This window comes from Dreissena polymorpha, chromosome 4 (genome assembly GCF_020536995.1).
Source record: "Dreissena polymorpha isolate Duluth1 chromosome 4, UMN_Dpol_1.0, whole genome shotgun sequence".
In the NCBI taxonomy this organism is placed as follows: domain Eukaryota; kingdom Metazoa; phylum Mollusca; class Bivalvia; order Myida; family Dreissenidae; genus Dreissena; species Dreissena polymorpha.
In genome coordinates this window covers 18,861,623-18,933,711 of record NC_068358.1, presented here as the reverse complement: position 1 = coordinate 18,933,711, position 72,089 = coordinate 18,861,623, and the positions used below count along the sequence as shown (strand labels likewise).

General features: G+C 36.1%; 3 long non-coding RNA genes across 4 annotated transcripts; 1 reads left to right on the top strand and 2 right to left on the bottom strand.

Moving 5' to 3' along the window:
• Positions 1 to 21,237: 21,237 nt before the first annotated feature.
• Positions 21,238 to 23,938, bottom strand: LOC127880091 (uncharacterized). Of its 2 annotated transcripts, none has more exons than XR_008049412.1 (3): positions 23,118 to 23,938; positions 22,007 to 22,340; positions 21,238 to 21,691 (listed from the first exon to the last, which is right to left on the bottom strand). It is a non-coding gene; the product is annotated as an uncharacterized LOC127880091 (long non-coding RNA). The 2 variants fall into 2 exon arrangements; XR_008049413.1 differs by having other exon boundaries at positions 21,238 to 21,546.
• Positions 23,939 to 32,852: 8,914 nt separating this feature from the next.
• On the bottom strand, positions 32,853 to 35,618 carry LOC127880093 (uncharacterized). Its single transcript, XR_008049415.1, has 3 exons — positions 35,216 to 35,618; positions 34,510 to 34,683; positions 32,853 to 32,948 (listed from the first exon to the last, which is right to left on the bottom strand). It is a non-coding gene; the product is annotated as an uncharacterized LOC127880093 (long non-coding RNA).
• Positions 35,619 to 50,113: 14,495 nt separating this feature from the next.
• LOC127880092 (uncharacterized) lies at positions 50,114 to 56,613 on the top strand. The gene is made up of 5 exons (XR_008049414.1): positions 50,114 to 50,154; positions 50,381 to 50,465; positions 50,905 to 51,028; positions 55,704 to 55,768; positions 56,264 to 56,613. It is a non-coding gene; the product is annotated as an uncharacterized LOC127880092 (long non-coding RNA).
• The last annotated feature ends 15,476 nt before the right edge of the window (positions 56,614 to 72,089 follow it).

Sequence of the window (72,089 nt, the reverse complement as noted above, 5' to 3'; positions counted from 1 at the left end):
GATTTGGCAAAAAATGTGACTTCTAGAGTGTTCACATGTTTTCACTATATACATATAGAGAAAAATGCCCCGCCCACTGGCACCATAATTTTTCACCAATCTGGACCATTTTCGAACTCGTCCGAGATATCAATAAAACCAACTTTCGTGATGATTGGGCAAAAATTGTGACTTCTAGAGTTTTTACAAGGTTTCTCTACAGCCAATTTCGAACTCTACTCTCATATCAAGGAAACAAATGTTCTGACCAAATTTCATTAAAATTGGGCAAAAAATGTGACTTCTACAGTGTTCACATGTTTTCACTATATACATATAGAGAAAAATGCCCCGCCCACTGGCGGCCATGTTTTTTCATTGATCTGGACCATTTTCAAACTTGTCCGAGATATCAATAAAACCAATGTTTTGACCAACTTTCATGATGATTGGGCAAAAATTGTGACTTCTACAGTGTTTACAAGGTTTCTCTACAGCCAAATAAGGAAACCTGCCCCGCCCACTGGCGGCCATGTTTTTCAACGGACCGGAACCACTTTTGAACTCAACCAACATATTATTAAGACAAACATTTTGACACAGTTACATGAAGATTGGGCATGAAATGTGACTTCTACAGTGTTTACAAGTTTTTTCTTATTTTTGACCTAGTGACCTAGTTTCAAACTCGGCCGAGATTTTATTGGGACAAAGCTTCTGACCAAGTTTTATGAAGATCGGACAATAAATGTAGCCTCTAGAGTATTTACAAACAAATGTTAACGGACGGACAGACGGACAGACAGATGACGGACAAAGACCGGTCACAAAAGCTCACCTGAGCAATCAGGTGAGCTAAAAAGATGCAATGATTATAATGCACACATGTCAGATGGATAACAAAGTTAAAAGGTGTTCAAAACATCTACATGATAAATTTTATTTTTGATTGATTTAATAAGAAAATTCTATCAACTTGACCATTCTATTGTTTCATGATCCTAGGCGTAAGCTTTCTTGAGTTATCATCCAAAAACCATTTTACTGTGTCAAGTAACCGTGACCTTGACCTAGTGACCTGAAAGTCAATACGGGTCATCTGCAAGTCATGATCAATGTACCTATGAAGTTTAATGATCGCATAGGCCCTTTTTGAGTTATCATCTGGAAACCATTTTTCTAATTTGAAACACCGTGACCTTGACCTAGTGACCTGAAAATCAATAGGGGTCATCTGCGAGTCATGATCAATGTACCTATGAAGTTTCATCATCCTAGGCATAAGCGTTCTTGAGTAAAACAATTTTACTATTTTGGGTCACCTCAATGTACCTATGAAGTTTCATGATCATCGGGAAACCATTTTTCTAAGTGAGTCACCGTGATCTTGACCTTTGACCTAGTGACCTGAAAATCAATAGGGGTCATCTGCAAGTCATGATCAATGTACCTATGAACTTTCATGATCTTAAGCATAAACTTTCTTGAGCTTTCATCCGGAAACCATTTTACTGTTTCGGGTCACCCTGACCTTGACCTTTGATCTAGTGACCTGAAAATCAATAGGGGTCAACTGTGATTCACGATCAATGTACCTATGAAGTTTCATGATCCTAGGCATAAGCGTTCTTGAGTTATCATCCAGAAACCATTTTACTATTTCGGGTCACCGTGACCTTGACATTTGACCTAGTGACCTCAAAATCAATAGGGTCATCTGCGAGTCATGATCAATGTACCTATGAAGTTTCATGATCCTAGGCGTAAGAGTTCTTGAATTATCATCCGGAAACCATTTTACTATTCCGGATCACTGTGACCTTGACCTTTGACCTAGTGACCTCAAAGTCAATAGGGGTCATCTGCGAGTCATGATCAATGTACCTATGAAGTTTCATGATCCTAGGCCTACGCATTCTTGACTTATTATTCGGAAACCATCTGGTGGACAGACATATGGACCGACATGAGCAAAACAATATACCCCCTCTTCTTCGAAGGGGGGCATAAAAATGTGACTTCCATAGTGTTCGATCACAAGGTTTGACCGAAACCATTTTTGAACTCAACTCTCGTATCAAAGAAACAAATGTACTGACCAAATTTCATGAAAATTAGGCCAAAAATGTGACTTCTAGAGTGTTAACATGTTTTCAGTATATACATATAGAGAAAAATGCCCCGCCCACTGGTGGCCATGTTTTTTCACAGATCTGAACCATTGTCGCTCTCGTCCAAGATATCAATAAAACCAATGTTTTGACCAACTTTCATGATGATTGGGCAAAAATTGTGACTTCTAGAGTGTTTACAAGGATTCTCTATAGCCAATTCAGGAAAACTGCCACTAATATACATATAAAGAAAAATGCCCCGCCCACTGGCGGCCATGTTTTTTCACCGATCTGGACCATTTTCGAACTCGTCCGAGATATCAATAAAACCAATGTTTTGACAAACTTTCATGATGATTGGACAAAAATTGTGACTTCTAGAGTGTTTACAAGGTTTCTCTATAGCCAAATAGGCAAAACTGCCACTATATACATATAGAGAAAAATGCCCCGCCCACTGGCGGCCATGTTTTTTCACCAATCTGGACCATTTTTGAACTCGTCGGAGATATCAATTAAATCAATGTTTTGACCACCTTTCATGATGATTGGGCAAAAATTGTGACTTCTACAGTGTTTACAAGGTTTCTCTATAGCCAAATAAGGAAAACTGCCCCGCCCACTGGCGGCCATGATTTTCAACAGACCGGAACCACTTTTGAACTCAATCAAGATATCACTAAGACAAACATTTTGACAAAGTTACATGAAGATTGAACATAAAATGTGACTTCTACAGTGTTTACAAGGTTTTCCTTTTTTTGACCTAGTGACCTAGTTTTTGACCCGGCACAACCCAGTTTCGAACTCGGCCGAGATTTTATTGGGGCAAAGCTTCTGACCAAGTTTCATGAAGATGGGACAACAAATAAGGCCTCTAGAGTGTTTACGAGCACATGTTAACGGACAGACAGACGGACGAACGATGGACAAAGACCGGTCAGAAAAGCTCACCTGAGCAGTCAGGTGAGCTAAAAAGATATGTGAAAATAGATCTCATAATATTTTTATTTATTAAAATTAAATACAAACACGAGCGAAGATGGACCTATACAAGGGTCAGTCGTATAATTCCCGGACATGTATGGTAAATACCCTATTGTTTGAGGGATGACGCTAAAACTTAACAGCATTTAGAATAATATATTGTCTTGTTCAAATACATGTAGATAAGAAAGTTGCTTAAGTTAAGGTAAACAATGTTTAAATGGCTATTTTTTATACATCATAAGCAATGCACAGAGTACTTTAATTTGTTATAAGCATTCGCATGAAATTCGTCTATGAGAACGGCATTAATTTTGCAAAAGTTTGTTTCTGCAAATTGACATTAAGGTCATTATATATTTTTCAAAGTGCTTAGCGCTGTTGTTTTATTGTATGTTGTTATATTTTTATGATTTTTTACACGCATATCATTACATGTTTATATGTTAACACGTATTATTTTGAAAATATTGCTAAACATCAAAGGATTAAGCCCACTCTGGCAACAATACGATTGTCCCTCGTATCGTTCAACTGTGTACTGAAAATGAGATACTGGATTTGTTCACAATCAATAACTCTGAACCAAATTGTCCAATTCTGTCCGTGATCTAACTTGCCTGAGATCTTGTGCCATTCATAAACATTCAGTTTGATTAAGAATGCTTTACTACTGATACTGAGGCCAGAGTGTTAACAAAATTAAAATACATGATTTTCCAATAACCCAAGATCAATAACCCTGGAAATAACTTTCCGATATTGCTGCCATGGAACTTGGCTATATTTTGTGCCCATACATAGTGTCAAAAAGTTTAGTTTACATTGATCAAGGAATAATCATTCAAGAGTGTTGAAAACATAAAATACTGGATTTTTTCAATGATCCAAGGGCAAAAACTGTATATCTAATGGTCCGATTCTGCCTATTTTCATAGTTAAGAGAGCTCTTGGCCCATATACAGTGTCATCAAGTTTGATAAAGATTGCTTCAGTAATACTGATGCTAGAGTGTTTATAGGATTCATCATCTGGACTTTCTGATAATCCAAGGGCAATAACCCTGGACATAATTATCTGATTCTGCCCACAATAACACTGGATTCTATAACACTTTTTATATCTGACAAAATAAGTGTCATTTGAAGGTCAAATTGATAATATTACTATTAATAGAACGTCTATAAATAAGAACTTGTGAAGAATGATTAGAGTTCTCAACACTTCAAAGCCAATGCTCTATTACTTGGGTCAATGTTATAGGTGAGCTTCTAGTCTTTTGCATTAACCGTGTGCTTCATGGATGCAAAAACATTTAGCTTTTATGGTTGGATGTTACCAACTATAAACCGAATTAATGCTAAGAAGAAATGACTTACTGATAATCTGTTTCAGCCTTTTCTTCCCTCTCACACTCCATGCGAAGCTCTTCATCTTCACTATCAACCACTTCAATGACATCTCTCAAAATTGGAGAAACACTGAAACAAATCAAAATAATAATCATACTTATAGTATTAAAGCGGGTATATACGATTTTGTCAAATATTTATGAATTTATATAAACTGTGTAAAAATCTTATTATATATATATTTCTATATAAATTAAAATAAAAGTTAAGAAGAACATGTGTCGAAAAATGGGAAATAAGCCAGATATTTAATTATGAAATTGAAAACGGCTGTACAGCCGAATTCGCCAGCATGTATACCATACATGTACGATGTGCATCTAAACTTAGTTTAACGGTTTATTTGAATTCCTGCAACGATATCTAACCATACGACACACGAACACTATCTCCGATCCTAATACAAAGACGAATGCTTCGTTTATTGTAGGAAAATATGTACGTCATTATCGGCTCGGGGCGCTAATTTGTCTTTGCTGCATTTAATGAAATTCGGCTTTAATGTATAATTTTTCTTGCCTATTTTGTGTTATTGAAACATATTTTAACAATTAAACACATATAAAAAAATCGTATATACCCGCTTTAAAACATAATATAATTGTAGTTATATATACTAATACTAATATATAATTGTACTACCGGTAATTAGAATATTTGTGATCTAGTCATTATGGCAAATTTATTATAGAAACATGATTGTAACAACTTACATGTATACTCAATAATTATCAGGGACTTATTGTTCATTTTGTGTAACTTTCACATTATTATTATAATAGTAAGTCTAACCTAAACTGGACCCCATTGGAAATAAATTTCGAGCTTTCATGGGCAATCCTAAGTTTTTATACTATATTATCCAGGTTATTTCATTTTACATACTAAGTTTCCAAAAGTTGTGAATCTGTTTCTATAATATATCTAATTACCAGTCTATGCTGAAAGTCTGTGATAGTAAATAAATGTGACATACATGTATAACTGTGATACTTAAGTAATATATTAAATACCATAAGAGTAACATTAATTCATATTTTAAGTGCGAGGTAGCTGCTGATCTGTTAATTTCAAATCTAATTAGAGGTGATACGCTTTCTTTAGACTTTTTTATTTTGTTGCACTTTTGTGTTCCTTTTCATTATCAAATCTTATTTCATATTATTTTTATGGCAGTTTTTAGACCGTACGTTTTGATCAGCAGCAATCTCACAAATACTTTTAAGTAATAATTGCTATTTAAATTTGATGATAACTAGTATATTATGTGTTTTAAACCTGAATAAAAATCAATCAATCAATCAATATCAACATTTAATAATGATGATAATAATGATTGCTAGAGCATTTTCAAAAGATATAAATACTAATTCATAACCCAGACACTGATTTGACACAAATAGTGCTTCAACATGTATACTATATGGCCAACTGGTTACCATTTTTCTAGTTTCAGTTACAGTAACCATGCCTTTTCTGGCAACCAGTATCTGTTTTCTGCACATTGACATGCTATTGTTAATCTGCCTAATAGTAATAATTTGCTTCAATTGGTCCAAAAGATATATTGCACATTATGAATTTATTAAAATAATACTACTTATACAAGTAATTTAATAATGCTACATCGCATTAAAGCCAGATTTTTTACTGATTTAATTGATGTAAATGTTAGCCTTGAAATGACCAGTGGTCATTTGCAGGTGCTGTTCAACGTTCTTGACAAGTTTGACGACTCTATGTCAAATCACTAGCATAAAACAATAACTTTAACAATTTTACATTTAAGGTCGCAATTACCTTCTTATTCTAATGAATGACATTGACATGAGCAGTGGATATCTGCTGGTGAAGGCCAACCTTCAAAATGTTTAAGTACTTTGGGCTTCAATCATTCATGAGCTAAGAATGCTATTGGACACTTTGGCTTAGCCACTGGGCATGAAAATTGTTTCTTGCACGTCGACACTTCATACTGATGACATATTTTTTATATGTTTCATTGTTGTGGCTTAAAAAATGAAGTAGTTTGCTCCACAAACTTTTGCAGACAAACATTTCAACCAACAAACAGAGTGACTCCAATATACCCACTGTTTGTGGGGGTATAATAACTACAGCTCCGGTTTTCCTTGAAGAAAAACAATTTCCCCAAGGGTCTATATGAACCTAAGTTTGCACAGAAATCAAAGAAATGAAACAGTAGCAATCAACAATCAACAATTTACAAAAGTGGACAACTGGTAACAGTCAACCTAATGTCCTAATCAATTTATGGATGGTTGCTCTGTATTAGCTATTTGTTTCTTGATTAGACACTATAATTTAGCCTTTGGGTATGCCGGACAAAGAGCTGTCAAGATTCTAGTCTTATACTTAACTAAAAAAACATCTGACATATTGTGGAGATTTCCATAGGATAATGTAGGAAAATCCACAAAAGGAAAAATTTCAATAATTACAAGTGTCTGAGTAATGGCTGATGCTTAAGATGTAAACACGATTGAAAAACACAATTTTCCAATTATCCAACAACAAATACCTGTAGACCTAATAATCTGATTTTACCCATAATCAAACTTATCCAATATCTTGTGCCCATACACATTGTCCCAAAGTTTGGTTACAGGGCCCTCAATCTATCAAATCTGCGGCCATATTTCGGCCGCAGTACCCCCACCTAAAAAGTATACTTTTTTCCCCTTTTGGGGGGAAAAATTCCCCCTAATTTATTTTTTATTTTTATTTATTTTTTTTACAGATGTGTCTCATGAGTATTATTTCTCAATTCTATTTCAATTTAATCTTGTCAAACATACCCAATTATGAACAAGAGGGCCAAGATGGCCCTAGTTCGCTCACCTGAGAGGAGTCGGTTCATTCAATCTTTACCTAATGTCAAACATGACCTAGATATTGACCAGACAAACATCCTGGTCAAGATTCATCATTAATGAACCAAAACTCTGGGGTAGGGAGTGTTTTTGTTTTTGTAAGATTTGATATGGTGACCTATATTTTGAGTTGACCCCCCAAACATCAAACTTTGCTTACAAGGATTTTGTATAATATAATGAAAATTTGGACAATCTAAGGGCAATAATTATGGCATTAATTATGTGATTTTGCTCATCATAAAACTTGACTGAGATCTTTCAGCAACCTTGATAAAGAATGCTTGAGAAATGTGAATGCTAGAGTGTTTACAAACCAAATGTGGACGGACGGACAGCGGACAAAGACCAATCCTAAAACCTCACCTGAGCAATCAGGTGAGCTAAAAAGTGTGTTTCACCGATCTGAGTCATTTTCCAACTTGTCCAAGAAATTAATAAAACCAATGTATTGACTAAGTTTCACGATGATTAGGCAAAAAATGTGACTTCTTTAGTGTTCGATCACAAGGTTTCTCTTTATATAGTCACATAAGGAAAACTGCCCCACCCCCCTGGCAGTCATGTTTATTGACCCATCGGGACCATTTGCAAACTCATCTGAGATATATATATAACAAATCTATTCACCAAGTTTCATGATGATTGGGCAAAAAATGTGACTTCTAGAGTGTTCACAAGCTTTTTCTTACTATATAAATATAAGAAAACTGCCCCCCCCGGCAGCCAGGTTATTCAACTGACCGGAACCATTTTCCAACTCAACCCCTCTCGTATCAAGGAAACAAATGTTCTGACGAAATTTCATGAAAATTGGGCAAAAAATGTGACTTCTAGAGTGTTCACATGTTTTCACTATATACATATAGAGAAAAATGCCCCGCCCACTGGCGGCCATGTTTTTTCACCTATCTGGACCATTTTCAAACTCGTCCAACATATCAATAAAACCAATGTTTTGATTCACTTCATGATGATTGGGCAAAAATTGTGACTTCTAGAGTGTTTACAAGGTTTCTCTATAGCCATATAAGGAAAACTGCCCCGCCCACTGGCGGCCATGTTTTTCAATGGACCGGAACCACTTTTGAACACAACCAACATATCATTAACACAGACATATAAACAAAGTTACATGAAGATTGGGCATTAAATGTGACGTCTACAGTGTTTACAAGCTTTGTCTTTTTTTTTTACCTAGTGACTTAGTTTTTGACCCAACATGACCCAGTTTCAAACTCGATTGAGATTTCATTGGGACAAGTCTTCTGACCAAGTTTCATGAAGATCGGACAATAAATGTGGCCTCTAGAGTGTTTACGAACAAATGTGGACGGACGGACGGCGGACAAAGACCAGTAACAAAAGCTCACCTGAGCAATCAGGTGAGCTAAAAACAAGAGCTGTCACCATAGGATGACATTTGCCTCCTATAAACGCTTTGATAGAAGTTATAGCATTTTTCGAAACTTAAATGCAGATTTCGAAACCTAAACGCGGACCCTAATTTAAAGGTCAAGGTCACAGGGGTCAAAATTTGTGTGCGTATGGCAAGGCCTTGTCCATATACACATGCATACCAAATATGAAGGTTATATCTCAACAGACATAGAAGTTATGAGCATTTTTCGAAACCTAAACGCAGATTTCGTAACCTAAACACGGACCCTAACTTCAAGGTAAAGGTTACAGGGGTAAAAAATTGTGTGCGTATGGAAAGGCCTTCTCCATATACAAATGCATACCAAATATGAAGGTTACATCTCAAGGGACATAGAAGTTATGAGCATTTTTGGAAACCTAAACACAGATTTCGAAACCTAAACGCGGACCCTAAGTTCAAGGCCAAGGTCACAGGGGTAAAAAATTGTGTGTGTAAGGAAAGGCCTTGTCCATATACACATGCATACCAAATATGAAGGTTATATCTCAAGGGACATAGAAGTTATGAGCATTTTTCGAAACCTAAACACAGATTTCGAAACCTAAATGCGGACCCTAAGTTCAAGGTCAAGGTCACAGGGAAAAAAAAATTGTGCGTATGGAAAGGCCTTGTCCATAATACACATGCATACCAAATATGAAGGTTATATTTCAAGGGACATAGAAGTTATGAGCATTTTTCGAAACCTAAACGCAGATTTTGAAACCTAAACGCGGACCCTATTTCAAGGTCAAGGTCACAGGGGTAAAAAATTGTGTGCTAATGGAAATGCCTAGTCCATATACACATGCATACCAAATATGAAGGTTATATCTAAAGGGACATATAAGTTATGAGCATTTTTCGAAACCTAAACGCAGATGTAGATGGAAAGGCCTTGTCCATATACACATGCATACCAAATATGAAGGTTATATCTCAAGGGACATAGAAGTTATGAGCATTTTTCGAAACCTAAATGCAGATTTCCAAACCTAAACGCGGACCCTAAGTTTAAGGTCAAGGTCACAGGGGTTAAAAATTGTGTGCATATGGAAAGGAGTTGTCCATATACAGATGCATACCAAATATGAAGGTTATATCTCAATGGACATAGAAGTTTTGAGCATTTTTCGAAACCTAAACGCAGATTTCGAAACCTAAACGCGGACCCTAAGTTCAAGGCCAAGGTCACAGGGGTAAAAAATTGTGTGTGTAAGGAAAGGCCTTGTCCATATACACATGCATACCAAATATGAAGGTTATATCTCAAGGGACATAGAAGTTATGAGCATTTTTCGAAACCTAAACACAGATTACGAAACCTAAATGCGGACCCTAAGTTCAAGGTCAAGGTCACAGGGAAAAAAAAAATGTGCGTATGGAAAGGCCTTGTCCATAATACACATGCATACCAAATATGAAGGTTATATTTCAAGGGACATAGAAGTTATGAGCATTTTTCGAAACCTAAACGCAGATTTTGAAACCTAAACGCGGACCCTATTTCAAGGTCAAGGTCACAGGGGTAAAAAATTGTGTGCTTATGGAAATGCCTTGTCCATATACACATGCATACCAAATATGAAGGTTATATCTAAAGGGACATAGAAGTTATGAGCATTTTTCGAAACCTAAACGCAGATTTAGATGGAAAGGCCTTGTCCATATACACATGCATACCAAATATGAAGGTTATATCTCAAGGGACATAGAAGTTATGAGCATTTTTCGAAACCTAAATGCAGATTTCCAAACCTAAACGCGGACCCTTAGTTTAAGGTCAAGGTCACAGGGGTTAAAAATTGTGTGCAAAAAGAAAGGAGTTGTCCATATACAGATGCATACCAAATATGAAGGTTATATCTCAATGGACATAGAAGTTATGAGCATTTTTCGAAACCTAAACGCAGATTTCGAAACCTAAACGCGGACCCTAAGTTCAAGGTCAAGGTCACAGGGGTAACAAGATGTGTTTGTGAAACACAATGTCCCCCTATATGATGTTTGACCTTGTAGGATGACCTTGACCTTGTGAAGGATGACCTTGACCTTTCACCACTCAAAATGTGCAGCTCCATGAGATACACATGCAATATGTTTGACCTTGTAGGATGACCTTGACCTTGTGAAGGATGACCTTGACCTTGACCTTTCACCACTCAAAATGTGCAGCTCCATGAGATACACATGCATGCCAAATATCAAGTTGCTATCTTCAATTTTGCAAAAGAATTCGTAAAATAAGCGATTTGGGCCACATGTATTTGACCTCTGACCTTGAAGGATGACCTTGACCTTGACCTTTTACCACTCAAAATGTGCAGCTCCATGAGATGCACATGCATGTCAAATATCAAGTTGCTATCTTCAATATAGCAAAAGTTATTGCAAAATGTTAAAGTTGGCGCAAACAGACAGACCAACAGACCAACAGACAAGGCAAAAACAATATGTCCCCCACTACTATAGTGGGGGACATAAAAAATAGTGTGCGTATGGAAAGGCCTTGTCCATATACACATGCATACCAAATATGAAGGTTATATCTCAAGGGACATAGAAGTTATGAGCATTTTTCGAAACCTAAACGTAGATTTTGAAACCTAAACGCGGACCCTAAGTTCAAGGTCAAGGTCACAGGGCTATAAAATGTGTGCGTAATGAAAGGCCTTGTCCATATACACATGAATACCAAATATGAAGGCTATATCTCAAGGGACATAGAAGGTATTAGCATTTTTGGAAACCTAAATGCAAAGTGTGACGGAAAGACGGACAGACGGACGGACGGACAGTCGGCTCACTATATGCCCCCTTTTCTTTGAAAGGGAGCATAAAAACATCCAACCTCGAATAATAATAAACACATAAATGAAACACAACTACACTGTATTATTATAAAAACATTAATAATCAAAGGGGAGTAACTACTGTATTCTTAAATGCAATATTTAAAAGAGTTGTCTCACATGTTACATGACCTTAATTCACGATTGTTTGCAAGCCTTTTTACTATATAAATATAAGGTAAACTGCCACGTCCCCCTGGCAACCATGTTTTTCAACAGATCGGAACCATTTTCAAACTTAACTCATGTATCTAGGAAACAAAAGTTCTGACAAAATTTCATGAAAATTGGGCCAAAAATGTGACTTCCAGAGTGTTGACATGTTTTCACTATATACATACATGTATATAGAAAAATGCCCCGCCCACTGGCGGCCATGTTTTTTCACCGATCTGGAACATTTCCGAACTCGTCCGAGAAATAAATAAAACCAATGTTTTGACCAACTTTCACGATGATTGGGCAAAAATTGTGACTTCCAGAGTGTTTACAAGGTTTCTCTATAGCCAAATAAGGAAAACTGCCCCGCCCACTGGCGGCCATGTTATTCAACGGACCGGAACCACTTTTGAACTTAACTAACACATTATTAAGACAAACATTTTGACAAAGTTACATGAACATTGGGCATCAAATGTGACTTCTACAGTGTTTACAAGTTTTTTCTTTTTTTTGACCTAGTGACCTAATTTTTGACCCGGCACGACCCAGTTTCGAACTCGACCGAGATTTCATTGGGGCGAAGCTTCTGACCAAGTTTCATGAAGCTCGGACAATAAATGTGGCCTCTAGAGTGTTTATGAACAAATGTTAACGGACAGAAGGACGGACGGACGTACGACGGACAACGACCGGTCACAAAAGCTCACCTGAGCTATCAGGTGTGCTAAAAAAGAAATGAATATAGTGCAAACATGTACAAATGTAATAATGAGAGAGTAAGTAAAAAAATCCCCCAAAAGGGAAACGCCGCGAAAATTCCCGTTTATGAGGGTAGCGACCCGCTTCCCCTAAAATGGATTGAGGGCCCTGGGTTAAGAAAGAATATTAACATGATAAATACTGGATTCTTTCATACTCACAGGGTATTAAAGCTTGACCTAATAGTCCAGTTCTGCCTATCATTTAACTTGGCCGAGGTCTTATGCCCAAATGCATTGTGACCAGTTTTGAATCTGTTTTATTGATGCTAGAGTGAAGACATAAATACTCTATGTTCCATTAACCCAAGGGCAATAATTCTGGATCTTATTATCTGAATCTACCAACAATCAAGCTTGTCTAAATTAGTGTTCTCATATGTATGTACAGTGTCACTATGTTTGGTTAAGATTGATAAAGAAATGTTAATGCTATAGGGTTAAATTCAAATAATAATTCAAGGGCAATAAACTAGAGCACTATTAGTTCAGTTCTGGCAAGTATTGAACTTTGATTACCGGTAAGATTGCTTGAGAACTGCAGTTGTTAGAGTATTAAAAGACCAATTGTTAATGACGGACATGGCACGGCAAAGTGATGAAGATGAACAAGAGCACCGCATAACGGGTGCCACGCTCGGCTGCGAAAGCTTGTCAGAATTTTTTTTTAAGAGGTCACAGTGACCTTGACCTTTGACCTAGTGACCCAACAAGAGATGTGTTTGTCAGAAACACAATGCCCCCTACTGAGCCACTTCTATTTATCATTTGGCAGGTATAGACATCATCTCCCTTTAAAGCTTTATTACTTCCCTTGGATTTTGTCCAACCTAACCGGAGGGGGGGGAGGTCTGTAGACAGTCAAAAATGACCAAGTCAGACATCACTGACAACCAAGGCCTGTGGTTTATCAAAGAGATCATAGCCAGAGTTCATCATGTTTGTATGGACATAAGTCCACTGGTATTTAATGAAAATTAGCATTCACAAATTAGAACAGGTAAGAAATGATAATAATATCAAGAGATATGTTCGTCAGAAACACAATGCCCCCTATTGCGCCGCTTTGAAATAAAATTGCTTTTTGTCATTTGGCAGGTAAAGAAATCATCTCCCTTTTTAGCTTATTACTTCCCTTGAATAATTTTGTCCAATCCAACCAGGGCGGGGGGGGGGAGGGTCTCACAGTTGATTATCAGACATCACTGTCAACCAAGGCCTGTGGTTTAAAAGAGATCATAGCCAGAGTTTATCATGCATCTATGGACACAAGTCCACAGGTATGTAATGAACATCAAAGAAATTATAATTGTATCATTAAAAAAAAACTTTTACAAATCAATCATTTGAGTTATAAATAATCAAAATATTAAATATGTGCAGTAACTGTGAAAAGAACTTCAATTCTTGGTAAGGAAATATATAATATGAGAATTATAATTATATAAATTATTTCCCTTGAAAATAATTGTCTCTAACAAATCTTTTTAGTAGCAAATAATTAAAAGCTACTACCGTGACTGTGATTGACCGCTCGAAATGTGCAGCTCCAGGAGATACACATGTATGCCAAATATATAAAGTGGCTATGTTCAATATTGAATAATATGATTATAGGTGCTACCTAATTTACGGGCAAAAGCTTTTTAAGTTTTTTTGATAACTATGTATTTTTAATAAATATATTAACATGATTGTGTTCAAAATATTATAATTGTTGCAATAATTAAGTAATGCATCCAAAAAAAATCAATCTTAAAACAAGTTACATGTTCCAAGCTTAAAGATCTAGCATCTTATATTTTTTTGTTTTCTAGCCACAGGAATTTATAGCTGGTTCGGTGTCTGTGGTATAGTGGATGGGGTGTCTGCTAACTGGCTTAGTCACTGGGAGGTCTCTGTATTGATCTCTTAAGTGGGAGCATTCTTTAGATAACCCTTAAGACATACTATGGCGTACCATTTGGGTTGAAAGTCAAGAAGACCTACAAGTTAAAAAGAGAAATGTACGTCAAAGTACAATAATTGTACGTCGACATAAATATAAAATACACTTCGAAGTATATATTTGTACGTCAAAGTACAATTTGTACTTCGACATACATGTTTGTACTTCGACATACACATTTTTTGAACAGCCAATCAAAACACTAGTCTCTTGAGCCGCTTTTCCTTCAGATTTATTCATAATTCCGGTAAATGTTTAAAATCTCTTTTAATTGAGGACAAAATGAATAAAAATATCAGAATGGCAAAAAAACAACAAATAGAAGTTTCAAGTATTTAATGCATTGAAATAGATTATATACAAATTTGAAGAAGATTCAATTGTTACCTTTTTAAAATTAAAATTATTCAGCATATTGTGAGTATTTATTGATCATGTGGGGCGGAGTACCACGACCGTCCAGTGCATTACTGTGTAGGAAATTCCCAACGGTAACCAAACAGTTACCAAGCATTAACAGGATAAATAATGTATGGTCGTATTTTGTGATAACCATAACTTGCATAAGTCAGAGCTTAATTCCACCACGCCAGGTCAATAAATACGCACAATATTTAGAGTTAGCGGTCGATAGTCCCATAATTTGGTATAAATTATAATAATAATAATGTTTAATAAATACACACAATATCTTTGAGTAAGCGGTCGATAGTCGCATAATTTGGTATAAATAATAATAATACTTATGTTCAATGTCAAATATCTCTAAAAGCAACAGATGTAAGGTGTCTTCTGATTGGCTAACACTCAAGGGTCGGTGAAAACTGTACGTCAAAGTACATTTCTCGTTCTACCTAGTAGGTCTTGTAGACTTTCGACGTCATGGTACGTCATATAGACACTAAGAACTGGTCCTACCCAGGAACCAGTTTGTTTCATCAAATGTCTCAATTCAACTTGACAGCTTGCTAAAGCAGTTGCATTTAGCATACAGTACATGTGATGTGTCAAATCAATTTTGATTGACAAATTTGACAGGATTTTTTTAAATCCAATAAGTTTTAGACTGCCAAATAACACACACTACGTATTGAAAGCCATACCTGGAGCTTTCGTCTGTATACCACTGACTTCATCAGAAGAGTGATTTCTACTGTTGGGAAACGTTAACACCACTAATTGTCTTCTTATTTATTATCAATGTATAATTATGTGTAACAGCATAACAGCATACTTGTTTCGCAATTAAAATATTTAATAAATACAGGTATCTTGCAGGTTTCTAATTTTCTTTCGCAAACTTTTGTTGAATAGTTTAAATTGTGTCGCCACTAAAAAACTAGCCATTTTGTAGCAATTCTAAAATCACAGTCTAAACTGCATACACTTAGCTCTACAGTTACAATTTGAATGCAAATATTAGAATGCATCATGTTATATCACCCATATTTTTTTATTTAAACATTCAAATAACACATAATACAGTACATATATAAAAAGACATGTGGTATTGTGTGGATATACAAAACACTTCACATCATTTATTTGCACATAAAATAATAGTTACAAAATAAGTAAAACTCATCAACCTACATTTCAAGAATATTTACGTATATGAAATTACAAAGTGGTGTTATTGTATTACCTTTTACAAAATTAACATTGCTGGTTTTGCACTAGCCATAAAACATGTATCATGGATTAGCAAGTAACAACCAATTTATTAATTACACAATAGAACGGAAATCATATTAATTGCATTATGCATTTACTAAACAAGCTATTTGCTACTGTTTAGAATTACACTATCTTACTAAAAATGATCACTGGTACTTAGTGCTTTTACATACTTGTGGTAAGTTTTGTATTACTAGTTTGACAATAATCGGCAGACACTTGTCGAAATACAGACAAAATTTGCATGGAAACTTTTCATATTTTTTCAGCATAATTGCCTTCAAATTGTTAATTTAACAACCCTTTGACATTGTTTGCACATCTGATCTTATTATACCATAGCTGATTTTTGTTTATAGATAGACATATATAGACTTTTCAAAGTTCTATAAAAGTTCACACATGTTCCATCCAAGTAAACAAACAGAACCAATAAAGATCACCACAGATAATAACTGTGTGTATAGCTTGGAAATTTTGATAGTTCGGGAATCCCTCCTTTGTTGATTTCTGTAAACCAAAACTGTCAGTTTTGCTGGATATAATGGCTTGTATAATGCCCAGCTCTTGCCTTGGCAGAACAGCTTCTAAAAACGGAAAACCAACAAATATCTTAAAATTTGATCAATAATGCAGACAATTTATAAATGTCTTGTTTTTTGTTGATTTCGAATCTGGAATATTTTTTACGTAAGATTGTGGTACGAAAATTCCAACGGTATCGGATTTTGTGGTTTTAGGCCTAAACTATTTATAGTGATATGTAACCTTTTGGGATATCGGTAAAGTGCGAGCAGACGAGGAGAAAATACTTTAAAAATTGAAGCTAAAAAACTAAAAAGTTAGATCTGAATATCTTAAAAATTTGTGAATAAATGTGTTTCTGGTGGGTTACAACGACAACTTACCAGAATATTGCTCATAATCAAACGTAAAACTTCTTTCTGAGAGCGAATGGAAAATGCGTCACAAATTCTGATACATAAACAGTAGGGTGTCGTTATTGAAATACCGCGAGAATACTTGAAGAATAGAGATTCCAACTATAGTGTTTAAAACAAATAATTTTTTAACAAGCGTTAGTGATTTGTCAGGATAATAATAACAATAAGATATTGAAAAGATCAAAGCAAATAAATTCGACAGAAATCGGAGATTCGGCAATATATTAAAGACGGGTTATGTTCCCCTAAATTGTGTTCGGTGAAGACTGTTACTATATGTAGTGAACCAGTCTTCGGCTTATACCCACTGAAGAAGAGCATTTAGGGGAGATAATTGAGTAATGACCTAATTCTGGAACGGTTGCGAAGAAAAACAAATACTGCGAGAATATTTAGTGCGATTCGCTACACAATTATGATGTCATTGATATAACTTTTTCTGAGGTATGTATTTACATGTGATTTAGCATATGTCAAAGTGTTTTTGATTTGTTCAAGTTCATAAATAGCATCGCGAAAATATATGTCGCGTGGCAAATTTTTTTGAGACGTATCCATATGTGGTATTCTTATGTAATTTTATGTCTAAATTCCCATATGTATGAACGGTCAACGCCCGCTTCGCGGGCTTTTGCCCGTAATAATCTCCCTTTTTAAAGCTTATTACTTCCCTTAAATTTGTTTTTTTTACCGTAGACCGAAAAGGATGACCTTGGCCTTTTACCACAATGTGTTTGTCAGAAACACAATGCCACCTACTGCACCGCTTTGATTTATTTAACAAAAATATATACGTGGGCAGGTCAGATAACTATGTCCATTTAGAGCATATTACTTCCCTTGACTTTGTTTTTTCGACCCTAGACCTTGAAGGATAATGTTCACCTTGAAATTTTACCACTCAAAATGTGCAGCTCCATGAGATACACATGCATGCCAAATATCAAGGTGCTATCTTCAATATTCAAAAAGTTATGGCCAATGTTAAGGTTTTAGCACGACGCCTACGGCGTACGGGGGACGTCGGACGGCGAGCTGGCTATGACAATAGCTTGGGTTTTCTCCGAAAACAGCCTCGCTAAAAAGTATGTGCCACTTTATTTTGTCAGCTCCTCATACTTGCATAGTAAATTGTACATTGGCTATTCCAATTAGCATTCATGTTACAAATGCTAACTCTTACTAATTTTATAGAACCACAAAGATGTGATAATAAAATCACTCATTCATTGTTTTTCTGTGCCAAATTGTTGAAAAAGTCTTAAAACATATTAAATTCCATAATTAATAGCAACTGTAAAACAGCTTTTCCGAAATTACTATAGCTCATAGAAGAGTAAATATTCCAAAATCATATCCATTCTAGAAAACTTAAAACAAGAGAGCCATCAGGGCCCTAGAGCGCCCACTAGATCCAAAAGAACAGACATATACATTAAACAACTAGCTTTCAGATCTGCTATAGACTGTTTTATATCAAACCTGTGACCACCAGGTTAGGGTAAGTTTTGACTTAAAATGTATATTACTTTCAACAACAACTTTCGCAAAAGGCTCGCTTATTAACAAAATTCCTGACATATTTTAATAAAATATGGTATAAAATGACAACTCGTGTCAGACCTTTTTTATCACATGCTTTTAGATGAGCAGATTGAAAAAAGATATATAAAAAAATGCGATGATAAATCCTGAAAGTTGTGTACATTTAATGACGCCATTTGATGTTGAAACGTCATTTCAGCAAAATAAAACAAGAGGGCCTGAAAGGCCCAAAGTCGCTCACCTAAGATATTATTGGGACAAATCTTCTGACCAAGTTTCACGTAGATCAGAAAATAAATGTGGCCTCTAGAGTGTTAACAAGGTTTTACTATAGCCATATAAGGAAAAATGCCCCGCCCCCTGGCAGCCAATTTTTTTTAACCAACTGGCATCATTTTTTAACTCTTCCAAGATATTATCCGGATGAATCTTCTGACTCAGTTTCATGAAGATTGGACAGTAAATGTTGCCCCTAGAATGTTAACAAGATTTTACTATAGACACATAAGGAAAAATGCCCCGCCCCTTGGAAGCCATTTTTTTCAAGCAAACATAATTATTTTCGAACTCATCCAAGATATTATTGAGACCAATCTTATGACCAAATTTCATGAAGATTGGACAATAAATGTGGCCTCTAGAGTGTTAACAAGGTTTTACTATAGCCATATATAGCCATATAAGGAAAAATGCCCCGCCCCTGGTGGCCATATTTTTAAAGCAACCAGAACCATTTTTGAACTTATCCAAGATATAATTGGGACAAATCTTCCTACCAAGTTTCATGATGATCAAAAAATAAATGTGATCTCTAGAGTGTTAACAAGGTTTTACTATAGCCATATAAGGAAAATAGCCCAGCTCCTGTGGTGGCCATGTTTCTCAACCAACCGGCATCATTTTTGAACTCGTCCAAGATATTATTGGGATGAATCTTCTGATTGAGTTTCATGAAGATCCGACAATAAATGTGGCCTCTAGAGTGTTAACAAGATTTTACTATAGCCATATATAGCCATATAAAGGAAAAATGCCACGCCCCTTGGCAGCCATGTTTTTCAAGCAAAGGTTACCATTTTTGAACTCATCCAAGATATCAGTGGGACAAATCTTCTGAGCAAGTTTCACGAAGATCGGAAAATAAATGTGGCCTCTAGAGTGTTAACAAGGTTTTACTACAGCCATATAAGGAAAAATGCCCCGCCCCCTGGCGGCCATGTTTTTCAACCAACCGGCATCATTTTCGAACTCGTCCAAGATATTATTGGGATGAATCTTCTGACCAAGTGTTATGAAGATCAGAAAATAACTGTGGCCTCTAGAGTGTTAACAAAATTTTACTATAGCCATATATAGCCATACAAGAAAAAATGCCCCGCCCCTTGGCAGCCATGTTTTTCAAGCAAACGTAACAATTTTGGAACTCATACAAGATATCATTGAAACCAATCTTCTGACCTAATTTCATGAAGATTAGACAATAAATGTGGCCTCTAGAGAGTTAACAAGGCAAATGTTGATGCCGCACAACCCACAACGGACAACAAGCAATCACAAAAGCTCACCATACAAGGTATAGCATGTAATAAATATAGGATCAGGGGCAAAACAATCTTGGTGGAGGTCCACATTGCAATGTTTCATGCTAAACATCTTTGCTCTAGGCCTTAAGGTTTTGGAGATGATTTTTGAAGTTTTTACTATATACATATATGGAAAACCCATTTGCCCACAGGGTGGGGCCAATTTCGACCCCAGGGGCATAATGGTAATAATATTTGTAAAAAGTCCAGTAGATGATGTTGCATTCCTAATATCTATGGGCTTGGTCTTCTGGTTTTGAAGAAGATGCTTTTTGCATTTTTTCCTATATACGTATTAGAAAAACACATTTACCCCAGGGGCATGATTGATCAATCTTGGTAGAGGTCAAATTTATGTGTGATGGCCAATATCATTTCCCTATATCTAAGCTCTATGCCTTGCGGTTTCGGATTTTTGAAGTTTTTACAATATAAATATGAGGAAAACTTTAAGTTGCCATGGTAACCAGAGTTATGCATGGAATGTAACTTTCAAAAAGCTTCATGCAAGGAACATTCCTGTAAAGTTTCATCAAGATTGGCCAAGCATTTTAGGAGGAGATGCTGTTTAAGTAAAAATGTTAACATCAGATGCACGACAGATGGCGATGCACAACAGATGAAGATGCACGAGGGACAAAGCGTTATCCCAATAGCTCACCCTGAGCATTTTGTGTTCAGGTCAGCCAAAAATAATTAAAAGATGTGTATGTTCAAAGCTCTTTTTTTTTTAATCTCTGCTGTTGAAGCTTCACACAGTAACAATGGGGTAGAAACAAAATTAACATGAACATATTAACTTGAAGAGATCTAGCAATACTTTTAAAATTGTAGTTGTTTAATATTTACCTGAACAGACCAACCAGAATGTTTTACCTTCACCCTAACCATAGATACATTTGCTTAGATTATAACGAGTATAAGAGTTTACTTTATATTAAATTGTTATAAGTTATATAAACAAGAGGGCCATGATGGCCCTAAATCGCTCACCTAACTAACCAAATACAATCCCAACCCAGATTTAATCAAGATAAACATTCTGACCAAATTTCATAAAGATTAGATGAAAACTGTAACCTCTATTGTCTACACAAGGTTTTCTATTATTTGACCTAGTGACCTAGTTTTTGACCCCAGGTGACCCAAATACAATCCTAACCCAGATTTCATCAAGATAAACATTCTGATCAAATTTTATAAAGATTGAATGAAAACTGTGACCTCTATTGTCTATACAAGGTTTTTCTATTATTTGACCTAGTGACCTAGTGTTTGACCCCAGATGACCCAAATACAATCCCAACCCAGATTTCATCAAGATAAACATTCTGACCAAATTTCATAAAGAATGAATGAAAACTGTGACCTCTATTGTCTATACAAGGTTTTTCTATTATTTGACCTAGTGACCTAGTTTTTGACATAGTGACCTAGTTTTTGACCCCAGATGACCCAAATACAATCCCATCCCAGATTTCATCAAGATAAACATTCTGACCAAATTTCATAAAGATTGGATGAAAACTGTGACCTCTACTGTCTACACAAACAAATTTTTAATGGTTTTTCTATTATTTGACCTAGTGACCTAGTTTATGACCTCAGATGACCCAAATACAATCCCAACCCAGATTTCATCAAGATAAACATTCTGACCAAATTTCATAAAGATTGGATGAAAACTGCGACCTCTATTGTCTACACAAGGTTTTTCTATTATTTGACCTAGTTTTTTACCTAGTGACCTAGTTTTTGACCCCAGATGACCCAAATACAATCCCAACCCAGATTTTATCAAGATAAACATTCTGACCAAATTTCATAAAGATTGGATGAAAACTGTGACCTCTGCTGTTTACACAAGGTTTTTCTACTATTTGACCTAGTTTTTGACCTAGTGACCTAGTTTTTGACCCCAGATGACCCAAATACAATCCCAACCCAGATTTTATCAAGATAAACATTCTGACCAAATTTCATAAAGATTGGATGAAAACTGTGACCTCTACTGTCTACACAAGGTTTTTCTATTATTTGACCTAGTTTTTGACCTAGTGACCTAGTTTTTGACCCCAGATTACCAAAATAAAATCCCAACCCAGATTTCATCAAGATAAACATTCTGACCAAATTTCATAAAGATTGGATGAAAACTGTGCCCTCTACTGTCTACACAAACAAATTGTTGACGGACGCACACGCACACACAACGGACGCCGGACATCACACGGTCACATAAGCTCAACATTTACCTGAACAGACCAACCAGAATGTTTTACCTTCACCCTAACCATAGATACATTTGCTTAGATTATAACGAGTATAAGAGTTTACTTTATATTAAATTGTTATAAGTTATATAAACAAGAGGGCCATGATGGCCCTAAATCGCTCACCTAACTAACCAAATACAATCCCAACCCAGATTTAATCAAGATAAACATTCTGACCAAATTTCATAAAGATTAGATGAAAACTGTAACCTCTATTGTCTACACAAGGTTTTCTATTATTTGACCTAGTGACCTAGTTTTTGACCCCAGGTGACCCAAATACAATCCTAACCCAGATTTCATCAAGATAAACATTCTGATCAAATTTTATAAAGATTGAATGAAAACTGTGACCTCTATTGTCTATACAAGGTTTTTCTATTATTTGACCTAGTGACCTAGTGTTTGACCCCAGATGACCCAAATACAATCCCAACCCAGATTTCATCAAGATAAACATTCTGACCAAATTTCATAAAGAATGAATGAAAACTGTGACCTCTATTGTCTATACAAGGTTTTTCTATTATTTGACCTAGTGACCTAGTTTTTGACATAGTGACCTAGTTTTTGACCCCAGATGACCCAAATACAATCCCATCCCAGATTTCATCAAGATAAACATTCTGACCAAATTTCATAAAGATTGGATGAAAACTGTGACCTCTACTGTCTACACAAACAAATTTTTAATGGTTTTTCTATTATTTGACCTAGTGACCTAGTTTATGACCTCAGATGACCCAAATACAATCCCAACCCAGATTTCATCAAGATAAACATTCTGACCAAATTTCATAAAGATTGGATGAAAACTGCGACCTCTATTGTCTACACAAGGTTTTTCTATTATTTGACCTAGTTTTTTACCTAGTGACCTAGTTTTTGACCCCAGATGACCCAAATACAATCCCAACCCAGATTTTATCAAGATAAACATTCTGACCAAATTTCATAAAGATTGGATGAAAACTGTGACCTCTGCTGTTTACACAAGGTTTTTCTACTATTTGACCTAGTTTTTGACCTAGTGACCTAGTTTTTGACCCCAGATGACCCAAATACAATCCCAACCCAGATTTTATCAAGATAAACATTCTGACCAAATTTCATAAAGATTGGATGAAAACTGTGACCTCTACTGTCTACACAAGGTTTTTCTATTATTTGACCTAGTTTTTGACCTAGTGACCTAGTTTTTGACCCCAGATTACCAAAATAAAATCCCAACCCAGATTTCATCAAGATAAACATTCTGACCAAATTTCATAAAGATTGGATGAAAACTGTGCCCTCTACTGTCTACACAAACAAATTGTTGACGGACGCACACGCACACACAACGGACGCCGGACATCACACGGTCACATAAGCTCAACATGTCACTTCGTGACAGGTGAGCTAAAAATAGGCTTATTTCTAAATACAGGTTTAATTTTTAAACCCATTTTTTTAATAACCAAGCTGTTTCTTTTCAACATGTTCACTTGTATTTTATATTTTTGCCACTTCTCTCCAGTTTTTCCAACATGGGAAGTTAACTCTAAACTAATGTCTTCTTATTGAATTTACCTTTCAACTTGCAATGGTGCATCTGCATGTCTCTGACTCTAAGAAATCAGATTTTCATTTCAATATGACTATTTGAGAAACCAAATACGAAAGAGAAGTTGTATAGTCCATTTAGTTCATATAAAAGCTATATTTTGGATATTTTCTTATAAAAGTCATAAAGTGAATGTTTGTATGTTATATAATACCATTATCAATTTCAATTTCTTTGCAACAGTGTAAGTATTGCACCTAAGATTCTTAATTATACATCTCTACCTTAAGTGTAACAAAAATACTTTTTTAATTTCCAAAATGCCACTCAAACATTTGGAAGAAAAGGCCAACTTGACTCTGAATAGTATTCATTATTTTCAGTAAGAATCCGAAGGAAATGTATGCTAATTGAGTGGAATTAAGTACCAAGTAGAACCTGCCATTCACATGGTATTTCTACAATTCAATTGTTACCGTAAATCCACGAATGTAATACGCCCTTGTGCATAATACGCACCCCCGAGTTTGGTCAAAATTTATCGGTAAAAATTGACAATCTGAGTAAAATACGCACTAAAAAAATCAGTGTCCGAAATCGGCCATTTCCGAAAAAATGTGTCAATATATTTTTGTGCTGTGAAAATAGCAAATCAAGTTGGTGTTGTCAACTATCTGTTACCCCGGTATATTGATCGGGATGTGTTATAGTGCTGTTGTCATGACAGTTGCATAATAAATATCTCTGTCTATTGTTTATATTACCATTGATTGTTACCGATAACACACAGGCCCCTTGCTGACATTCGGGTCAAGCAGTCATAATTACGAAAGAAAGAAGCAGAGACGCTGTTTTTTGTTTTCACATTTAACTCAATTTGACAATATTCGGGACGATAATAATTATAATAATAATAAAGTAATAAGAAGACAAAATGGTTACTTCCGTTTTTATAGTTGTCTAGATGAATTACTTTTTCTTTTTTCGAGTTACAAACTGGATACTTTAATATAACTATAAATACAATTAAACCGCTCGTGTTTTTCATGATCTAGTTAATTAAAATACGCTGCTGTCATTAAGGCTAGTTTGGGAGTAAAAAACAAATTAATTAATTATCACCTTTCAATTTAATTGGGCAATCGGCAGACAGGTGTAATAGACTCTATTAGCATCATAAAACTAATTATTTAAATACCACTCTTTACTTCAGATATGGTAAATATGCGGTAGGAAGATAAATAGTGGTAAGCTAAGAAATATTTATTTACGGGTATTGTCAGTTGTTTTTTTTCATTTGCTAATCTGTTAATACGACTTAGCGTCCAGTCGCTATTTTGTAGGCAGAGGACGATATTAACTGTATATTCAAAGTATACAGTGTCTGCGCATGGATGACCCAATATTATCCGATAGCTCCTCCCGTTCTCACGTTTCATTCGACAACGTCATTTCATGTGTAAGCGAGCTCAATGTTGATTGGCCAGCTACCATGCGCACTTCAATGACAATAAGGTCAAGCAATGTCTCATAATCGGGTACAGACCGGGTTTCATTTACTGTTCAAATTGCGAACACTTTCATTAAAACAAAGAGACAAATATAGAAAACCAGTCCGATATAAATGGCGGATGTTTTCAATGAAATTTTACTAGATTTTCGCATTTTCACAAATAAGATTTTTATTGAGCCAAATTCTCAATATTTTCGCAAATGACTCAAATGGCAAACGACAGCGCGAGCCCTGTTGCACCCCTTTGATGTAATGGTATAGTTTAAAATGGCTGCCGCAAAGCGAATAACAGCGATTAAGTTGAAAATTTGCACAGGAAAAATTTTGTTCTGCTCTAAACACGTATATTATACGCACCCCTACTTGAAGAAAAAATCGGCAGGTAAAAAAGTGTGTATTATATTCGTAGATTTACAGTAAGTCTCCGTTGAAATAAAGAAAACAACACTTGCAATATCAGATACATTTAGTTTGGAGCAGTAGATTATAATATTATCCCCGGACTGACTTTGGCAGTTAAAAATGATTTTAATACAAAAATTTAGCTGTTCTCTTATTTTGTCACTTCACTTGATAACAATCAAAGTGCTGAAGGCACTGTAGGTGTTCGCTGTTGTATAAGTTTAGACGCAACTCAGTTGAGAAAATTATGCTATAGCTTTTTATATTGCAAGTTTTAAATGAACACAACCCATTCATTTATGAAGAGTGTGTCTTAAAGCACAGGACCAGCTTTTTTTTAAATCATTAATAAAAAATATAATTTAAGCTTCATTTTGGGAAAAAAGGGCTTAATGTATATGCATAAATTGTCATCCAGTATAGAGACTCTCTTTAAACGAAAAACATTATAAAATCAGAAATGTCGTCCTTGATTAGCCTGTGCGCATTGCACAGGCTAATCAGTAAGCACAGGCTAATCTTATTTGACATGCATTAAGCCCCGTTTTCCCTGAAAGCAGCCAATATGTACAGATTTCAGTGATAAACACTAGACTGGCCAATCTCGTCTTACAAGCTGCACTATTAGTCATATACACCCAATGCAGTGTACCAGTGGTTAACTATAAACAGGCAGATGTGGTGGTTATCTTTCCTAGAAGACGCTCTTAGCATTTGTCGTCTGCTGCAACAGGCAGTGGTTGTCTTTCCATAGCGTAGCTAAGGCTTCTAAGCACATACTGATTTGCAAAATATGCTCTGTAACATTTGTGTGAGCTAACGCTCACACTGATAAACTGTTTAAAATGTAATTAAATAGGAAATTACAATTTGAATATTAATTAAACTAATATTGTCTTTTTGGTATATGGATAATTAAGTATTGTGCAATTTTCAATGTTGTGCATGCCTTTTTAGAAAACCTACAAAAATTATTAAACAAGGGCTGTTTGTAAAACATGCATGCCCCCCATATGGGCTGTCAGTTGAAGTGGCAGCCATTGTGTGAATACATTTTTTGTCACTGTGACCTTGACCTTTGACCTAGTGACCTGAAAATCAATAGGGGTCATCTGCCAGTCATGATCAATCGGGGAGTGAGAGGGGGGTATAATGTGGGATGTGGTAATTTATAAGTTGTTTAAAAAAAAAAAATTGGGGGGGGGGGGGGCCAGGGGGGGGGGTAGGGGGGTAGAGGGGATCGAGAGGGGGGTATTATGTTGGGTGTGGTAATTTATAAGATGTTAAAAAAAAAATTGGGGGGGGCCGGGGGGGACTGGGGGGTAGAGGGGGGTGAGAGGGGGTATAATGTGGGGTGGGGGTAATTTATTAGATGTTTAAAAAAAAAATTGGGGGGGGGGGGGGGGTGGGTGGGGGTAGGGGGGGTGGGGGTGAGAGCGGGGGTATAATGTGGGGTGTGGTAATTTATAAATGTTTAAAAAAAAAATGGGGGGGTGAGGGGGGTAGGGGGGGTGGGAGGGTGGGAGGTTGGGGTGGTGAGAGGGGGTAATAATGTGGGGTGTGTGCGTAATTTATTAGATGTTTAAAAAAAAAATTGGGGGGGGAGGTGGGGGGTAGGGGGCGGTGGGGGGTGAGAGGGGGATTATAATGTGGGGTTGTGGTAATTTATAAGATGTTTAAAAAAAAAAATTGGGGGCGAGGGGTAGAGGGGGGTGGGGGGGGGGAGAAGAGAGGGGGTAATAATGTGGGTGTGGTAATATTAGTGTTTAAAAAAAAATTGGGGGGGGATGGGGGGGTACGGGGGGGATAGAGGGGCTAGAGAGGAGGGGTATAATGTGGGGTGTGGTAATTTATTAGATGTTTAAAAAAAATTGTTGGGGGGAAGGTGGGGGGGGTAGGGGGGGTGGGGGTGAGAGGGGGGATATAATGTGGGGTGTGGTAATTTATAAGATGTTTCAAAAAAAAATTGGGGGGTGGGGGAGTAGGGGGGGGTGGGGGTGGGGGTGAGAGGGGGTAATAATGTGGGGTGGGGTAATTTATTAGATGTTTAAAAAAAAAAATTGGGGGGGATGGGGGGGGTAGGGGGGGTAGGGGGAGTTAGAGGGGGGTATAGACAATCCCAGAAATCGATACCTTCCTGGATTACCCGCCCCTGAATACTCTCGCGCACCTCCAAAACGGTACTGAAGAAATAAACATGGACCTATATATGTGTGTATAGGTCCCTACGCAAAACAAGGAAGCAAAACGGGTTTATCAAATATATTTGAGGATTTAAAGAGTTTCTGTTATCGATCTGACAACCACACAATAGTTCGTGTTTTTTTTATTAATATAAATTACTTAATTAGTAGAAATAAGGTTCATCTGCATTCGTTTAAGAGTAATAACACACAGCATGGACATGGACCTATTTGTGTAGGTCCCTGACATGAATAAGGTCTTGATTGTCATTTAACATGTTATTTAAAGGTGACGCGTGATATCTTATCTAACTTTCGGTATCAACACGTGTGCAGACATATGGTGTCACGGGCAAACCCATAAACGCTTTTAATCCACACTTGGAACATCGCCTCCCATTGAGCGAATCCGTTCGCGCCTTTATCGCTGATATTTGTCATTTATAATCCGTAATTAAAGAAAAATAAATCACTTATTTTGTGCGTGTTTTTATTTTTTAAGCGTAAATTTAGACTGTTTTAAGAACATTTAATAAAGACATACGTTTAGGAAATCTAGAGAACACAATTCGAACTATTTAAGTTTATTTAAGGTTATTATTTTTCATGTTGAACATTTCAATCGTGAATTAAGATGTTATTAAGAAAATTTAATAATATTTCAGGCAACATGTAAAACGTTATTTAAATTATAATATAAGAAAGTTGTAGACAATAGCTGATATGTCCTTTTCAATAAAAAAGTATGACATATCCTGACATCTTACACAGTTTTGCAAGCGAATAACTCCGATACTTGTTCATTTAAATCACGAAATTCATTTCCGGCTAGTTATTTTTGTATTAGCTTGAGAGCGATTTTTAAATAAAAGATAACTAAAAACCACTTTAGTTTTAGACTAAACTAGATACATTATTTTAATTTAAAAAAAATCTCTACCTGAAAATCTTACAGAGTTTCGATAACAAAGATTTGCGCAACAATTTTAGAATCACAAACTTCATTTCGGCTATAGATTTGTATATAACCTTTAAAATGACACAAGGGAAATAGTAATAGCGAAATGGTAACTGTTTAGACAAACAAAGAGATGTATTATTCAATTAAAGAAGTCGTCCTAAGTCTGTAATCTTACAACGTTTCTTAATGAATATCTCCGGAAAGTATAGAAAGTACGACATTTAATAAGAAATAATATAGGCTTAAACAAAGGCAGATATCAATTTAATTGTCTACATCGATCTTAAATCTATCTAATTAAATTCAAAGATCTATCCAACAAATATGGTCTGAATGGATGTTTCCAATCTTTATATATTGATAGATCTTTGTTAATATCTCTATTTACGCTAAAATCACATTACGTTTACTTTACACTTTAGATATTTCTATACCTTTATAATTATGCTTGAATAATTTTATTTCATAAAGAAATAATTAAATTTTATACAAAGGCATTGCTGAAAGGTATGCTTAAAAATGCCAACTCGGCCTTAAACATTACGTGTTGTCACTGAATATTGTTGCAGAGACACATATTTTATGAATCTATCGTGTATATTTTTTATTTAAATTATATTGATTTACGATGCGATACATATCGACTCTTGGTTTCATGTTTCACCTGTTTTCAATCCTAATGTGCGAAGTCATAAAGTACTGTTTATTGGAATAAAGCAGGTGTACACTATGATATCGTTGTAATCTGTCAAATTCTTCAGTACCGTTTTCAATCGCGGGTTACGTAATAGCCAATATGGCAGCGCCCATATTATCGATTCTGGGATTGTCTATAATGTGGGGTGTGGTAATTTATTAGATGTTAAAAAAAAAAAAAAAAAATAGGGGGGGTGGGGGGGTAGGGGGGGGGGGTGGGGGTGAGAAGGGGTATAATGTTGGGTGTGGTATTTTATAAGATGTTTAAAAAAAAATGGGGGGGGTGGGGGGGTAGGGGGGTGGGGGGGGTAGGGGGGTGGGGGGTAGGGGGGGGTGGGGGGGTGAGAGGGGGTAATAATGTGGGGTGTGGTAATTTATTAGATGTTTAAAAAAAAATTGGGGGGGGGGTGGGGGGTGGGGGGTGGGGGGGATGGGGGGTAGGGGGGAGTGAGAGGGGGGTGTAATGTGGGGTGTGGTGATTTATTAGATGTTTAAAAAAAAATGGGGGGGGGTGGGGGGTTAGGGGGGGATCGGGGGGAGTGAGAGGGGGGTATAATGTGGGGTAAGGTTATTTATTAGATGTTTAAAAAAAATGGGGGGTGGGGGGGGTAGGGGGGTGGGGGGTAGGGGGGGGTGGGGGGTAGGGGGGATGGGTAGGGGGGATGGGTAGGGGGGATGGGGGTGAGAGGGGTTGTAAAATGTGGGGTGTGGTAATTTATTAGATGATGTTTAAAAAAACTAGGCGTATGCGTTCTTGAGTTATCATCCGAAAACCATTTTACTATTTCGGGTCACCGTGACCTTGACCTTTGACCTAGTGACCTCAAAATCAATATGGGTCATCTGCGAGTCATGATCAATCTACCCATGAAGTTTCATGATCCTAGGCGTATGCGTTCTTGAGTTATCATTCAAAAACCATTTTATTATTTCGGGTCACCGTGACCTTGACCTTTGACCTAGTGACCTCAAAATCAATAGAGGTCATCTGCGAGTCATGATCAATGTACCTATGAAGTTTCATGATCCTAGGCCCAAGCGTTCTTGAGTTATCGTCTGACAACCACCTGGTGGACGGACCGACCGACCGACAGACCGACCTACAAACTGACATGAGCAAAGCAATATACCCCCTCTTCTTCGAAGGGGGGCATAAAAATTGTGGGGGGGTGAGGTTGGGGGGAAGGGATTCTGGTAGGGGCGTGGGGTATTGTTTGGGTGGAATCCATTTTGGTATTCAGGTAAGTGTTGTTTTGTCAAAGTAATAATAAAATGTGATCATAAAAAATAACAAATGATCTCACACTGACATGATAAATATCCTCTATTCATAAAACATGAAATTTAAACTTATTGCATTTGTTTCCCCTGTATATAAGAAAGATATAATAGTGTATTACCTCCCCTGTCCTGCTTATATTTATATTAATCAACAAAACTTAACATTAACAAAATATTTAATATACAAAATATATAAAAAATCTCATATTCTAATAATATTTTTACTGATCCACTTTATTTTACTCAAAGGATGATGTTTCATTGGACTGATAATTATAGATTTAGGATTACAGACCAGTTGCTTCAGTTATATTGTTCAGAGTTTGCCCTGTTGGCCGCGTATGCATTCTTGAGTTATCATCCAAAAAACCATTTTACTATTTCGGGTCACCGTGACCTTGACCTTTGACCTAGTGACCTCAAAATCAATAAGGGTCATCTGCGAGTCATGATCAATGTACCTATGAAGTTTCATGATCCTAGGCCCAAGCGTTCTTGAGTTATCATCTGACAACCACCTGGTGGACGGACCGACCGACTTACCGACAGACAGACCGACATGAGCAAAGCAATATTTCCCCTCTTCTTCGAAGGGGGACATAACAAAAAAAAACAAATGATCTCACACTGACATGAACAAATTTTCTCTATTTATAAAACATATAAATTTAAACTTATTGCATTTGTTTCCCCTGTATATAAGAAAGAAATAATAGTGTATTACCTCCCCTGTCCTGCTTATATTTATATTAATCAACAAAATTAAACATTAACACAATATTTAATATACAAAATATACAAAAAATCTCCTATTCTGATAATATTTTTACTGATCCACTGTATTTTACTAAAAGGATGATGTTTCATTGGACTGATAATTATAGATTTAGGATTACAGACCAGTTGCTTCAGTAATATTGTTCAGAGTGTGCCCTGTTGGCCGCGTATGCATTCTTGAGTTACCATTCAAAAACCATTTTACTATTTCGAGTCACCATGGCCTTGACCTTTGACCTAGTGACCTCAAAATCAATAGGGGTCATCTGCCAGTCATGATCAATGTACCTATGAAGTTTCATGATCCTAGGCCGCAGCGTTCTTGAGTTATCATCTGACAACCACCTGGTGGACGGACCGACCGACAGACAGAAAGACCGACATGAGCAAAGCAATATAGCCCTGTTCTTCGAAGGGGGGCATAATGAAAGCTTGTCATTTTTTATCTTTTTAGAGGTCACAGTGACCTTGACCTTTGACCTAGTGACCCAAATATGGGTGTGGTGTGTAGACCTCATCAAGGTGCAGCTACATATGAAGTTTCAAAGTTGTAGGTGGAAGCACTTTGATTTTAGAGCCAATGTTCAAAACCTTGACAAAATGTAAAGGTTTTAGCACGACGCAGACGGCGGACACGACAAGCTGGCTATGACAATACCTCAGGCTTTCTTCGAAAACATCCGAGCTAAAAATTAAAAAGAAGTTCGCAGAGCATAAAAAGAATCCAAATGAAAGTGCTGCATTTTCCAAAAAAGTATATATGTAAAATATATTAGAAAAAACATGTAAGTGATGGATAAATGTTAGTCATGTTATCAATTTTTAGATTCATAATATGATGTCACATTCACATACAGTTATGCAATGCTGTCTAACTAAATGTTTCCAGGCAACACAAATGATGAGGTGAAAAAGAAACTCACCAATGATAAAGATCTTCTTTGTCTGAACAGCACTGTAGGTGTGCCTGTTTCAATGAAGGTCGCCTTTGCAGCTGAAGTAGACGTCTCTGGGGGTAATGTCTGGTAACTGTGGCTGTAATTATAAGAACTGTCAAAACTACAACACTGTCAAGACAAGAGCTATCGCAAACTGAATGCTCAATCATTCAACCATTTCATGTTAAAATGGGGGATAATTTGGTCCAAATCCAGGTCAGGGATATAATTCCAAGTAAGAGACCATAGGCGGATCAAAGGGGGGGGCGGACGCAGTCAATTCATTCGATGTTTCACACTTAACTAGATCTAAATCACCTATTTAAACTCATTTTTCCTCTTTTTCGTACAAAACATTTCCCACTTATCACAGACAATCGCTTAAAGTTTTATTTTTAGACTCTCTGTCGCTCAGTTTTTCAAGTCGAACTTTGTGATTCTTTACTTTAAGTAAAGTACATAAGGCGTGACATGCTCGAAGTGGTTGTCAAAGCCTTCAAAATCACTAACATCGTTTAAAAATTGAACCATCATCTTCAGAATCCTTTACTTTATTTTGCAATGGTCAGCAATCCAATTACTGACTACCTTTATTTCATTTTGTAACGTAAACACCAAAAATATCAATATCAATCTGCAACATTTGTCAACCCCAAATATATTGTGGACGTGCCCGACTTTGATAGGCCTTGATGTCATTTGAATGAACTAGAACTCTGCAAGTTGAGTGTGTCGTCCGACAATGTTTAATCCATTTGCATGGAACCTTTCAAGATGAAAATCATTTGAATCATTGCATTCAGGTAAGTATGAGTATATATATACAAAATTTCAAGCTTCATAGTACTAAAACATGCCAAAGCAAAAGTTACAACACTTCAAGTACATCAAACTGCCAAAGAAATGTCAAATTATAGATAGCTCTTATACCTTTTTGTGATACTTACTTGACAAACATTAAGTGGCCAAAATAACAATGGTCAAACAAGAGATGTGTTTGTCAGAAACACAATGCCCCCTAATGCGCCGCTTTTTTTTTACCTTTGACCTTGAAGGATGACCTTGACCTTTCACCACTCAAAATGGGCAGCTCCATGAGATACACATGCATGCCAAATATGAAGTTGCTATGTTCAATATTTCAAAAGTTATTGCAAAACTTTACTGTAATATTAAAGTTTTGGTTTAGTTTATTTTACCTTTGACCTTGAAGGATGACCTTGACCTTGACCTTTCACCATTCAAAATGTGCAGCTCCATGAGATACACATGCATGCCAAATATGAAGTTGCTATGTTAAATATTTCAAAAGTTATTGCAAAACTGTACTGTAATATTAAAGTTTTGGGACAGAATGACAGACAAACAGGCCAAAAACAATATACCCCCGATCTATCGATCCGGGGGCATAAAAAGAACAAAAGCAACTCTTTGGAACATGCCCTTAGCAAAAATCAAGTCCTGCAGCCGACAAGAATTAAATACCATGCCGCCTATCAGGCAACTAAAAAAGGTTGTCGACCAAAAGAAAGACCCCTGGACAACGAACAACAGGCCATCCCAAAAGCTCACCTTGAGCATTTTGTGCTCCAAAAGTTGACAACTTTTAACAAAACAATCTTTAATTTAAATACAGTTTTTGTTACTTATTATCATACATCTGGATCTGGAGAAACCAATTCTTGACTGGAGCTTGTGTTGCTCAAATGTGTTTCTTGTGTTGACACATTTGGTGAAGAGGAAGCTCCAACGGTTGTCATCCTACTGCTACTCAATTCATACACAGATGATAGACTAGACAACTCATCTTCAGATGATTCTGAACATTTTGTCTGAAATACCAAAAAAGCTACAAGTTTTCAAACATACCTAGTCAGTGTAATTTCTGTGGCCCAGTACAGGAATTGTCAAACATGAGCACCGCATAACGGGTGCCACGCTCGGCTGCAAAAGCTTGTCAGAATTTTTATTTTTTTAGAGGTCACAGTGACCTTGACCTTTAACCTAATGACCCAAAAATGGGTGTGGCGTGTAGAACTCATCAAGGTGCAACTAACTTATTATATATAAAGTTTCAAAGTTGTAGGTGGAAGCACTTTGATTTTAGAGCCAATGTTTTAGGTTTTAGCACGACGCCAGTGGACGACACGACATGACGAGCTGGCTATGACAATAGCTCGGGTTTTCTGCGAAAACAGCCTCGCTTATAAAAAACACTTTGATTTCAAGTTATATAAACAAGAGGGCCATGATAGCTCATATCATTCACCGCCTGACCTATGTTTTTTTTGCAATTTGGTACAAAACAATATTCCCAAAGTACCAAGAAAAACAACTGAAATCACATAATATAATATATCCTACCTCTGATCTCGTTTCAGAAGTTTGTTCTCTTGGCCGTGTGTACAAATACAAACGTAACACTTTCAACCGACTGTCTTTGTACAGATCTTCTATATTTTTCTTTTTTTCTATGCTATCACCTTTAAAGTCTTATATTTCATAACTGAAATTACATAATTGTCCAAGCTTTGAAATTCCTCCCAGGAAAAATGTGGCTGTTGCCACATTCAATAGTTCCCCAACTGTTATGGCTTTATCAATTTGAAAATGCCTTGTGCCCCCACCACTCTGAGCTCTGACTAATGTTTGTACCTTGTTTGGCCAGTGCAGTTAAGCCAGCCCAATTGTATGGCACAACACTTTTTCAAACCATTTTTATGTCCTGTTGATTTGGCATTCCTCCTTCTTCCTAGTTGATGCATTGAACAGTTGGCTGAAAAATTATTCCATGTTTATAAAAGATATCGGATTCATTATTCAATAAACAAGGCTATTGTCAAGCAATATGGTCGCCTACTGGCTCCACCATTGTCAGAAATTCCACCATTTTCAGAAAAAAAATTGGGTTGCCATAGCAACCACAATTTTTGACGCAAAATTTGGTTGCCATAGCAACCACAATTTTTGACGTAGGAACAAAATGAAATGACATCCATAATGTCCATATTGCCATCTATCCATTTTGCAAGTTTCATGAAAAAATATATAGAACTTTTAAAGTTATCGCAGGATCCAGAAAAGTGTGACAGACAGACTCATAGACAGACGCACAGAGCGCAAACCATAAGTCCCCTCCGGTGAAACTGGTAGGGGACAATTAAGGGTTTAGCAAGCACATTTAAGCGAGCTCTAACTTGCTTCCTATAACTGCTAACCTTTTAGAGAAAGCTACAAACATCAGGATCATACATGTGCAAGTTTTTGCATATTTACATTGTATGTTTTATATTGAATAGAAAAAAAAATTCTTGCAAAAAATGGCTCAAGAACATCCCCTTACAAAATGACAATGCTCATGTGTGTTAAACATGGTATGACTATGAAAAGTAAAGGCTACCATGGCTTTTTTTAAAGTCTCAGGGGATGGGGCCCTAGCCTTCATATATGGGGGTAAAATAGTGTGTTAAAACTAAATAGGGGATAATTTTCACGCGATGTTACTCATGGTGGAATTAAATTTTCCGGTGATAGTTTCATTTTGTGGGAAAAATGCATGAATTTTAAAGAAAATGTCTGAGGGGATGTATCCTATATTATGCTACAGCTATAAAATAAAAAAGCCCTTGCTTCTTTCATGCCAAAATGTATTGCAGATGATTTATAAGGTTTATAGAAAATTACAAATAAGCCACAAATAAGCCACATTTCAAAATAATGCATTTAATGCTGGAATGTGCTAAGTAAAATACTTGAATTTTTATTCATAATAAAGGGAAGGTTAACATATCAAATTAGAATGCAAAGAGGATTGCATTTTCCAACTATAAATGCTAAGGCTGTTCACAAATGACAGACATCTCAAATGGATGAAACCAAATTCAGGGTTGCTTGATCAACAAATTGAACATTAATTAAGACTGTATAAAAGCATTTTTTCTTTCTTTTTAAGGACCCATGGAAGTTACAAAAGATGCCATGATGGCTCTTTTTCGCTCACCTGCGGAGATGTTTCATGCCAAATATCTATGCTCTAAATCTCATGGTTTCCCAGAAGATTTTAAAAGTGTTCACGTCAGTAAAATACATTTGCCCTAGATACAAGGTAATTTTAACCCCTGGGGTATAGTTTGAACAATCTTTGTAGAGCTCCACTAGATGATTGTTCAGGCCAAATATATATGCTATAGGCCTTGGTTTCGGCGAAGTAGGGTTTTAAAGTTTTCACTATATACATATGATATATAGAAAACACATTTACTCCCAAGGTGGTGAAAATGTTGATCCCAGGGGCATTATTTGGACAATCTTAGTGCAGGTCCACTAGGCATGTTTCATGCCATATATGTAAGCTCCTTGTCTTTTGGTGTCTGAGATTTTCAATCTAAATAATAAGGAAAACACATTTGCCCCAGTAAGACAATGCTTTTTTCAGCAGGCCACCATTCATTTCACAAGTTAAACATGATTCATATTCTATTTGTACAATAATGACTTCAAAATTTTGGATTTAGACAAACAGTCAAATACACTTTACCTCGGACAAAGGCAGGCACACGTTCACACACATGACGTACCCTTTGGGTCAAAAGTACATATACGCCAAAAGCTAAAAATAGATATTACCACGGTTACAAAATTGTCACCTTGGTGACAATTTTGTTTCTGCGGTAATAAATTGATCACTGTGGTGATATATTTGTAACTGCGGTGATTCTTTGTCTGACCCAAAGAGTTTGGTAAGAGCTAAATTAAACTGACCCATGAAATAACGTCTTGCAAAACGGCAAATCTGCAAATATTTTAATTGAAGCTTTATTCGTAGTAACTTAAGAACTGTCACTATATGTTTATATAATTAAAACGTCATAAAGAATTTATAATCTAGGTGACAATTTCAGAAACCTTATTATTTTCTGTTTCCTCAACGTCTGTGCTTGTGACAGCCGGATAAGTGTCATTAAACCGGGTATACTGTGAAGGCAGTGGACCGTTAAAAAAGCGATAACGAATTTATAGCACAAGTCTTTAACAATGGATTACCTATGATCGAATTGCGAAAAAGCAGATGATATGCCAATAAGTGTAATTTAACAAATAACATGTACGATTCACTCACCATTTATTTACTCAAACCGATAAGTGTGACAAACAGCTGGTGATCTCTATAAAACTCTTTAAACAAGAGCTGTCAGAGGACAGCGCGCTCGACTATTCGAGTGCTTGACAGTATAACGTAAGCCATCATGGGGAAATTGTTCATATTCAATAATTTATTAGGCGATCTTTCAAAAATAAAAAAGGAAAAAAAATAATAAAAAATTGGGGGGTAGGGGGGGTTGGGGGGTGAGAGGGGGGTATAATGTGGGGTGTGGTAATTTATAAGATGTTAAAAAAAAATCGGGGGGTGGGGGGGGGTATGGGGTGGTGGGGGTGTGGTAATTTATTAGATGTTTAAAAAAAAATTGGGGGGGGGGATGGGGGGTAGGGTGGGTGGGGGGTGAGAGGGGGGGTATAATGTGGGGTGTGGTAATTTATTAGATGTTTAAAAAAAAATTGTGGGGGGGGGTGAGGTTGGGGGGGAGGGATTCTGGTAGGGGCGTGGGGTATTGTTTGGGTGGAATCCATTGTGGTATTCAGGTAAGTGTTGTTTTTTCAAAGTAATAATAAAATGTGATCATAAATAAAGAAGTTATGGCAATTTAAGCAAAATGTTCAATTATCTAAGTGTAAAAGGGGCCATAATTATGTCAAAATGCTGGATACAGTGATCTGCTCTTGTTTATAGGTTGGGGTCATGTTGCTCAACAAGTATGCAACATATAAAAGCAATATGTCAAAGGATATAGGAAATATTTGGGGTAGTACGCAAACTCTAACATAGATTTATCAATAATATGCATATTCTAAGTATAAAAGGGGCAATAATTAGGACAAAATGCTTAATAGAGTTGTCTGCTCTTGTTTATAGGTTGGGGTGATGTTGGTAAACAAGTATGCAAAATATAAAAGCAATATATCAAGGGACAATGAAAATAAATGGGGTAGTACGAAAACTTTAACATTTGCTGCATATTCTAAGTGGAAAAGGGGCCATAATTATGACAAAATGCTTGATAGAGTTGTCTGCTCTTGTTTATAGGTTGGGGTCATGTTGGTAAACAAGTATGCAAAATATGAAAGCAATATGTGAAGGGAGAAAGAAAATATTTGGGGTAGAACAAACTTTAACATTTGCACGCAGACGCTAACGCTAATGCAGACACCGACGCCGGGGTGAGTAGGATAGCTCCACTATATATATATTTCATATATAATAGTCGAGCTAAAAAATGCTGTATTACTAAGAATAAATCTTTATCAACTTAACTTATCAAGTATTATTATTTTGTTTTTTGTTTATAAGATCCATGTATGAGTAATTATACATTTGTAGACCACACTCTACAACAAAATAAATGTTGACATGATTTTGATATTATGTGAGTCGGTTTGTTACAGGGAAAATTGGTTGAAAACTGACACAAACAAATAAATGTAACAGCAGGCATAAAAATATACCAACAGTCATAATTTGTCACCGCTGTGACAAAATTGTTACCGCAGTGACAAAATAGATATCACCGCGTTGACAAAATTGTTATTATCTATCTATCTATTATCTATCGGTGATATCTATTTTTAACTGTTGGCGTATTTGTACTTTTGACCAAAATGGTACGGCAAACACACAGAAGGATAGACACATGCTCAGACAGTCTGATGGCTATATGCCTCCATCATCTGTAGATATTGGAGCCATACAAAGATGAAATACCAACCCATATTTTTGGGAAATATACTTTTAAATTTGGGCCATAAATAGGTTGAGAACAATAAGGCGGTTCTTATAATAACTGAATGCAAGATCTATGAATATTTTTTGTACTGTAATAATTTTACACATCAGATGTTTAATTACCCAAGGTGTTCTCAGAGTTTGACTCTTTTCTGCTTTTGATCTTGGCAAAAGCCATTAAGGCGATCCGATGACCATAATGTGGGACAACTTCCCAACTCCCAACTTATTAGCAAATCAGACAATATAATTGTAAATACAAATGTTTCTTCACGCCATTGTCATACAGTATATATTGGAAAATGTAATAAAGTCAGATGCTTGCTACTTGCTGCTTAACTATTTTCTGACATTCACTACCATATACCTTAGTTTAGACCTTAAGTTTATTTCTCCTGAGCAAATATACATAAGGGGAGTTTAAGAATACCGTGATGTCCGTTGTCCGTCAGTGCGTGAGATGTGTGCGTTAACTTTTGACTTCTCTTTCTTAAACAGTTGAAAGATTGTAAGAAAACTCTTAAAATGTTTTTCAAATCTTTCGGATGCAAAAGAAGTTTGTTCAAAGTATGCCTCTAATTTGGTCACAAAGGGTCATGCCCTGGGGTCAGAAGATTTATATTGACTTGTGTAGTAAATAACTTGGAACATCTTTTTCTCTGAAATCACAAGGGTCAGAATTTTAATATTAATATGAAACATCTTATTTGTGTTTTCTACCAAATTTGTATAGTGAAAATCTCTGAAACTGCAAGGCTCAGAAGTTTGTTATTCAGCATATATCATCTTTAAGTGCTCAGTGTTTTGTCATTTAGTATATTTCTTCTTTAAGTGCTCAGAGTTTTGTCATTCAGCATATATTATCTTTAAGTGCTCTTCTGCTTAGATTGAATCATGCCACATGTGTCAAAACTTGCCACGCTCCAGAAGTCAAATCATATATATAGACTTATATAGGAAATAAAATTCTCTAAGGGTTGGGGGTTTAATGTTTAGTTTGCGACATTGAATGCTGGTACTATACTAAGTTTGATAAGATCATGCTTCTGGGTCAAAAATTGCCTCACTCTTACTTGTTTTGTTTTGTAAATACCTTTTTTTAGTAAACACTGTATTTTGTTATAATATTGTCTAAGACAACATTAAATTTTAGTCTGTCATAAAGAGTAAAAACTGAGATAAAAACTACAGTAATGAAACAAACATCACAAAATCTACATATAACATGTAAGTTTTTAAGTAAGTAAGGTGAGCAACCCAGCACCTTTAGGCACTCTTGTTTCTGGTAAATACTTGCTGCCAAGAATTAAACTTTACAAAATATCTGGCTATGAAAAATTTCCTCTGGCTATGATATTTTCAAAGTTTCATAGCCACATTGGCTATGAAGACAAAAAAGTTAGTTTTGCTGACTGTTAGTTTGTACCAAAATGAATTCATTAATTCAATAATTATAATTGTTTACTTTGTAACATAATTATTATTCCACTTAAAATGATCATCAAAGAACATCAAAGGTGTGCTTTTACTCAATTCATTAATACAATAATAGTTTAATTTGTAACATACTATTGCACTTAAAATGACCATCAAAGAAAATCAAAGCTGTGCTTTTCCTCATTTTTTCAATGATCTCAATTAATTAAAGAAAAATTTCAGGCACTTATTACAACAATTATAATTAGATCTATTTAATTGGAAAATGGTCATGGAGGTGAAACGTCCAGGGAGAAAACGTCTGGGGAGGAAACCTCTTAATTTTCGACACATCAAATATAGTGACGATTAAGATTAAAAATAGCGAAACATATTAATAGGACCTCTTTTTGACAAAGAACTTGTTTCTACATGGCTGTCAACTTTAATTGTTATGTTAATCCTCTTTTGATTACAGATTTTTTGCAAACAACGAGTATCTGCTTTCGAACCCTTCAGTGTACATCATTAAAAATTAATTCACCCCATGATTTGACCATGGTCACGTGACTTTTTACAGCAGCCGATTTGTGTAAATTGTCAAGCAAAGTTGAGAACGAGAATAAGACCATATTTTTATAAGTTGTTATAATGAAAATCATTACACATGTAAAAAGCATTAAGGAATACTATGATTTTTAAGTGTTTTATGATTAATCTATCAATAGCGTGTTGTGAAATAAATATATCCAATTATTAACAATAACAATGTTTCATCTTAATCTTCAGACTGATGATACTTCATGGTGACATTTATCATTGTTTAGACTTTAAATTTGTCAATATAGTTTTTTGTTTTAATTAATACTATTATTGTGGACAAACATTGGCTCAAAGTTATTTAAAGCAACGAATTTAAGTAGTGACAGTCACAACGTTTTTTTGACCCAGTGAAACCCCTTAATTTATTTCATGTTTTCTTAATTTCATTTTCTTCTAACACAGGCCACTGATGCTGAAACTGGAACTTGAAAGATTAACATGCAGTTCAATGATGATAGGTGATAAAAAAGCATCAAAATCCCCCCCCACATACACACACCGGAAAGAAATATGATATCTACATATCTCTAATGCGTGTAGTCGGATGCTAGCCCAAGTCGGTTAGGAAATTGGCTACTTAGTTGTTTTCCTTAGCGCCAATGTAGATAGTAATAAATTTATTGTAATTAAATACAATTGGTGAAGTCATCCAATGCACTAGTGTTTACAATTAACAAGTATATAGTATAATTAAAGTATATACTTAAGTATATTTATAACCAAATGCCCTATTTTCCTAAATTACGCGTGAAATGTGCCCTTTTTGGGGAAGCTCCCCTCTATTTTGAAAAGCTGGCTGGAGCACTGATATAGGCATGTTATAAACCATGTAAATTGTTTGAATCATATCTAATCGTCGATATTGAACATGGAGCATAAATAAAACATTAAGATTGAGATCATTTATTGAAAGAATCAACAGGATTTGCATATATTTTAATAAAATATATTATCAATACGCATATTATCACGCTTGATCCGTTATTGCCCTAATTCTTCATTTCATTTAAGGTGTTGCAAAATCTTAAACACGAATCAAAACTGAAATGGACTTTTGCAGGCAGAAAGACTATTAAATGGCCTTTTAATTAATGCGTAAACTTCTTACTTTCCAACAGAGTTATAGCATGTGGCCGCAAATAATGTTCAACCTCGATTTGGGAATGAGAAGAAAGTCAACAAAGTCGTATATACATGTCAGCAAAACATACCGAAATGTTTGACAAAGAGTAGCTCAGATAACGATTCAATCAATGCGTTTTGAAGAACAGGCCTTGAAGATGCTGTGTGCAAAGAATCATCTAAAAATGTCAACTATTTATCTCTTTACGCAGACTTGAACATCACAGTGATCCGCTATGGGTAATGGTCTGGTAATGGTAACTGACTGTACATAAGAAAAAGGTGACGAAGTGCGTGTGTGCGCATGCGTATGAAATGTAAACAAATGAAGGGTTCGAAAAAAAAGGTGAGGTTCGAGAATAGGTACTTTAACGATAGATCTAATTGTTTTTTGTGGTGACAATACAATATAGGTGGGGCTTAAAAGGTACTCTGGTTGACCCACATGGCACAAGACCATGTCAACTTTAAAATATGTTTTTCAGTGAGTCAGAGATTAATGCATATAATTAAGCTCTTAATATTTAAAATTCTTCCCACCTTTTGGGTCTAAACTGCAGGAGCTCCAGGTCCACACATTGTCATAAGCACGATAATGCATATTCATCATCACACACTGTCATGTAATTATTCAGGGGAGGAAGGAACTAAGAAATATAATACATGTACACAATTGTTCACAACCTGTGGCTTTTCAACCCTAAACAAGATGTGTTTGTGAAACACAATGTCCCCCTATATGACGTTTGACCTTGAAGGATGACCTTGACCCTTCACCACTCAAAATGTGCAGCTCCATGAGCAACTCATGCATTTCAAATATAAAATTGCTAGCTTTAATATTGCAGAAGTGACATTACATGAGCAATTTTGACCCATATATTTGACCTTGAAGGATGACCTTGACCTTTCACCACTCAAAATGTGCAGCTCCATGAGCTACACATGCATGCCAAATATCAAGTTGCTATCTTCAATATTGCAAAAGTATTCATAATATGAGCGATTTTGGGCCACATATATTTGACCTCTGACCTTGAAGGATGACCTTGACCTTGACCTTTCACCACTCAAAATTTGCAGCTCCATGAGATACACATGCATGCCAAATATTAAGTTGCTATCTTCAATATTGCAAAAGTATTAATAAAATAAGCGATTTGGGCCACATATATTTGACCTCTGACCTTGAAGGATGACCTTGACCTTTCACCACTCAAAATGTGCAGCTCCATGAGCTACACATGCATGCCAAATATCAAGTTGCTATCTTCAATATTGCAAAAGTATTCATAAAATGAGCGATTTTGGCCACATATATTTGACCTCTGACCTTGAAGAATGACCTTGACCTTTCACCACTCAAAATGTGCAGCTCCATGAGATACACATGCATGCCAAATATCAAGTTGCTATAGCCTGTTTTCCTGTCTATTCGTCCACCTAAGAGGTTGAAGGCGCGCATGCGCCTTACATGTTGACATGGATGAATGAAACTATTACACAAAGTTCAAGAAATATCTTATCTATAAGTTTAAACAACAAAAACATGTCGATAACTTCGGTAACACAACTTATTTACTTATGAAAAGGTTGCTGTCGACAAATCAGAATCATCCAAACTTTTCCTATGTATTCGTTCACATCATTCGATGACGTCACGCGCACACAATTTGAGGCCTCGGAAGGGGAAACACAGATCGGTGAATTGCACTATGAGAAATAAAAGATGAGCCCTTTCGCCACGAGAATATGTTAACTAGGCCGTCCGAAATTATATTTCCTGTCATTAATCATAAAATAAACACAAATAACAACTGTAGAAATAAGATACACATCTAAACAACAATAAACTTTGAAATATTAACAACAAAAAAAAGATAACAAAGTTTGTCTTTGGAAGTTTAAATTATGCAGTGCATGCACCGAAAAGCATCTTCCCTCCTCAAGACTCTTTTCTTGACACAGAAAGCAAGGTGAACTCAAAGTCCGCACTCATCACACTGTGCCCAGTTGACTATTTTAATAAACGAATTTTCGTCAGCTCTGCGTGGATAAAAAAGTCCACATACGCAGCAAACCTCCCTTTCCCCTTCTGAATCCGTTTCGTTGTCGCTGTCATTTATGTGAATGTCATTTATGTGAATGACATTTAACCCACTTGTAGAGGGCTGTGGACTTTTTGTGAGCTGCGGCAACGCTGGGGTCACGTCATCCTTTTGGGAGGGATACAAGTCTATTTCTTCAATGTACTGCTCGCTCGTGATTTTCTTACCACCAGGGTTTGGTTTAGAAAGTTTTTGTTTCTTATTCATGCAGTTACATTTATTCTTATTTGTTTGCACAGTTGTTTTATTTTTTTCTACTTCTGACTTTTTTTGTAGATAAGCATCGATTGCCTCTTTTCCTGAACAAAGTGCATTTATCTTTTGAAGCGGTGTCTCGTGCCTAAATGATTCACAAAGGTATAATTGGTTCTGTGAAATTGCTGTCTTGTCAAGTGGGTATATGCCTGTTTTCTTAAAGGCAGACACAATGTTCTACGGACTCATAGCCTTAAGATACGCTTGACAGGCGATGGCAGCTATATCGTACTTAATTACGATTTTACCCATGTTGGTTTTCATGTACGCAGCACATTCGCTGTAATAAAACCGCTTGAATGGCCCGAACACTGCGACATCAAGAGGTTGTAAAACATGTGAAGTGTGCCCCGGCAATACAAATATGTGTATGTTGTTGGAAAGCGCCCATTGGATCAACTCGGATGATGTATGAGTTGTATGTCCATCAAGTATAAGTAGGATGGGTTGGTTCTCGTGGTCCCGTTTTACATGTTTTAGAAAATGGATTTTAGGCAATCCTGAAAAACTGTGGTCGTTGACCACCCGGGATCGGACATAGCATAACCGGCCCCAGCAGATGCACCTTTCATTAAGTCTTCGTTGAATCTTTTACCTGTTAAATTATAACATATTATTTAGATTTAAGTCCGAAACATATCCGTAGTATTGATCGAAAAAGTCGTAATATCATTTGGTCACTATCAATTTATCGTTTTAAATGAGATACATATTGAGTTTCTCTTTCTTTTACAGTGTTTTTTTACTTATAAAGTCATGTTCGTAATTAAAAATTGTCTGACGTAAAATTGTATAAACTATGGTTAATGGCATAGATATTCGATATTCGTTTTTATACCTCACCTTTAAAAACAAAGTAGGGAGGTATGTTGCTTCCAGCTGCGTTGGCACATGCTATGAGGGTCATCGTTGCAGATCGTGGGGACGTTACTGAATGTGGTTTTTCATTGGAAGGGGCAATAATATTTGGCGGTCTGTGCTCTGGACTTATGCCAGTCTCGTCCATATTAAATATCAGGTCTGGTCTGGCCTGTTTTCAAGATGTAGGGTGTCAATGGTATTCTTAAGATTGTGAAAGTATGTCTGAACGGCCTCTGGGGTAGTATTTTTCGCTCTGTTGGAATCCAGAGCAGATGGCTTTAGTGTTGAAAGCCTTTCTCTCCAACGTCCCAAAAAAACCATAAAGCCAGCAGTTACTTAAGGGGTTTGTCTCTTTCCCTTCATCCAAGCTTGAACGCCAGTTCGCCAGCAAGTTTTTCATTTCCGTATTTGAATACCCGTATCCCAATCTTGCACATTGTTCTGCATGTTCTACCAGCCCCAGTTCCTCTTCTGTCTCAAGTACGGTTTCCCTCGCAAAATCTTCAGGATCAACCTTGCCAGAGACTCTGTCCCTCAATGTCTGGTAGGGGACACCATATTCCCTGGCCGCCTTGCGCAGAGACGATCTATGTTTCTTTACATCATAGTAAGCCTTTAGAATTTTATCTTTTGTATAGTTTCTATACTTGCCATTATATCTGGATGGAGTGGGCTTTTGAACGAAAGAAATGATTAGGAATTATAGGGCTCAACAATTGTAGAATTTGCAAAAAGATAAACGCCATAACGTTAATTGAAAATTAATTGACTACAGACATCGCAGTAACCCCATTGCGGACCACAATTTTTGAGCTAAAGCGTCTGTGTGAGTTCATTTGGTCCCGGCAATCCAAACAGCCTTGCAGACGGAAAGACAAATGTAAACACAGAGAAAAAAGTGAATTATATGCATATTTCATTAAAAGGATGACTGTTTTGGGCGAAAGGTTGGTTTATATTTTGAAAAATAGTTAAATTGAATAGATTACTTACCTTTTTTAGTTCGCATTTTTCACATATCTGGGGAGCAAAATATCTCCTGTCAAAACTTGTATAGAAACCGGGCACGCGCGACCGTTCGGATTGCGGCAAATTTTGCGTGAAGATTGTTCACGAATAGATAGGGCTGAACGAATAGATAGGAAATATAGCAAAAGTTATTGCAAAATGTTAAAGTTGGCGCAAACAGACCAACCAACAGACCAACCAACCAACAGACAGGGCAAAAAAAATATGTCCCCCACTACTATAGTGGGGGACATAAAAATGCAGCAGAGGTAAACCTTGTGTGAAAAGTTGATGTTCAAGAAATTCAAAATAATCTACAGTGCACTTGATTGACCACACAGACTAGGGCTAGATTGCACTTTACCGGTACGCAGTTGTTTACCACTATCGACACAGCGGGGGTTTGGGGCGATAGCCCCCGATATTTAGGAAATATATAGGATAAAAATGATTATTAGGTTTTAGGATTATTAGTTAGGTTTTGCGGGTTAGGGTTCGCTTTTCTGTTCTTTTTTTACGTACCGGTAAAGTGCAATTGCACCCAGAATAGATCCACAGGCAGCAGTATCATAAATTTGCCCCCCACCCAGGAACTTACCCCAGGGGTTCCAGATTGTTAAAAGTCACACGTATTGTGTCTGGTTTGACTTTTCAACAACAAATACTGACAAAAATATTGTAACCCCTCGTATAAGTATCATATAGTGTATATATAATACCTATACGAGAGGTATTTTTTCAAACTGTGCTTTTTGTCAATATTCGTTGTTGAAAAGTCAAACCAGACACAAACGACACTGAATTGCACTTAAGTATGTGTATAATTTCATGATTTTTCAATTAATGGATTTTTTTTAAACATTTGACCAACAAAATGTTTATTTTAGTAAATATATAAAATACAAAAAAATAATCGATTATACAAGTGGATTATTGCCATTCAATCCAAACTGTTTCCTGTAATTTACTATGTAATTGTCAGTGTTATGTGTGGATATTTATGAACTATGACAACATGTTTGTCCACAGACATGATGAATTTTAACATGAATCTTGGACAAACATTTATTAGAGCAGCAAGTACTGGTACTCCGTGAGGATGATGAGACGATCTTGTTAAAAATCAATCTGGTTGCCACATATAATTGTGACCTTAAAATATTCAATATATTGCAAGCCAATGATTTGACTAGATAAACAGATTTTAACATAAACTTGTCAATGTTAATTACAGAAGGCATATGGCTACCATATAGCATTAGCTCAAAAATATTGTAGAACAACAATGTAATTCTAGATGGACAAACTGTATGGCGAAATTAGAAAAAATCTGCCGGTCATCCGGACAGGCATTTCAGAAAATGTGCCGGTCCGGAGAAAATTTAGCCGGACCGTAAAGCAACAACAACTTAACTAGAAAATTCAAAAATGGCAGCGATCACATCTTGATCTCTTTATTCAACCGGCCGTTAAATTGATTTTAATCGCTTAGAGGTTACACTGGCAGCTAATTGGTGTTAATCGGTTGTGTAATGTCAATCATGTTGTGAAAAATTCGCGTGTCAGTTTTTATTACATGTATTCCCTATTAGAACGGTTCGGTGCGATAATTTCAATAACGTATGTGCAAGCCGAATAATTATCAAATTTAAGTTATTCGAAACGATTTAAACATTCTTACTTTAATATGATTGCAGTTTGGAGCGGCTGTTAAAATATACTGCGCACAGTACAAAACACGTTACCTGACATTTAATGATTAAGGCATTTCATTTTTCAGAACGTTTACTAGTAATTAATTAAATAAAAAAGACGATTTATTTACATGCTAACGCAGTGTAATTGTTAACAGAGATTCATTTTCATTTTTGACCAGTATCAGAAAGTCCCCGGGAAGCACGTTTTTTTACATGGCACTGCATATGATGCAATAAAAACATTTCTTTGTACATGTATCGTATTGCATTCAATCTAAATTTAAATTCGCTCGTCCAATGAAAGCTCTGCCCCATAATGCACTGTACTCTTTACACTTATGAAAAATGGCGTATGCATATGGTTGTGTTGATCACGATACCATATTTTATTGTCCTTATCCTACTCGAAAAATATGTAAAAGCTATCAAGATCTTTTTTGTTAGAACGCAGTTGGCGATTTTGCAAACGAGTTTAAAGTAGGTGTTGTGTAACAAGTTGGATTTGCTAATTGTACGTAACAAACCTACAGCAAACATCAAAACAACGAGCGATTTCATTTTCATGATGTAGTAAGCGATTTGCTCTTCGAATTTTCAACTTGAAAAAAAAAGATTTGTTTGCAATCATTTCACATTTTGCCGGTCACCAGGACCGACATTCTTGTTAAACCTGCCGGACCAAATTGAAATCTGCCGGTCAGGACCGGCGGACCGGCAATTTCGCCAAGCCTGGACAAATTTTTGTTTTATTTCTGGTTTGACGGCCATGAAATGAGTCAATATACACAATATTGTATATTATATAGAAGATTATTATTGAAAATCAATTATTTGAAAAAAGATAATAGGCAAACTAAATAACTTAAACACAGTAGCGCTACCCAGCAAAATATTGAATATAGGAAGCTGGAAAATGTCTAAAATTGATATTGTTAGCATTAGCAACCACCGCACCTACCTAATTCAGGGGAGATAAGTTTTTTGTATATTCACGAAAACCGACCCCACTGTAGGTTGCCAAAATACGCGTCAATTACTCGTTGAAAACGTATTTTTTATTAAAAGAGTACATGGATTTAATAGAACGATGAACAAACTTGAAGAATTTGACCAACATATTCCGCAATCGCGTTGATTTCTTTGCCGATTTTTTATGGTAAGTTTTCATGTTAAATTATTTATTTGTTATATTACGAATTCTAAGTATTTAATGGTTTTATTTAGAAGAAAAATGTATACTTTACATCATAAAAAATAACAATCTGAAATATTTTGCGCGTATATGTTATGTTTGTTATTTTATAATTACCTGGTAAAATACAACAAGGGAGGTAACTGTTACATTGTAAACAAACAAAAACAACAACTTGGCTGTAACACTTGAGAAGTTTATTGGTTTGTTTAATAATATAATTATAATACTTACACCTGTGTATGTTTTTTTTATTTGTTTGAACCCATTGAACTTAAATTAAATATAAGTGTTTTATTTATGAAACAAAATTTTACGATTTGTACCAAACTTCATTCGTACCAAATTTCATTTATTTCACATAATTATTGAAAATAACATTGATACAGATAGTCGTTCCTATTGATTGAAATTTTGTATATTTTATAGATAACACAGTCACTAATGAACTATGAGTGAAGACCTGTATGAGTATGATTCTGAAGGAACTGATGGCAGTGATGCAGTTATAGAGGTACAGACACTGGCAAACAAGGGGAAAACAAAGATTATTTGAGAAAATCGTTTTATAAATAGTTTAACAATTTGCATAAGTGCTATGTTTTAAAAGCAATACACTTTATGTAACATATATTTTTGGAAGGTATAATTATTTTATATTCTTTAAAAGATATAAGATTATTAATTTGATTAAATGAGCAAATAAGATATTCATTTGATCATAACATTAATACATAAATATGGCATATTTTAGATGATAGGAAATTATTTAACGCATTGACTTGTTTGTGTTTGACATGAAACGATAACTTGTTTTTATATTAAATAAAATATCATACACCTTTTCATACTGTTTAAAGTAACTATATACAATGTACAACTAATAACTATAAATAAATACATGCGTTTTAATACATTTATTACAATGTTATAATACTTTTTTTTAAATAAAGATTTCAGATTCGGACGAAACTTTGCCGCCATCTGACAAAGAAACACAGTCATCTCTGGAGGAATGCCGTCAGGAAGTTGAATGGTCCCAGTCATCATTAGGATATTTTGTTAGTCATGGTGAAGGTAAACATGTTTTAAAGTGTCAAGTGATTTTTAACAGGACTACATTTTTATGCCCCCGAAGGTGGGCATCTAGTGATTGCATTTACGTATGTATGTCCGTCTGTCCGTCATACTTTTTCAAATGTCTGTGCTTTGAGGTTATATTTTACTTTTTAAATAGAATGTCAATGGAAGGAGTAGCAAATTGCAGATTGTAAGACATCATCCATGTTATAAGACTACATCAATGTTCACTTCATTTTCATCAACACACAGCAATAACATCAGTATTGTGGTCTCATTGGAGCAATAAAGCACTGAAATGGATAAACATTTTTCGCATTCACATGCTATAAATGCCTTTTTCATTCTTTCTAACTATCATCAACAAACGTTAAACTAACAGTTCAATTTGTGAAATAATGCAAAATAAGGTTATGGTTGTTTTTCAATGTCATTGTTTGCAAATGCATGTATTTGGTAATCATATAGTATTGCTTATACATATTTCATCTCTATCATTATCCCCACGTTTTTCGGAGAAAAAGTGGGGATATTGTGGTGATGTGCGTCTGTCCGTCCGTCCGTCCTGGCCACCTGCTCCTCCTACACTATTAGCACTAGAACCTTGAAACTTACATACATGGTAGCTATGAGCATATGTGCGATGGTGACAGTGACGGAATTTTGATCTGACCCTGGGTCAAAAGTTATGGGGGTTGGGTCGGGGCCGGGTCAGAGATTTTCACTCATTTTTTATGTTATTTTACATTTACTTCTTCATTTCTGCACCGATTTACTTCATACTGATACTGAGCCTCTCTTATGACAATACGGTCAATATCAACTATGCATGGCCCCATTACCAACCCTGGGGCGCCCTGCCCACATAGACCACGCCCACCCAAATTTGCCTTTTACTATAATTTCTTCATTTCTACACCGATTCACTTCTAATTGATACTGAACTTCTCTTAAAACTGGTAAAATTCTGCATTTTTAAAAGTATATTACTTAAACGACATTGCTCACAAATGCACAAATCTCTGAACAAATCTCTTTAGGTAAAACGCTTATGGTACTAATTATGTTGAATATATGCATATGCTTTTAGAAACAGTCACCAACTGTTTCAATGTGTAATATTGTGAAAACATGTTTTTTATCTGTTTTATGCGGATTTTAGAAATTTGATTGTTATAAATTCATTAAAAGCAATATTATTACATAGAATGACAATGGAAGGAGTAGCAGATTGCAGATTGTAAGCCATCATCCAAGTTATAAGACTACATCAATGTTCAATTCATTTTCATCAACACACAGCAATAACATCAGTATTGTGGTCTCATTGGAGCACTTAATGCTATTACTCTACGGTAATCATGATAGTTTCCCGATATCACATACATATATCTAGATATGAATTCTGGGATCTGTTGAATTCCTTTCGTGTAAAACGGTTTCAGGTCAATTACTCAGTTGAATGAAACAAAAAGAGCTAATTTATAAAAAAGTGATCATTGAAGATGTGAAACTTTATATCATGGTTAATAAATTATAATGACTTGATAATGGTTTGATGGCTGGATTCAAGGTCAACATGATAAGTGTAATGAATAATACACAACTGGTTTTAGCCCAATAAATTGAGATTTATTTATGCTATTATAATTGCACTTTGCATTGCACATGGTGTTTGTTTTGCAATTCAAAATTACTGCAGTAAAAATATTGTTCCCGCTCAATAGCTTAACACATGAAATTATATTGTTTATCTTAATTGCCAATGCATTATTGGTTCAAAATATTATCTATTGTTTAACAAGTATAACTTTACATATTCATTGAAGGTACCGGTTTGTCACGTTAAATGACTTTGTAGTTTGAAATTCAAATTAAAAAGAAATGTCAGCATACAAAAGGCAGCCATAAGCGTATAAGCACATTGTTCTTCAATAGGTTTATAATAAAAAACAATCAGTGTTTCTTTGTTCCTGTCATTGATAAAACAAAGAAAGGAACTTGGTGAGGGTTGATACGCCTCAAATAGACTACACATGATATCCCTCCCCCATTGAATTCCGTTCAGCTTAATCGTCATGCAAGCTCAATAGAAGATATGTTATACCTATTGAAATGTTACTAAAATAGAAATAACTTTAATGTTACATATCATTTTGTTTAGTTTAAAATTACAAATGTATTCTGTGTTCGTATGCTAACCATGATATCTATTTTCTGCACTACTGTTAACTGGTTTTGCAATAGGTTTTAAAAACAATGAATACATTTTGATAAAAAAAACAACATGAAAAACTAGAACACTTAAGTTCTTGAGCATATATAAGTTGTTTTCCACCTGCAACTTTTTAGTAATGCATTATTTGCAGTAAAACTGAATTGTTACATGTCTTCTTGTAAAATGTAAAATTGCAAATTTTTAGGTAGCGCACCCATAATGATTTCCCGCGATTTCTTCGAAGATTGAAGAGCCAGTGTAAAAATGCTGTGGCCGAGTGGTTAAGACGATAGACTTAAAATCTTTTAGGATTTTCCTGCGCAGGTTCAAATCCTGTCGACAACGCATACTTTTTGCGAAACGTTTTATTTCTTTTCTAACGTAATTTGATTGTATATAGCATATAAGCTATGTTTATTATCCCCACGTTTTTCGGAGAAAAAGTGGGGATATTGTGGTGATGTGCGTCTGTCCGTCCGTCCTGGCCACCTGCTCCTCCTACACTATAAGCACTAGAACCTTGAAACTTACATACATGGTAGCTATGAGCATATGTGCGACGGTGACAGCGACGGATTTTTGATCTGACCCCTGGGTCAAAAGTTATGGGGGTTGGGGCGGGGCCGGGTCAGAGATTTTCACTCATTTTTTATGTTATTTTACATTACCTTCTTCATTTCTTTATCGATTTACTTCAAATTGATACTGAGCCTCTCTTAAAACAAAACGGTCAATCTCAACTATGCATGGCTCCATTACCAACACTGGGGCGCCCTGGTCACATAGGCAACGCCTACCCAAAATTGCCTTTTACTAAAATTTCTTCATTTCTACACCGATTCACTTCAAATTGATACTGAACCTCTCTTATGACAATACGGTCAATCTCAGCTATGCATGGCCCCATTACCAACGCTAGGGCATCCCGCCCACATAGGCCACGCCCGCATAGGCAATGCCCACCCAAAATTGCCTTTTACTATAATTTCTTCATTTCTACACTGATTCTCTTCAAATTGATACTTAACCTCTCTTATGACAATACGGTCAATCTAAGCTATGCATGGCCCCATTACCAACCCTGGGGCACCCCGCCCACATAGGCCATGCCCACATAGGCCACGTCCACCTAAAATTGCCTTTTACTATAATTTCTTCATTTCTACACCGATTCACTTCAAATTGATACTGAACCTCTTTTATGACAACAGTCAATCTAAACTATGCATGGCCCCATTACCAACCCTGGGGCGCCCCAGCCACTTAGGCCACGCCCACCCAAAATTGCCTTTTACTGTAATTTCTTCATTTCTACACCGATTTACTTCAAATTGATACTGAACATCTCTTATTACAATACGGTCAATCTCAACTATGTATGGCCCCATTACCAACCCTGAGGCGCCCCGCCCATTATAGGCCACACCCACTCAAAATTGTCTTTATCCCCACGGTTTTTGAAAAGCGTGGGGATATTGGGGTTATCTCCGCCGTCCGTCTGTCTGTCCTTCCGTCCATCCTGGCCACCTGCTCCTCATACACTATTAGCACTAGAACCTTCAAACTTACACACATGGTAGCTATGAGCAAATGAGCGACCCTGCACTATTTGGAATTTTGATCTGACCCCTGGGTAAAATGTTATGGGGGTTGGGGTGGGGCCGGGTCAGAGATTTTTACTCATTTTTAAGGTTATTTTACTATAATTTCTACACCGATTGTCTTCAAATTGATACTGAACTTCTCTAATGACAATACGGCCAATTTCACCTTTGCATGGCCCCATTACCAACCCTGGGGTGCCCCGCCCACATAGGCCACGCCAACCCAAAATTGCCTTTTACTATAATTTCTTCATTTCTACACATATTCGCTTCAAATTGATACTGAACCTCTCTTATGACAATATCGTCAATCTCAGGTATGCATGGCCCCATTACCAACCCTGAGGCGCCCCACCCACATAGGCCACGCCCACCCAAAATTGCCTTTTACTATAACTTCTTAATTTCTACACCGATTCACTTCAAATTGATACCGAACCTCTCATATTACAATACAGTCAATCTTAACTATGCACGGCCCCATTACCAACCCTGGGGCGCCCCGCCCACATAGGCCACGCCCACCCAAAATTGCCTTTTATTATAATTTTCTTAATTTCTACACGGATTCACTTCTAATTGATACTGAACTTCTCTTATGACAATACGGTCAATCTCAACTATGCATGGCCCCATTACCAACCCTGGGGCGCCCCTGAGTCAAACATGCGGCGTGGGGATACGCGTCGGCCTATGCCGCGCCATTTCTAGTTGCATTTAAATTGTATTCAAATGAATCGAAACGTATTGAATGTTTATTTCATTTTCAATATTTGTCATCATAATTAATGCAGCAGTACTGTGGGATAAAGTAAAACCATGTATTATTTAATTTTTATCTCTTTTTCAGGATTATTATTTGTATATTCCATCCCATGGTGATCGGAGACTAAGAAAACAGTGTAGACAAATGAGGTATTATTGATATATTTAGTGTATATTATTTACAATAGTATTTTCACAGTCCCAATTTTCAAATTTTGTACACAATGTTATTATTTAAAAAAAAAAATTATATGAGCCTCAATCTGGGAAAATCAGCTTTATGCTTAAAGTGTCCTCCCAAATTAGCCTGTGGAGTCCGCAAAAGCTCCTCAGGCACGACAATTTCTAAACTGGATTTTTGTTAAAGGGAAAGATCTTTAAACGAAAAATACAATAAAAGCGGAAAGCGATTAGCATGTGCTATTTATTGTACATATATAACTATTTGAAAAAAATGGTTTGTCATATAAATTAACTTTCATGTCATGAAATTTCATTGTGCAGGTATAATACTCATAACACAATTATGCACTTTAAATTATTATATTATTACATTATATTTTCTAAATGAGGTATTTTTTTTGCAAAAAAAGACACAGTATGTTTCATTATTATCATACCAATGTGCATTTCAATTCATTACAGCGTGCAATCTAGGAGGGGGAAGTTCTAAATAACTCGTATGCAGCACTGTTGTAGCCAACCGGGTTTCCTTCTCTGTGTGAAATGTTTAATATATGTAAAATATGTTAATGCAATCTTTAATTCTGTCATATAAAAATATATAGTACTTTTTAATGTGGGGTTAGATTTTCTTTCAAAAATGTATATCCATTTATTACCTCCCCTGAATTTTGCAATTTTTATTCTATATTTAAACATTTACTCTTTTACATATAGGGTTCAAGGTGTATATTTTCTGATTTGTATTCACTAATTATTTAAGAAAATGTATAATTTGCCATTGATTATGGTAACATTAAAAATATGTGGTGGTTGCTTATATTGTATTTTATTGATTACACTGATGTTTACTGTATTTTGAATTTAACATACATATATGATTACTCAAAAAGGTGTTTTATTTGTATTTAAGTTATATGGGTATATGGGGGGGCCCATCAAACTCCCCCGGAAGTTCTTTGTAAATGGGCAGGGAGCCCCCGTCAAACTCCCATTGGGGTTCATTGAAAATGGAAGTTTGATGGGGTCCCCGTCAAACCTCCCACGGGTGTTTAATGGAAATGGGCGTTTGGCAGGAGCCCCCGTCACCCCATGGGGAAGAAAATCTACAAACACTTTATTTTCTTATTTAAGTACATATTTCTTACAATTATGACTTAAGAATGTGTATTTGTAAACATTGAAACAGTAAACAAAGCATAATATTTAAATTACATTTTTTGTAAAATATAGGAAAAATTCTCCCATCTGGAAAAAAACTCCCGTGTGGGAATTGCAATTCTTACCGGGGGAGCCAAAACTCCGTTGGGATCCCACGGAAGATGGCAACTTTATCATCAAATAACTTTCCAAAAACATTTTAACTCTTTTCAATTACATGTATGCACTCAATGCCCCCTACAAATATGCAAAATTTCATTACAATTGTTCAATAAATAAAAAAATAAGTTTGCAAATAATCTGGATTTGCAAACTTTATAATCTGGATACTGTTTTTTGTGAAAACTTTCAAAATCTTCTCTTCCATAACCATTGGGCCTAGGGCTCTCAAATTTGGTATGAAGAGACATCTAATAGTCCTCTACCAAATTTCTTCAAATTATGCCCCTGGGGTCAAATTTGACCCTGCCCCAAGGGTCACCAAATTGAACATATGCTTATATAAGGCCTATTTTGTGAAAACTTTTAAAATTTTCTTGTCCATAACCATTGGGCCTAGGGCTATCAAATTTGGTATGTAGAAACATCTAATAGTCCTCAACCAAATTTTTTTTTTTAATTATGCCCCTTGGGTCAAATTTGACCCTGCCCCAGGGTCACAAAATTGAACATATGCTTATATAAGGCCTATTGTGTGAAAACTTTCAAAATCTTCTCGTCCATAACCATTGGGCCTAGGTCTATCAAATTTTGTATGTAGAGACATCTAATAGTCCTCTACCAAATTTCTTCAAATTATGCCCCTGGGGTCAAATTTGACCCTGCCCAGGGGGTCACAAAATTGAACATATGCTTATATAAGGCCTATTTTGTGAAAACTTTCAAAATTTTCTCATCCATAACCATTGGGCCTAGGGCTATCAAATTTGGTATGTAGAGACATCTAATAGTCCTCTACCAAATTTCTTCAAATTATGCCCCTGGGGTCAAATTTAACCCTGCCCCAGGGGTAACAAAATTGAACATATGCTTATATAAGGCCTATTTTGTGAAAACTTTAAAAATCTTCTTGTCCATAACCATTGGGCCTAGGTCTATCAAATTTGGTATGTAGAGACATCTAAAAGTCCTCTACCAAATTTCTTCAAATTATGCCCCTGGGGTCAAATTTGACCCTGCCCCGGGGGTCACAAAATTGAACATATGCTTATATAAGGCCTATTTTGTGAAAACTTTCAAAATTTTCTCGTCAATAACCATTGGGCCAAGGGCTATCAAATTTGGTATGTAGAGACATCTAATAGTCCTCTACCAAATTTCTTCAAATTATGCCCCTGGGGTCAAATTTGACCCTGCCCCGGGGGTCACAAAATTGAACATATGCTTATATAAGGCCTATTTTGTGAAAACTTTCAAAATTTTCTCGTCCATAACCATTGGGCCTAGGGCTAATAAATTTGGTATGTAGAGACATCTAATAGTCCTTTACCAAATTTCTTCAAATTATGCCCCTGGGGTCAAATTTGACCCTGGCCCGGGGGTCACAAAATTGAACATATGCTTATTTAGGGTCTATTTTGTGAAAACTTTACAATTCTTCTTGTCCATAACCATTGGGCCTAGGGCTACCAAATTTGGTATGTAGTGACATCTTATAGTCCTCTACCAAGTTTTTTTCAAAGTATGCCCCTTGGGTCAAGTTTCACCGTGCTCCAAGGGTCACAAAATTGAACATATGCTTATATAAGGCCTATTTTGTGAAAACTTTCAAAATCTTCTTGTCCATAACTGTATGGCATAGGGCTACCAAATTTGGTATGTAGTGACATGTAATAGTTCTCTTCTTAGTTTGTTCAAATTATGCCCCTGGGGTCAAATTTGAAACTGCCCCGGGGGTCACAAAATTGAATATATGCTTATAAAGGTCTTATTTGTTGAAAACTTTAAAAATCTTCTTGTCCATAAACATTGGGCCTAGGGCTACCAAATTTGGTATGCAGTGACATCTTATAGTCCTCTACCAAGTTTGTTCAAATTATGCCCCTGGGGTCAAGTTTGACCCTGCCTCGAGGGTCACAAAATAGAACATATGCTTTTATAAGGCCTATTGTGTGAAAACTTTAAAAATCTTCTTGTCCATAACCGTATGGCATAGGGCTACCAAATTTGGTATGTAGTGACATGTAATCGTTCTCTTCTTCACAAAATTGAATATATGCTTATAAACGGCTTATTTTGTGAAAACTTTAAAAATCTTCTTGTCCATAACCATTGGGTCTAGGGCTACCAAATTTGGTATGTAGTGACATCTTATAGTCCTCTACCAAGTTTGTTCAAATTATGCCCCTGGGGTAAATTTGACTCTTCCTTGGGGGTCACAAAATTGAACATACTGTTATATAAGGCCTATTTTGTGAAAACTTCAAAAATCTTCTTGTCCATAACCATCCAGCCTAGGGCTATCAAAATTGGTATGTAGTGACATCTTATAGTCCTCTACCAAATTTGTTCAAATTTTATCCCTGGGGTCAAATTTGAACCTGCCCCGGGGGTCACAAAATTGAACATATGCTTATATAATGCCTATTTTGTGAAAACTTTTTAAAAAAATCTTGTCAATAACCATTAGGCCTAGGGCTACACAATTTGGTATGTAGTGACATTGCATAGTCCTCCACTTAGTTTGTGCAAATTATGTCCCAGGAGTCAAATTTGACCCTGTCCTGGGGGCCACAAAATCGATTATATGCTTATATAGTGCCTATTTTGTGAAAACTTTAAAAATCTTCTTGTCCTTAACCATAAGGCATAGGGCTACCAAATTTGGTATGTAGTGACATCTAATAGTTCTTTACCAAGTTTGTTCAAGTTATGCCCCTTGGGTCAAATTTGACCCTGCCTGGGGGGTCACAAAACTGAACATACGCTTATATGGGGCCTATTTTGTGAAGACTTTAAAAATCTTCTTGTCCATAACTGTTGGGCCTTGGGCTACCAAATTTGGTATGTAGTGACATCTAATAAACCTCTACCAAAATTGTTCAAATAATGCCTATGGGGTCAACTTTGACCCTGCCCTGGGGGTCACAAAATTGAATAAACGCTTATAATAATAAAGCGCCTATTTTGTGAAATCTTTAAAAATCTTCTTGTCGAAAACAATTCAGACTATGGCTACCAAATTTGGTATGCATTAACATCTTATAGTCCTCTACCAAGATTGTTCAAATTATGCCCTTTGGGTCAAATTTGACCCTGACCCGCGGGTCACAAAATTGAACATTATATACGCTTATATCTTGCTTATTTTGTGAAAACTTTAAAAATATTCTTGTCCTTAACTCTAGGACCTAGGGCTACCATATTTTGTATGTACATGTAGTGAGATATAGTAGTCCTCTACAAAGTTTGCTCAAATTATGCCACTGGGGTTAAATTCGACCAAGCCTAGGGGGTCACAAAAGTGTACATGTGCTTAAATAAGGCCTATATTTAAGTATTTGCACATGCAGAGAATATTTGTTTCAGCCTTTTTTCAGCAGTGGAGCGATACAGGGCCATCATGGCCCTCTTGTTAGAGTTATGCCCCTTTTTAACTTAGAATTTCGGGTTCAATTATTTGAATACTATCAAAGATAATCAATTTAGTCTTGGACTACTTCCTTATGGGGACAAGACACTTGTTACGGTCTAGCTGGATAACTCTGTCCTCAATATTTTTAAAGTTATGACCATTTTTAACTTAGAAAATGTTGTTAAATTTCTTAACCTTTAACACTATCAAAGATATTTAACTCAAACTTGAAAAACTTCTTTATGGCAACAAGACAATTGTGTAGGTCAAGGTCATAACTCGGTCAGCATTATTTGTAGAGTTATGCCACTTTTTAGCTCGACTATTATATTTGAAATATATATAGTGAAGCTATCCTACTCAACCCGGCGTTAGCGTTGGAATTTTAAAGTTTGCGTACCACCTCAAATATTTTCTATGTCCCTTGACATATTTATATTTTGCATTTTTTTTTTAACAAACATGACCCCAATCTATAAACAAGAGCAGACAACTGTATCACGCATTTTGTAAGAATTATGTCCCTTTTTTCACTTAGAATATGCATATTATTGATGTCACGTAATCGGATGTACTTTAGTGAAGATAAAACAAGTCTCTGATGTCTAAAATATTTCTTTTATTTTACTCTATTCCCTAACACCAAAATTGTACTATAATAATTCCAAAGTCAAAGTAAATAACATAACGTGAATAATTCCTAAGAGAAAGCGAGGTACCGTCTGCCTATTTTGAGGGTTATTTATACTGATCCCGTTGTGTATTCGCTTAATTCGTGACCCACGCCTGTCAACAAGTAATGGACGTCAACGTGTGTATCTTGACGTATATAGACAGATGATGTATGATCCCTACAGATTTTACACCGCCTGTAATCGCGGGCCCCTATGTAATTTGACAAGCCAATTTGTGTTCACAGGTGTATTCACACCTGGAACACGCATCGGAACGTCAGTCCTCCCGCTTAACGTATTTACCAACCATTTATATGCATTTTACGAGTCACGAATCTGCTTAATGTATTTACTAATTGCTTATATGCATTTTGCGAGTCACGACCCCCATGTTTTCTGTTAGTTACATCTCGCTGAAATATTTCTATTGACTTTTCATAAAGTAATATATTCATTATAACCCATTACATTACACATCTACATAATCAATTTTTAAATTTCATTACACCCTACCCGAAGGTTCTATTTCCTAAATTAGTTTGTTTATACAACACAACTCACTCTTTCAAATGATTTTTTCTATTATAATATATATTATATGTATACCCTACCCGAAGGTTCTATGAGATAAATTCTATTATTATATATATTATATGTACATTACGTTACACAACTCACTCTTTCAAATGAATTTGTTCTTATTTCATGATATGAAAAAATTACGATGATGTCAACAATTTAATCATGAGATCTGTACGAAGATAAAATACTGTATAACTCTGAACCAACGAGATTCTAAAAATATTTCCTGTTATGAAATAATGATTTTTTTTTTTTGTTTACCAAACTTGTTGATGTCTATTACTAAGTTTACGTCGTTTGCGTTCTAGTAGTATTTGTTTGTATCTCTGTATGTGTGGTAACTGATGTGATGCATGAATGAGGGCTATATCTGGTAATGTCAAATGTGTGAAACAAAATGTACATACACGTGTGTTGTTGAAAGTTCTGTATGGTGTGCCACATGTTGGATGATATCTAAGTTTACAGCAAGGTGTTTGTACTGCTGCTATACTATGTTTTGAACAGAACTTACATAAAAGTTTTGATAAAAATTGATAACGTCTTTGACGTTGGTGACCTTGAGTGAAATATTGTTGGATGCGGTTATGCAATTGAGTGTTATCTGTTTGAGCGAATGTGGTGATTGACATGTTGCGTATTTTGTTTGGGATGGATGTTGAATATTTTAATCGACGGAATGTTTGTTGTGATTCTAAAGAGTCAATGCCGTAGTACGTGAATATTGCTTTGCAAATTTGATAATTGAGAATGTGTTGTTCATTTGTTAAATGATTGAGCATCTGTTGATGAAGAAGAGGTATGTTGAAATACGTAATCAAGAAAATCAATGTATTCACTTGAATTTCGCCAGATCTCATCATATAAGTAAAAATTGAAACATTATGTTCTTGTTCAAGGGTGGACATTTTTTCAAACGTAGTTATAAAATAATGTATTTCTTCTAATTGAGTTTCTTCAATGGGTAAAGTAATGGAAACTGGCAATTGAAAATTAAATTCTTTGTAGAATCTAAAAAATGATTGAAAGAAAATCGAATTAGTGATCCAAAAAGTAATGTGTACAAAGAGGTCAACGAGGTACATGGTTAATAAATGAAATATATAGTTATAAAAATAAGGAAATGTTTATATCCGTTTCGTCAGTGGACAGCACAGTTCTTGTATGTTGTTTTAGTGGACAATAAAGTTAGTGTAGCTGGGCGTCAGCGAACAATGTTGTTCTTGTAGAGTTGGCGTCAGCGGTTGATGTAGGTCTTGTAGACTGGGTGATATTGGACGATGGAGCTCCTGCAGACTGGGTGTCGGCAGACGATAAAGTTTGTGAAGTTTGGTGTCAGTGAACGATGTTGGTCTTGTAGAGTTGGCGCCCGCGGATGATGGGTTTCTGGTAGATTGGGCGGCAGCGTCCGTATACTCTGCGGTAGAATAACTCGTGGAATCAAAATCATCGTTAGATACAGTTCATGGTGTTGACATCAGTCTTGGTAAATTATATACAATGTGGCAATAACACATATTTCAAACGTTCGTTGCAGATTATACGAGTGTTCAACGCATCTTGGTTAACTATAGACAACATCCTAATAATACATAATCCAAACGTTCTATGAAGATTATACGAGTGTTCAACACATATATACAGTCACAATAGATGAATACGGGTGATATATCGATCGATGTGGTAGTGCACTAAACAATGGTTCGTAGATTTTAGTTTTCAAGTATATCGTTCTGTTCATTATTGACGATAGTAGGTAATATCCAGTAAACAGCCCATGGTGCTGTTTATGGTTCACAACTTGGTTGTTGACAAGTTGTTATCGCCAAGGATCATCCTGATGTCGTCGTCTGGAAGGGTTTGTTACCCTCGTAGAGACGGGTATAGGGATGACGGTGTTCTCGGTCGTTGCGGGGGTGCTGAGGGCTTTTTGACCTCAGACACGAGAGGTTCGTGCGCCACATCACAGGAAGCCACGCCCACATAACCCGGGGGACTGATTTCTCCCAGGTGCATATCATCGTTGGCAGATCGGAATTGGGTAATTATGGGACGATTAGATCGGGTCATACGTTTACATTTACAGTAAATAAGGAGTGCTGCACCAGAACTCAGAGCGGTCGCTACACCTATGATAATGTAACCCCATAATGGGAAGTCACCTGATGTCGTGTCAATGTCATTTAATTGTCTGATACTCTGCAGCTTTGTTATAAAGCTTCCATAGGTATTTCTTTGATGTTTGATAGTTCATGAGGCATTTCGGTTTTAGTGAAATTAACGAGAGAGGTATGGAATGGTTTCCAAATGCAAGAACCCTTAAAGGTAGGTATGTCGAGTTTGTCGGTCTGAAGCCGGGTTTGACTGGAGTTAATGTACCAGGCATTTAATGTAAAGTATTCATTGTATGCGCGACAGTTCATGGGTACATTAACAATGTCTATGGGAGCGATAGCGCGAGCGGATATTTTATTTTAAGAATGATCTTGACATATCGTCACGAGGCGTAGGTCTTGTCTAGAGACTATCGCCCAGTTACCAGATCCTAAATATTTGGCATCAGGTAAGACGGTGTTAGGGTGTATGATCACCTTGCAATAATCCTTTATGTGCTGAGTGTTGTTAATCATAATGGCTATAACGCATAATTTAGACATGTCTACTTGGTAGAATGGGGATTGTACGTCACATGTACGTTGCGCTTGACAAGTTTTCAGTTCGTTATTTGTCAATAGGCAGTAGTGATATCGCGCTTGATCAATCAAGAAGCCCTTAGTTTCCAGTTCGTATCTAGCGGACATGTTATAGTGGATCTTATTGTCATTGATAGTTTCGTTAGCGGGTGAGTAGGGCATATCGAAATTGAATACTTCATATACCTCGAAAGAAGCTCCTATCTCGAGGAGAGGGATGTCCATTGTAATGATAATAGTAGTAGGTGACATTACGACGGTCGTTGAGGTAGATTGGTAATAATGCCATAGGTCGGTCTTGGGATTAGCTGGTAGTTGTAAATTATTAGGCAATTTTGTCGCAATGTCTAATAGTACGTCTTTCAGGTGAATAGGTGAAATAAGAGATGGAAAAAGTTTGCCAGTACTGAGCATATTAAGTTGTCCTTTAAACGTTTCTAGATATAGTGATGCGTGGAAAACAGCCTGACGTAATTCATCAATCATGATCTTCAGGGAGTTGTAATTAACCGTATAATCTTGAACAGCATGGGTCATTGCCTGTAAACGTTCATGTGTGTGCATGATTTTGTCGTCAAGTTGTCTGAGGGTAGATATCAGAGTGTTAATGGAGTGGCGATTCTCAGTTATGTGTTGTTGGGTAACATTGAGAATAGATAAACTATTTTGTAACACATGGATAATAGTTTTCTGGCTTTCTTGAAGTTGATTAACGTGTGTTTGAATATTACGGATGTCAGAATCGTCAGCTGTGCCGAAAAGAAATTTAAAGAATCCGCCTAGGGGTAACAATGAGCGTTTCTGGGTATGACTGAGCGTTTTATAATCTAGATAGCTGTCAAGTACGTTGTCATGGTCAGAACGGATGTATTCGATTTCCGTATGGAGTTGTGCTAATGATTGTTCAAAGGCGTCTGTTTTTAAAAGTAAGTCATTTCGTTTAAATTGGAACATCATGTCTTTCGTGGTATTTGTGATATCGTTTAGTCTTGTTTCAAGTTGGGTAAGAAATGTAGAGAAGACGTTGGTATCGAGAAGTTGGGCTATTTGCCAATGAGCTCTGGTCACAGACACTTCGTTAACTTTTTGAAATATAACATTTTCGTTAATCTCAAGTCCCCCGATCATGCGCAACGATAATATAAAAACAAATGATGGCAACATCATCTGAAATATTACAAAGAAGAAGTATATTATCCGATTTGGTTACTAACTAAATGCTATTTACATAACTTGAGGTCATTCAAACGTATAGACGTCAACGTTGCTTGTGTGGTCGTTACGGTAAATATTACATATGATCAGCTATTGCTTCTAGGCACGTGAAAATCACTTTCTTAATAGATTTATTAGATCTTTGACGTTGTCGTATGGATTTTCTTTTTTTGTGCTTAATAGCTATTTCATCAATTTGCATGTGATTATCGGTCGAATCGGTGTCCGATTGACGTGGGGGCGGATATTGTTGTTCAGCCCTATCGTATTGATGTGTGTCAGATTCGCTAGAGTTTGACGCATTGTATTTGAATTGTTTTTTCCGTAAATGTTTTTGCAATTCTGCTAAGGGGATGTCTTCCTCCTCGTCAGAATTGTCCCGAATTTGACGAGTTTGCCTAGTTATGATAGGTAACCCTTGCATTGACTTACTTAAATCACTATCAGACTCACTAGTTTCGGCAAAAGCTAAATTTGCTTTCCTTATGGGGCGTCCCATATTAGTATTTGATATAGGCCACTCATTTATATTAGCATGTCTTATTTGGTCAGCATGGACTTTAATAGTTGAGTTGTCTAATTGATTCTTTATTATGTATGTTAACGGTGATTTTTGTTCGATAATACGATAATATGGTCTCCATTTACTGTCTAATTTATTTGTACGGTGTAAGTTCTTATAGTAAACGGGGTCATTAATCTCGAATTTGATGTCTTTTGTATTTTTATTCGCATATTCGGCTTGTTTATCTTTAGATTTTTGAATTTGTGCACACACCTTTTTAAATGATTTATGTTGTTCTTCTAATATTATTTTATGATAATCTTCGCCGTGATATTTACGCCTAGGTTTTAACAAATTGTCTATTGGTAGGATGGGGTCTCTGTTAAATACTAAAAAGAAAGGTGAATGTTTTGATGTTTCTGAATGGGAAAATCGCATAGCTGCCAAGGACATGTTTAAATGTAAATCCCATTGTTGCACGTTTTCTTGAACGCGTTTTGATAGTATATTGTTCATAGTCGAGTGAGAGCGTTCATTTTTACCGTCAGCTTCTGGGTGATATGTGGACGTTTTGACATGTTGGATATTCAGGGATTTTAATGTTTCTGTAAACGCCGTACTAGTAAACTCTTTACCATTATCGGTAATTATCCTTATGGGACATGAATGACGACAATAAATCTCGTTTACTAACAGGTGTATTACGCTATCGGATGACTTATCCGGCGACGGAAAAGCCTCTATATATCCTGAAAATTGATCCACGAAACATATTATATATCTATTTCCGGAAAGCGTTGTTGGGTATGGTCCGCATATATCTATGGAAACGACCGAGAAAGGGAATGGTGGTATTGCGGTTTCTGATGATACGGGAGCTTTAATTGCTTTCAAGTTTCTAGTTTGACAGACAATACATTTCGACACGTAATCATGCAATTCTTTGAACATTTTAGGCCAATAATAGTTCTCTTTTATGGTATGAAAAAGTCTTTGAGAACCACCGTGTCCATTTTCGTCATGATATTGATTAATAATTAAACCTGTCAGGTGTTTAGGTACAAAAAGCCTAAAGGTTGGTTCTTCATCGACGCTCGATATATAGTATAATATCTCATCAACCATAATGAATTTTCCATCTTCGTGTTTGTTTAGTTTCCCTAATTTTAATCTCGTTTTAATCTCAGATATGTGTGGGTCTTTTCCTTGTTCAATTTCCATGTTACAATCGTTTATTTTATCGGGTTCGATTGTCTCGTTATTCATAACCGTTTGTGGGATCGTGCTATTATCAATTACTTGTCTGTGATCGATATGCGTAGAGTCAATTACATTAATTTCGCGCGCCTGGTTTTGTCTATTTATTTCCGAACTAATCGTATAATGTTTATCGTTAATATCTAATTCTATTTCCGTTTGTTCGTCTCGGTCATTCGTTATTTTGGTATTCGGTGGTCGGCTTAGAAAGTCGGCAATTATGTTCTTTTTTCCCGATATATACTCAATTTTGCAATTGTAACCTGCTATACTTAAGGCCCATAATTGTACTTTCTTGTTTTGCATCGGAGATTCAAGAAGGAATTTTAACGGGCGATGATCCGTTTTGATAACAAATTCGGCGTTGTGTAAATAATGGTGTAATTTATTTAGACTGTAAAATATGCTGTAACATTCTTTCTCAATAGTACTATATTTACATTGCGTAAGGTTTAATCGGTGTGATAGAAAGAATATCGGTTTTTCCCCTACATAATCTCCGGTTTCATTATCCCCGCATTTTTGAGTTAAGCAAGATCCAATGCATTTATCCGAAGCATCTGTATACAGAATATAACCTTTATTCGGGTCCGGATAGGAAAGGTAAGGAATTTGCGTGAACGAGTCTTTTAATTGTAAGAAACTATCTTCACATTGTTTTGACCATGTAAATGGGACATTCTTTCTCGTGAGATTAATGAGAGGCTCTACTACTTCTGAATACGACGGACAGAATCTCCTATAAAATCCCGCAGCACCTAAGATAGATCGTACGTCGCGTACGCACTTTGGTCTAGGGAATTGTCGGATCGCTTCTACTTTTAACGGATCTGGTCTTATACCGTTTTCATCTATAATGAAGCCTAGGTATCTAGTATCCCTTTGTAAGAATTGACATTTTGATAGTTTAAGCTTTAGGTTATGCTTACTGAGACTTTGCAGTACTGTATCTACGTGTGATAAATGAGATTGTAAGTCAGGTGAAAATATTAGAATATCATCCAAATATGCTACGGCGAATCCTTCACAACCCTTAAGTACTTTATTAGCTAATTCTTGAAATATCGATCCCGCCCCAGACGCACCGAATGGCATAACGTTAAAGTGAAATAGACCCCTAAACCCTGAAGCAAAAGCCGTTTTTTCTCTGTCTTCTTCTTTTATAGGTATTTGCCAATAACCCGATATTAAATCTAAACTGGTGAAATATTTACTTTTCCCTAATAACGCCAATATATCATCGATTAATGGTAATGGATATGCAATTGGTTTTGTAATTTTGTTAAGCTGTCTGAAATCGACGCAAAATCTTTTCTCTTCTTTATGATCTTTATTTGAATCAAGGTTATTTTTCTTTTTGTCTACTAAAACAATAGGGAAACTCCACGGACTTCTCGATGGGCTTATTATGTTTGCCGTTAACATTTCGTCAATAGCTTTATCTATGAATACCTTATTGTTTAATGGTGTTCGATACGGCCTTAATTTAATGGGAGGATGGTCCCCTGTATCGATGTTAAATTCCATTGCTGTAGTTTGTGTTAGTTCTAAATTATTTCTTGCGAAGAGAGTTCTGTGTTTTAAGAGTATTGGAAGAATATTTTCTTTTTGATCTCCAGCGACATGTAAATCTGATAGAATCTCATCTTTAGACAAGCCTGATTTGGGTGTATTGTTTTTGATAACGCTTTCGATAGAACATATTTCATTATCTTGGATAGATTGAAGTTGGCCTATGGGACAATTACGTCTTAGTCTAATCGTTTTATGGGTATTGTTTATAATTAGAATAGGGAATTTACGATCACGCGTTGTCTTGACTACTGAGTTAACGATTGTTAAACCGGGTTCGTTATCAAAGAAAGAATTACTTATTCCAGTAAAGTCATAATTTTGATTTGAGCGTAAGCTGTTTCTTTTCGTCCTGGCAAGGAGTCTATATGCAGTTTGTGGTTTAAGAACGGTATGCCTAGTTAGCCTCGCTATTACCGAAAGGTGTACATCTTCTTCCAGAGGTACATAACAATCTTTTATTCTTAAACATCCTAGGTCAAAGTATACACGGACACCGTTGTCTTGTAAGAAATCTCTCCCTAGTATTACGTTCCTATTAATGTTTTCAACGACAAAAAATGTATGTTCAATATATATACTCCCTATTTTAAATTTTAATTTTACATTCCCGCGAATGTATAGCGAGTTACCATCGACCGCTTTTAGATTATTTTTTGTCATTTTAAGTGGTGGTTTGTGTTTTAATAGATCATAAGCTCTTTTACTAATTACGGAAAGTTCTGCACCAGAATCTATCAAGCTCCTAAATTTACAATTTCCTATTGAAATGAGGCAAGAATTTGGGTTTCCACACAAAGCAATATTATACGTCTTTACGTTTCCGTCGTTACCATAGACCCCTTTTTGGTACGACGTTCCTAGTTTTTTTGATTAAGGTATGGTTTTCTTTGAGTACATTCTCTACTGAAGTGTCCCAATTTTCCACAATTCCAACAGTCTATTTTGTCTTTCCAATTTTTGTCATATTCGTTCTTACGTGCGTAATTGTTTTGACCTACGGCGTATGCATTTATTTCGTTTTTCCTACGTCTACAGTCTTGTATAACATGACCCTGTCTCTTGCAATACCTGCAAGTGTTTGATGGTCTCAAATGATCGATTTCCATGGGAACAGGTCTATTAAGTGGTGTTTGAACTTGATTATGACTCAAATGTGACCTTAATTCGAATCTTGCTCTTACATTTTGTTCGGCTAATGCGGAATTGACTGCTAACGCTAAAGTAGTTGGATTTTCTCGCATTAATTTAAGGCGTAAATAATCATGTCTCAGGCCGTCAATGAAAGTTCCAATTAACTGACTTTCGATCATCTCGAGGTTATCCTCAACATTTTCATACGCTTCACTAGATAAAGACAGAAGTCGTTCCGCGAATAATTGGACATTTTCGTCGGGTTTTTGTTTGAGTGTTTTTAAGAGAGCGAGAGCATAATGAGGGTCCTGGATTTCTGCGAATCTTATCTTAAGTTCATTTTTTAAGGTTGCCCATGACTCATCAGGAAAATCAGTCAAATACCTCTGAATGTAATCGCTAACAAGTCCCCTACTAGATTGGTAAGCTACTAACTTCAATTGATCCCCCGCCAAACGTGAAAGTACCCCATATTTCTCTATGTTTTTGATCCAATTTTTGTATTCTTTAGGATTTCCGTCATAAGTTTGAATTACTTGTGAGACGCTTTGAGTTCCGATAGCATTTGTTACTCCTCTAATTTGTTCGCTTAAATTTTGAAAGAATTGTGGAATCGCTTGATCTGCCATCTTAGATAATTAACCATAGGAAAATAAGTCAGTCACTCACCGAATATTTGCCCGTTCGTTGTGGAGGTCCGGCACGTCTTCTTCCCTCTGGCCCGTGAAAGAAGTGGTACTTCTGGTTGATCCTTGTCACCGCGCACCAGTTAAACACGTGTCACGTAATCGGATGTACTTTAGTGAAGATAAAACAAGTCTCTGATGTCTAAAATATTTCTTTTATTTTACTCTATTCCCTAACACCAAAATTGTACTATAATAATTCCAAAGTCAAAGTAAATAACATAACGTGAATAATTCCTAAGAGAAAGCGAGGTACCGTCTGCCTATTTTGAGGGTTATTTATACTGATCCCGTTGTGTATTCGCTTAATTCGTGACCCACGCCTGTCAACAAGTAATGGACGTCAACGTGTGTATCTTGGCGTTTATAGACAGATGATGTATGATCCCTACAGATTTTACACCGCCTGTAATCGCGGGCCCCTATGTAATTTGACAAGCCAATTTGTGTTCACAGGTGTATTCACACCTGGAACACGCATCGGAACGTCAGTCCTCCCGCTTAACGTATTTACCAACCATTTATATGCATTTTACGAGTCACGAATCTGCTTAATGTATTTACTAATTGCTTATATGCATTTTGCGAGTCACGACCCCCATGTTTTCTGTTAGTTACATCTCGCTGAAATATTTCTATTGACTTTTCATAAAGTAATATATTCATTATAACCCATTACATTACACATCTACATAATCAATTTTTAAATTTCATTACACCCTACCCGAAGGTTCTATTTCCTAAATTAGTTTGTTTATACAACACAACTCACTCTTTCAAATGATTTTTTCTATTATTATATATATTATATGTATACCCTACCCGAAGGTTCTATGAGATAAATTCTATTATTATATATATTATATGTACATTACGTTACATTGATAAATGTATGTTAAAGTTTTGCGTACTACCTCAAATATTTTTTAAGTCCCTTGACATATTGCTTTCATATTTTGCATACTTTTTAACCAACATGACCCCAATCTATAAACAAGAGCAGACAACTGTATCAAGCATTTTGTAAGAATTATGTTCCTTTTTATACTTTGAAAATTGAAAATGTTGTTAAGTTTTGTGTTTAGGTCCACTTTATTCCTAAAGTATCAAAGCTATTGCTTTCATACTTGCAACACTTACTAACTATAATTAGGGGACTGTGCAGACACAGTTATGTAACTCTGACTGGCATTTTGACAGAAGTATGGCCCCTATTATTATTAGAAAATTGACAA